Below are 64,583 nucleotides of genomic sequence, written 5' to 3' on the forward strand. Positions count from 1 at the left end.
CCTCTGCTTACGAATCAATCGCTTTGTTAGTGCTTACCAGACAACAGATCTTTAGTCATTATGAGATTGTGCTTTATATCACTGCTTAATGAGCACTACACCCACCAAGCATTCCAGGCAGCAACTAATGGTCACAAAAAAGCTACACTTTCTTTCGCTTGCGTGACACATCTGATACAGCTGAGTTAATTAAAATCTTTACAAACTGTAAATTATGCCAACTCGACGTCATTGTTTTGTTGTCAAAATAATTTGAGCAGGGAGCTGACAGAGTTTCCCTTACGATTGGACAGGTGTCACATCACCTTAAGGGGCTGTTGACCCTGAAAGAATTTCATTAATGTGTATTTGAGCGGACTTTTAGGGGGCTGGGATGTTCTGAATGCTATTGCCGAGGCTTTCTGGATAGAATATTCCTGCTCACACATTAAGAGTGGATATACAGTATGCTTAATATAATGAAAGCACTCCAACACATTTCCCTTCATAAAAAAAAAAAATCTCTGTAAGTCACCAGTTACGGTCTCTTGGGTGAGTGGCCAAAAGTTCAAGTCCCTGGAGCCAGGCCAAAAAGGCAGCTGTTGACAGGTGGCGGCCATCTTTGACCTTTGACCTTTAAAAAAGGCTCCACGTTGAAACCCACTTCTCCAAAAGTAAGTGTTTTTTGTCCTTTCAGCTGTGGCTGTACTCAGGCTTCTCATTCCGGCCTGTGGGTGCTTCCTTATTCATTGCTTGGATAAATGTACATGACCCCTTAAAATAACAGGAGCTGCCCCAGAGGGCACGCTTGAGCAATGTGACATTCCAGCTAACCCGAGATAATTTTTAAAGAACGGATAAGTGAAGGACAGTAGGAGGATGGAAGGAAAAGACGGAGGACGAGGGGGATGGCAGAATGGACAAAAATCAAATCAGTGTAAGCAGATAGGTTAAGCAGAAAAGGTTAGAGACAAAATATGAGACTAAAAAATAACATGACGTAAAAAAAAAAGAACTTTCCTGTCTGGCACTGTTGGATGGAACATTTCAGATTTTGACTTGATGGTCTATTTTTTTTATCTGGAAGAGGCCTCGCAATTGCCAGTATGCACACACCCAATAGTCTTTTCACAGCAATTGAGACATGCACACTTTGACTGCTCATCGTTCTAATAAAACATAAATGCAGTGTTTGAATTTTCATGTGGCCAAGGGAAGGTCTTCTGTCAAACACACAGGCGAGCACTCATCAAGGAGTATGTATTTCATCAGTGGAAGTTAATGCTTTACAAACAGTCTCTGTAAAATGTTAAGCAGAGCTCCTAATTAGCCTATCGTGCAGTCATAATCACTTCAGAAATAAATTAAGCTGAAGGTATTTCAGCGGGCTAATGACCTGCATTGGTCCTCACTTCTACTGAGCTGTCGTGTTCAAAGGGGAGCAATGGATAGCACTTACTTTAGCCCTAACCTCTTGCCCTGTGGCTCTGGGTAAATATGATGCTCTTATTCTGCATAATGCATCCAAAGAACTAAGCCCCATGAGCACAGTAAGGCTTTGGAGAACTGCCAGGTTCTTGTTTTGTCTTATAATTTGAGCTCTTTGGTGGAATGTCTTCAATTTTACTTGTTTAATTGATTTAAGATTGGTAAATATATTTGACTTCCTAATTTTTTTTTTTTAAATGTCCATTCCAGTGTTTTCATTAGCGTTTAGACTGTATTATATATTCATATATTAATGCATTTAGTCATTGAGCCATTGAGCAGCTTATGATAACAGCTAATAACATCATGATAACTACAAAATGATTCATCAGTGAATATTTTCTAGCTAATATTAATATTATAATTATATACAATTAATTATATTATATAATTATATACGTACATTTATTTTGCTGTTGCTGGCTGGTGTTGTTATTTTTACCCTACAGACCCCTTTTTTTCCCACACAGCAAAGCACAGGTGTAAGTAATTATGACCAGATTACATGCATGTCTGGTCCAGGGTCCTGCATGGTGCAGCATGTCTTACTGACACACAGAGGAACTCATGCTGGCCCCTTTTAGAGAGTTACTTAATATATATTACATGGGTGAATTATTGATGCATGTAAGCCAGCTGGATGAAATGGAGTTAAATCCAACCACTTTAAAAAATGGTTGTTAAACACTGTATCATACTGTATTGTATTTACTAGTAATTAGTAGGCCTGACTACAGTATAGTGGAGTAAAAGATGCTTATTAACGTTATCCGTGAATTCGTTAATTTGCTTAGAAACATGACTGCTTTTGTGGGTGTTGGTTTAAATGTACAGTTGTAGCTAACGTTACACTGTTAGCCAAAATACCATGAAATGTGCAGCTAAATAGAGAAACATTTCAGTGGCAGTGCCCGGGCCCACTTTGCTGTTAATTGCTTATTTTGTTGAGTTGAATTTGATATCTTTGAACTTGCTTTATGTAGTTACACTGTAAACTGTTCGCTGGTTAGTGAGCTAATTTATATTGGCCCATATAAATAATGCTTCACTTTGGGTTTGGCTCATTGCTTGCAGTGGCAGTCTCCTCTGAAGAAAGGTTTTAGATGGAGAGCATCGGCTAAAAGGAAGGACTTTAAAGATGGTTTCAAAACACCAGCTGGCTTACCAGGTGAAACACTTCAGTTAAATTAGCAACAAGTTCTAAGAGATTTTTATGTTTGGTGAAAATGGTTCTGTATTGTCCATTTTGTCTTACATTTTTCATCCAGGTACATGACAGCACAGAAGTGTGTTTACACATGAGTGAGAGTGTGTTATAGCGTTTGCCTTGAAGTCAGCCAACATCAGGATGTGTCAGGTACAGTGCCGTTTTGGAAGAGTGGTGGAGCGCAATATTAACGTTAACCTAATACCTATAAATTAAAAGGGACAGTTCATTTAGTGATGCAATTGCGACAGTTTTTTTCATTATCAATTATTATCATTGTTAATCAATCTAGTCTATAAATATAGTTTAATATTGCCCGATCTTTCTCTAGAGTGATTCTGACCGAAGAAAACGAACTAAAATTGCCACCATCAGTGGCTTCTGCACCAAAAATCAATGAGATACCAATTTCTTGCACAGCCTATTGATTCATTCTACACTTCCGCAGCGTTTCACGAAGGATTTGGGAAGTGAAAGCCATTTTTGCTGAAATGACGAATGTTAGCAGTCATGACGTCTCAAATATTTCAAAAGTAACATGAGAGACACATCCAAAGCGTTGGAGAGAGTGGAATGAATTTGATGGCTACTCTCACACACACACGCACACGCACACACACACACACACGCACGCGCACGCGCGCAGTGTAAAAAGCTTTAATTAGTGTTACTGGCATCAACTATACAGTATTTTGGCTTAAAAAGAAAGAGCTCTTTCGCAGCCCTTACAAGTGAAAAGATGCAGCTTTGCGTTTCTGTAAAAGGATGTGAAATAGCCCAATCATTTAATTTCAGTTGATCGTGGGATCACTCCACACTGTAATGATGTGAGCAGAAAATGCTTGTATGTTTATCAATCATATATTTGGAGCAGACATTGGGACATCCCATCCTCCATATCAAGCAAAGGATGACTCGTCCACTTCAGTTATTGATACACAGAAGTGTTTTTCAAACTCTCTGTGTTTTCTGATGCTCAATCTAGTTTTCAAACCCTTTCCATTATTTGTTTTAAACAATTTCATTCATTCATTTCAATACATTTCACTCTGGAGGGGGCTTTGTCTAGTCTGAGAAAATGACTCATGGGGCATCACTTGATTAATCTCAGTCTAGGTTTAGACTAGATTTCTAACTGAAAGCCTGTGACACAAACTTGCAGCAATTGTTGTAGTCAATGCTTACGAAACCTAGAATGTGTTTATTAGACAAAAGTGATGGTCAGCTAATCAGGTGCTATGGTTAGTTTGCTAGCAAAATAGACTTATACAAATTATTATTAAAAAAAGCACAAACATGAGCCATATCAACTCAAACTGTTTAGGTTAATATTGTTCAGATTAAGAATTTAAGGCCACAAAAGTGTGTTTTGCTTCACAATGACAGCCTCACTTACTAACTTTTCTGATGTAAATGTGCGTCTTTGTTTCAGTCTGGCCAAGGAAGACATGGACAACACATCAGAGTGTGTACACACCAGTTTGAGCTGAAAGCTGCACCCTTCTTTTCACTGAAGCAAGAGGATTTGTTCCTGGGAGCAGCCGAGAAGTCTGGGAGTTTCTACCATGACATGGTACAGTCACTTTCCGTTCTTTACGCACACACAAACACACTCCACTACGTCACAAACTGGCAACATAAAAAGAACATTTAATTTACAACAAGGATTTCTATCAGCACTTGCAGCTGACCGACACTGCCATTATGGTGCTGATGATAATCAATCTCAAATCAATTAGGCAGTAATTGCTGAGTCAATGGGGGAGGCTGGTTAAATATTGATAAGTGTCTAAAAGGCCCATCAGGCTCTATTGACAGCTCCGGGAGACAGACAGCACTGGCTCAGCCGAGAGGGGAGCGAGGAGTGATGGAGAGATGGTAGGGGCTCGGGTCATATTCTCTACTCAAGCTGGCCACTCTGGTAATCAATGCAAACTTGCTCTCTCTGGCTGTAAGCTCTGCTCATAACTTGTTATATTATTGTTGAAAGTATTAAACCATTTAGAGCCTAACTGTGATAAGAGAAGAAATCAAGCTCCAGTGCTTAAGACAGCACTTAAAAACATTCTGCATTGTTTTCATCTATGAACCCATTTTGTGGTTTGGTGGTATTTATTTATGACTTTCAAATCAAAGACGTAGATATTTCAAGCACAGTCATATGAAAACTGGACAGCAATATGAAGTGATGTGACCATTAAATGTCGCAGTTCAGCTCCACACCCTCCTCACTCTTATTGTCAGTCACTCCCTCCTCATTAGTCTAAACTCCCTTCACCTGTTCACTCACCTGCCTCTGATCAAGCTCCCCTCGGCTAAAGAGACTGCTGAGCTGGTCCTGCTGCATGTCTTCCGGCTCCATGGTCTCCCCACTGACGTGGTTTCTGACCGGGGACCTCAGTTTACATCCGTGTTCTGGAGGGACTTCTGCACACTCATCGGGGCCACAGCCAGCCTGTCATCTGGATACCACCCGCAATCTAACAGCCAGACTGAGCGCAAGAACCAGGAGATGGAGACGGCTCTACGGTGCTTGGTCTCCAAGCATCCATCGTCCTGGTCCCAGCAGCTCCTGTGGGTGGAGTACACTCCCAACACCCTGACCAGCTCTGCCACTGGAATGTCCCCGTTTCAGTGCGCCTACGGTTTTCAACCGCCACTGTTTTCGGCCCTGGAGAAAGAGGTTCTCTGCCCAAGCCTTTGTCCGCCGCTGCCGCCGTACCTGGACCGAGGCCAGAGTTGCGCTCCTCCGATCAGCCAACCGGTACTCCACAGCGGCCAACCGGCGTCGCTCCAAAGCCCCCATCTACCAGGCTGGTCAGAAGGTGTGGCTATCGACCCAGGACCTACCCTTGCGGGTAGAGTCTAAGAAGTTGGCACCCAGGTTCATTGGGCCATTCGAGATCCTGAAGGTCATCAATCCAGCAGCAGTGAGGCTCAAGCTGCCCCGGACCATGTGGGTCCACCCGTCATTCCACGTCTCCAAGTTGAAGCCGGTTCGAGAGTGCCCACTGGTTCCTGCTGTACAGCCTCCGCCACCACCTCGATTCATCGATGGAGGGCTTACCTACACGGTTCGCCACCTGCTTCATTCCCGCCGCCGTGGGAGAGGCCTGCAATACCTGGTCGACTGGGAGGGCTACGGTCCAGAAGAAAGATCCTGGGTCCCAGCTCGACACGTTTTGGATGCCCCTCTCATCAGGGAGTTTCACCGCCGCCATCCTGACCAGCCCTCCAAGGATCCTGTGCCCACTGGGGCTACCCAGCTAGACTCTGTTCCCTCTCTTCCATCTGTAGCTTCAGACGTTAGGGAGGATGAAGAGGAGCCATCTTCTGGCCCGGACAACTCACCCACCGATGATGATGATGAGGAGAGGATGGAGATGTCGGAGGAATATTAGCCCTCCTCCAGGCCCCCTCCGCCCACCCGGCTTGGTTGTGGTTGTTTTTGGGACGTCGAGAGCCGTCCCTTAAGGGGGGGTTCTGTCACAGTTCAGCTCCACACCCTCCTCACTCTTATTGTCAGTCACTCCCTCCTCATTAGTCTAAACTCCCTTCACCTGTTCACTCACCTGCCTCTGATCAGTAATCAAGCCCCTATATAGACTCCTGCCTCCCAGACACATTTGCCAGATTGTTCTTCGGTTCTATGCCAGACTCTCCAGCACACTCTCACGGACTGCTCTCCTGTTACCGATCCTGCCTGCCCCTGTTCTACCCGCCTTGCCTGACTCCCGGTAAACCCACCCCCCTTCTGATCTTGATTAACTCTGCCTGCCGTATCTGGAAACCCTGCCTGCCCCTGTTTTACCTGCCTTGCCTGACTCCCGGTAAACCCACCAGCCTTCTGATCCTGACCCTGTTTGAACTCTGCCTGCTATATTTGAAGTTAGCAATAAAAGCCAAAGATCTCTGGAATCCTGTGTTGCATTTGGGTCCATATACAACCTGTTACATTAAACCCATATACTGTACATAAGTAATGCAATAGTAATACCAAGGCTGATTCATTCCTTGCAATGAGGATGTCATTTATTGTGCAAATCCCTGTGGCCATTGGAGCAGCTGTCCTTTGTGAATATTAGTGGTTTACATGCTCGGACTGATCTACCCAGGTTTGCCATGTAACATTTGCTGCTTACATTGAGCGTGCCCTACTCCCATCATACTATTTGCTAAAATAAAAAGCAGAGAAGTGAAAGCCTACATTTTTAAGCTAAATTGTTTTTTAGGTTATTTTGATTTTAACATACATTATTAGTTACAGCTTTACTGCTGGCATACTTTGTCTGTTACTACTTGTGTCAATACGATGGTTGGGCCTGCTTGAACCAGTGCTCCAATTACAGGAGAGCCTGAGCTCCCCCAGAAACAACATGTGAGTTTCAGTCGCGTATGCGTGTAAAATGATTGATCTGGACATTTAATGTTTTTTTTTTTTTAATGTTTTTATCTGTCATGGCTCACAGGCTGCTTTCATGCTGTACACCTATGCTTAATGATTCTGTGTGGAATTGGTGTCAGGTCGACCATTTTCAACGATCAGCTACTGCAGCATAGCCAGTGGGAAAAAGTAGCCTGCTGGGGAGTCTGCCGAGGAAAATAAAGTGCTTTAAATGCAGACATTGTTTTAAATATAGGCCTATGTATTTATTTTTTTTATTAGTAGTATTCATGCACATTGCGTGCCTGATATTATAAAAAACATCAATTGATAAAATAATTTAAACTTAGTGTTTGAACTTATAGTGTTTCCCCTTTCTTGGGATACAGGCTATATGTGTAGTATACCAGTATCTGTGGTGGTAAAGTGTATTTGCATCAGGCTATATTGGTGCATTATTAGATTCCATGTGATCCAGTCTCTATCGTGCACGAAAACATTGAGGTGTTTCAGAGAAAGATTTTCAAGTGTCCCACTGAAGTCATGCAAATATTCAACAATATTCAAAGAGAGAGGGAGAGAACCGCCTTCATCAGTTGCCTCTCACCCTTCACTCGGTCATCCAGTCAGTAAGAGAAATGGATTTAGTTTTCTCTCTCGTGGCAGGTTGTATTGGAGTAAAAAAATAAACCCACTGCCATTACGTCTTGATGCAGAAAGCATCCCACGGCTACAAAATATGCAATCATCACATCAAATAAATAACTGCCATAAACCAAAAAAACAAATTTGCTCGTCTGTTTTATCGATGTCCTCCACTGTGTTTCAGTATCCGGGACAGCGCACACACACACACACCCTCTACAAACAGTGCTATCTGTCTGAGAATACCTCATAATAATAATAATGATATTAATAATGGTCTTTTTGGGCTTTTGGGGGTAATGCATACATAAAAAAAGACTGGATTCTTTAGTGTGACATGGTGACGGCTGACTCATATGAACGGGTTCATCGCGATTTGAATGCGCATCAGCAGTGCAGCAATATATTATACCTGGTATATGAAATGGCTGTCATGTCATCATCACTGTGCTGCATTTTGATCAAATCTGGTTTCATGCATAGACTGTATATAAGAAGTGGGCATAGTCATCGTGACGTCATCCATTGATTTGTGGACTGCCGTTATGAAGCCTCGAGGTCGGTGATTTCCCCGTCTCCCTCTTGGAATACGACCGTCGCCATGTTGATTTTTTCGCCACCAATGAACAGAAGTTACCATATTTGCAATGTGGAGGAGTGACGTAGAGACACCGTATACGGCTCTGGTAGCGGTCAACCTGTCAAACACAGTAAGCCCGCCCTAAAGCATACAAAGTTTAATGGCTATTTTACTGTAAAAGGGACCATCATTTACTAAATGAACATCATGTTGTATCGAAGAAGACTATTTATTTAATATTTGAAAAGTACAGCATCAGTGTTGGCATTTGAAACCCATAATAGTAGCACCAGAGTCTGTGCCATTTGCAGTTTAAGTTATATTGAGTGAGAAGCTTAAGAGAGGAGATGAGCAAGGACTTTGCCCTAATTATCATGCTGCCTAAACATGCTGTGTCGGTTAAATGGTGTTTGCAACAGGCGCAACCTCTGGCTGCTTAAAGCAGCTACTTCCTGACACTCCCAATCAGCTTGATTGATTGGATCCCAAGCCACTCCCTAACTCTGATTGGCAGGTTAATGACAAGGAGGGAGGAGAATAGCTAAAGGAGACAGGGCCTTTTATATGGTACTTAGCAAATCCAGAGTAAGTTTTTGTTCTTAAAATGTACGCGTGTAAGTGCCTCAGTCGTTGGTCTCCAATGACGGCAGCATCAGAAAAATATTCATCCATAATAATCTGTCTGGGCTCTTTTCTTCGGCTTTCCCCAAACTGTCCCATCGATCAATATTAGGTGACTGGTGGAGCCCAATTCTCCCTTTAAAATGAATCAATCTCACTGAATGCCTGCAACAACTGATGCGACCGCCCAAGTGACTCGTGGTATAACCAACTCTGACAAATATTCAAGGCTCATACCAAATCCATGATTAGACAGCTAAGTGATCCATCTTCTGAGGACAACACTGGCATGTCATGTTAGCCTCCACCTGCATTTGTTTCTCATAGGCAGCTAATACCATTAGCCTTTTCCAAAGGGCGGTTAGCCCATGATTTTCTACAAATCCTTTCCTTTAACGATCATAAATCAAGGCAGGGGGGTTTCTGGCTCTGGTATCTTATTTGATGCCGACCTTGGTGTCCTTGTTTGTCTTCGACTCCACTGAGATGTTTAAGACGTGTACTTAAGGTACTAACATGCAGAAACGCAGCCACAAAGCCGTCTTCTGAAGCCATTTGGAATGTGTTCAAAACCTATGAACACGTCGTGTGCTGTCGTTTGCTGGAACTCTGCTGCCTGCTTTAAATGGTAGCTGTAAAATTTTTGATTAAATTCTTTGAACCACAGGCATGTGAGAGTGCACTGTGCCAGCTCTCATCTTCGTCTTTCATTCCACTCAAATGTGTTGTTTTCATATGATTTCCTTTCAGTGACAAATAGTATCGCTATCATTTTTCATCTTTGTAACAGTGTCCCAATGGAGTAAATTGTTTGTAATCAGAGAATTAAAAGAGCATTTAATCTTAAAAGGCTTGTCATGTGGTATCGCTTTGATGTGAGCTAATTCAATATGAACGTAACCTGAGGGCACTTCAGATGGAGATTGGGGTTGTGATAAGATGTGCCTTTGGAATACTAGCGTAGAGTTGGCACACCCAGTGAAGACTAATCGTGTAAAGGAAATCTTTTCTTTGAACTCTTCCAGAAAATATGAATAAGATTAATTAACAGCAGCTGATTGCATGTCACCACAGGACCTGTGACCAAGCTCTCCTGTGTGTAGTAGCATAACTTTGAATAATAGAAACTCCCTGTTATATACATCAAAGGTCAGTCTTTGGAAATATTGGTTGGTATCATTTTTGTAATGTAATAGTTATTATAACAGTTTAGTCAGTTCAGATGGGAATTGGCAAAATATCTGAGTGAATCGGTGCATATCAGTTCCCCCTACCATTACATATCTTTGACGTGCTTTAGAGCTAGGCAGCTAACTCCTGTTAGCTTGTTAGTGGCTAAGAGTAGAAGACTGTGCTTGTGCAGGGTGAATGTGTAACTAAGCTAGTTTGTGTGCAACACTGAAATGAGGCTGCATGCTCAGCAAACCTCTCCAAGGTACATAGATAATGGAAGAAAATTATAGCTCAAAAGGGCAATAAATATGGTTCCAGTCCATAATTGAACAAAATGACCATAATACTTTCTTAGGATTGTAGATCAACAACAACAATGACTCAAAGATTACTTGTTTTCAAAGGTAGGCCAATTTCTGGCCAGATTTGTTGCTTCTGCTACAGAAGAAAAAACACGGTTCCATTAACCTCCCTCTGCACGGTGCATTGAATCGTTCATGAATGCACTCGATGGTTTTGCTGTAGTTTTAGTTGATAGGTTAGCTAAATAATATCTTGATATTGAATGGAAAGCCAGAGTGAATGTGGCAAGAGGGGGCTTTGCAGAGACTTACATAGATGTTGTCCTACTTACTGCTATCTACAAATAGCTGAAGCTCCAATAGACTTTTTCCACGAGCAAGCTCTCCACATGGACAAATTCAGAATTTTTCTTCACAAACTAAACATCCATAAACCTATCATACCAATATCTTAAAAACAAATTACATGAGACATAGACGGGTCCAGTGTTCTACAGAAAGAGACAATTTATCACATTAAGGTATTAAAACAATCACTGGACACGGGAGGCACAGGAGGAAAGGTGGAGATGTAACTAGTAACAGATTGACTTCTACAAGACTGGCCGTTTGGTACGATTCTAATTAATCCACCAACTCTCCACGGGTCTGCTGTTAGCGCCACGGCCGTTACTTAGCCAAGGACACCAGCTAAGAGGAATTTAATCAATGTGATGGATAACATTTGTCTCTATGGGTCTTGCGGCAATTCCCATGTCAACCATTCGAGGCGACAGTACTTTTCCTTCCAAATGCTTTTGCTTTTTTTTTTTGCTGGCCAGCGATAAGGTAAAGTAGCTAAAGGCAGTGAACAGAGTAGAGTCACTGCCATCACAAACTATCTCTGATTTATTTGTGTTTGTATCCAGCCTGTTACATAATTTCAAAAGCTGCTGTTTTGACATAACTGTACAATGAAGAACTTCTCATTAAGGGAACAGTGTTGATTTATAGGCTAGGGTGACTATATTGTCAAACCCCTGAAACCAGAACTATTAAGAACCGTTATCATCAGGATTGGGGCCAATTATTTCAGCGCTAAACATCCCTACCGAGCGCACCTTTCAGCACCATGGACAGCGCCTCAGCAGATGACAAATTATATTTTGGCACCCAAAATCTACCAAAATATAGTTTATTGTAACTTTGTGTTGTGTTGATTGTCAGATATCTTTAAAAGAAAACACAAGGTATTTGTCAGTGCTGCCTAAATGGCTGTGACACATTCTCCGCCAACTTTTCCAAATTGCTATCTGGCTGTCGTAACATGATCTTGTATTTCATTATTTCCACTGCATGCGACCAAGAATGTACTCTTGCGGCTGCAGAACGCCGCATATTGTTGCCGGGTGCTTTACGAAGAAAGGAGTAAGCCTCCCAGAGCTCTTTAGAAAATAACGACTTTCTCTTGGGCATGACAGCTAGCCGTTAGTGTACTGACACAGATACAGACAATTCAGTATTCAGACGCGTGGGGCTTTCTTTACGCTTTCATAGAGGGTTAGAGAATAACGAGTGGGACTGAACACGATAAACGTCTATGTATAATGGCACAATATTATTATTATCATTACTTTAATCGTTTTGAAAACGGGGACAATTTGTGATTGATGAAAGCCGGGACATTTTAGTGTTACAGATATTTGCCGGGGCCCGGGACACCCAGCTTGAAACCAGGACAATCGAGGACCAACCGAGACATCTGGTCAGCATATTCATAGCTTCCTTCTCAATACACTGTAAAACTATTTCTGAATAGTTTTTTGTCATCCATCAAGGCCCTATTTTAAGACTTATAGATTCATATGATACCCACAATAGTGTAGTAATTGATAATAAACTGGGTAGCTATTGAAATTGACTCCATAATTTTTTTTGGTGTTTGCTTTGATATAACAATTTGAAAATATTGTAATTTTTTTGTCATTTTCCAGTTTTGTTTCTGCTGAGTTAAATCTAAAGAAGAATGGAGACACATTTGGCTTCCGTGGTGCTTAGAGTGCAATACATCCTGTTATGGATAATGGTAAATGCCTCTTGAGTGAATGTTAATCACCGACTGGCAAGAAATGCAGCCTTTTGGGGGCCTTGATGTTGTTTATGAAATTGCAGATTATCATAGTCTATCATCACCTCATTTCGTACGTAGAAAATGCAGCGCAAGACGGCGTTACCCTTATTCGCCCAGAATGACTGGGGAGTGGGCATTAACAGGTTACCTCATGCTGTATCATACGAGCCAGCACGTGGCCCATATGTTGGCCGCCCGCGCATAGAGCGGTCTGGCCAGATATTCACGGAGAGACGGCAGTGTTCGGTGGAAGTCGGGAGCTGTTTTAATCAAACAGCCTCCTCCAGCTGTTGCCCACCTGGTGAATTGCAAAGCGCCTTCCACCGACCGACACACCAGTGAAGGAGAGGAGGCTCCTCCTGCGTCAACTCTTCTTTATTGTGACTTGTATTGGGCTTTAACAAGGCTGCAGAGAAAGCATTACACAGTTCAGAGGGATGCATAATTGCAGTACTGTGTAATCATGGGAGCTGACAGAGGGCTTTTTTTTTTTTTTTTTGCTGTCACAGGTTGCCTCATGCCATGCTGTGTGCACTGGCAGGCAACTATACCGGACTGGAATTTCCATCAGGCGTGTGTTCCTGTGTAATATCCAACAAGCAACTATTCCCTCCACCCTTCCATCTGGTATTTCAAACAGGCGGCAATATTTTGGAATATATTTTGAAAAAAACATGACAAAACATGAGTCTAACATGTTTTGACAAATAACATAGGTTACCATCGGCAATTGCTGCCACCGGCGGTGTGGTAATTAATTACAATAGCATGAATAACAGCAAGCAACTGTAATAGGAGTAGCTCGCAGTACAACAAAGTCAAACTGTAAGTTATCCTGACATTCACATGGAACCCAGCAGTCAGTGCGGTAGTGGAAATCATGAATATTAATATCTGCAATTGTTTTGAGTCTGGTGGTCTCATTCAGTGGAGCAAAAGTGTGATTGACAGCCGCGTGGCAATGGTGCAACAATCAATCAAGCACTTGAATGAGCGGTATTCCCAAAACCATATGCTGCCTACATGTAGGACACTGCACTGTCTTGGACGCACCACCGTTCTGCATTTTTTACAATTTCATTTGAATGACTTAACAAGACCGACCAAGCGGGTGCTTGCAAAAAAAAGGGCTGAATATTCAGTGAAAATGGTAATGCTGTGTGTTATGCAAATTAGGCCCTGAGCCAAGCGGCAGCAGATTTCTGAACACCTGTTTGCTTTTGATGTTTTGCCACAAAACTCGCTGCCATTTCAATCCACAAAGTGAAGTCTTTACTTCCGTTTGAGGGACATACAGGGATACGTAAAAGAAGAAGGTACACTGTGAGTGTGTGTGTGTGTGTGTGTGTGTGTGACTCGGACTACATCTCTACTGAGTTACTGGATCTATAGAAGGCACATTACAAGGGCGATAAAGTAATTCACTGATCTATATTTGAACTTTTCTTGACTAATGTAGGGAATTCTTCTTTCTCTCCACCAGAAAAGTGAAAGTCTGTCCCATGAAATATTCAAAAAGCTGTTTTTCCTTGGGATAGTAATTCATCATCTATATATAGCCTCCTTTTTATCACTCTTCCTGGATCATGGATGATTCCTGATACCGGCACTGCATTTTTTTCTCCCCCAGACTTAGATGATGAGAAGAATGCTAGATGAATCAAATATTTAGCTGCCTACTTAGTCATGGTGTCGATGTAAGTGGGGGGGGGGCTGGGGCTGGGGCTATCTTGTAAGTAACCATAAATAACCAGTGAACTATAGCTAAACATAGTTCAGGCAGAGGCAAAGGCAGTCAAATTGTGATTTCAGAGGAATTATAAGAGCGGCTGGATATAGAAAGGGAGTACTGCCCACAGTGATTAAGTGTGCAAGAGGCTGAAGCAGTAAAGATGGAAATATTAGACCATCTAGTTAATACCTGAGGGCCTGACAAAAGTGAATTACATACTAACAGGAGTGCGAAGGTAATCAACACCTCCACATGGGGCAGAAAGTGTCTCCGAGCTACAATTCTCTACATTTTCTGTGAAGTAATCCCAGAAGGAAGCGGCCCAAATTACTCGTTTTCCATCAAGCCAACTAGCACCGTATTCACACACAGTCACACATCATTTTAAAGACAGAAGTGAATGTTCGGAGTACTCTACTCATGTATAACACTTTTCAGCTCTTTATTATTGATCTAAATACCTAAATCCCTACATGATGCCTGCACTGTTTCATAGGGGAGGGAGGTGATTGAAATATTTGTATCTTGTTGTCAGCGCTGTATCTTGCAAAGAGTTTGGGATGAGCTGAACAAGGTACCTTCAAAGAGCTCGGAGGGCTTTGATGAGTCCACTACGTCATAGATAACAGGGCTGCGGCTTTCAGACAAAGTCCTTCCTTAAACTTCTAATCAGCTGCTGTAGGAGAGCATGAGCCAGTTGAAGGACTTGGACTGGAAATGTATGTGACCTATGTCATGTGGTTTCAGTGTGTGGCTGTTGATGCTTTGATTTCAAAGTACTTGTCTCTCTGTAAAATTCAGACAGTGGTATTATCTTTCATTAAATAAATGTGTTCGCACATTTGTTTTTATCCGTATGAGCCATCTGGATATTGCAGGTCTTGGATGTAATTTTGGAAAGTTACATATTAGCATGAGGTTAATCATTTAAGGCCAACTAATTCACAGTAGTGTCTGATAATTCTGGCAAGAGCATACAGTGCTTCAACCAACCAGTTTTTTCCCCCCATTTATGAAAGCACTATTAGAAAATAACAAATTTCTCAACTCCTGTAGCTGTAAGATCTGAGCTGTGGGACAAATCCACACAACATACTAATTCGAAGCATGTTTAGAGTATGTTGTGTGTTCACACTTGAAAACTGACAAAACTATGTTCCCGCAGGGTTTCACGCAAAAGAGTGGAAGAGCGACTCATAGGTACAAAGATTATAAATAAATTCCAGATGTTAGTAAGAGATCTAAAATGATCTAAAATAAATAAATAATTAAAAAAATATTACAGCTTGATCCACGTCTGACGGTGCACCTATTGTATCATTTCTTAGAATAAAACAAGAAGGTATGTTGACTCTTTGTATACTCATTGCAAAAACAGTAGACCTATACTTACAGGATAATATAAAGTTGGTGTTGTGTGGAATAGGGACATCATTGTTGACTTTTATTTTTTATTTTTTAACTCTGAATTTAGGATTGAGAAATCTAATCCTGTAGTTTAATGTAAGCAATCCACACAAAGAACAAGTGAAGTAGTCAGTTTAATCGTGAACTAACTGCTTCATCAAAAAGAAAATTTGTCACCCTTTGTAGTTACAAATCAATATGATACATTGATTTGTGATTATCTTATTGACGTCCGTTCCTTAATCAAACGTTCCACAGAGGATGGAAAGACGTTTGAGTTGAGATGACAGAAGCTAGAGGGTGCTTGCTGCACAGCCTGGTTGTCCCGAGATATTGTCTTATTACAGCATTACCCAAAAGTGTCCCCTTTTCAGTACACAGTTAATAGAAAAAAAAAAACTTGCTTACCCACCAGCAGCTGTATATAAGCAGCAATCAACAACGAGTGAGTGCACCACAATGTATATACAGCAGCTGGCCTTCATAACTTTATAATAACTTGTAAATGTTTAAGAAATATGAGCCTTTTGGGTTGTGGTGTTGTGTGCATTAAGATTGAACCTTATCTTCAGTGGCGATTTTTGGAAAAATTATTCTACTCAGGGACAAATCAGCAGTACCTCTGCCATGCACGTTCCCAGCTGCTCCAGTCTGAGCTTCTGCTGGACTGAATTTGGCTTTGTGTAATTCGGTCTGTTTTTCATTTCCTTTTAACAAATCCTATTTGATTACTTATTTTAACAAATCTTTAAAAACAGAGACTGTTATTGACAGATGTGTCACAGATTTAAATCTCTGGTAGGTCTTCGCCTGAAAACAGCCTCAAGTTCCCAGGAAGTGACGGGTATCAGTTTGTTTGTAACAAACAGACGATGATCTGGATACTGAACCAGGGCCACAGAATATTTGGCTTCAATAAAAGATAGTCCAACTGGAAGGATTTTATATTGCTGCACACAGCGCTGGACAGGTGATATCTGGGAAGTTGAGAGCCTCACAACAATTAGTTCTTAACACCAGAATCGAAATGCAAAATCAAAACTAAATTTCAAATACACAAACCATAAAGTCGCAGAGTGCTATTGTGGTTACAGTTTGTGGAGCGTTACATCATGGTGCCAGCATCTTTACACAGAGGCAATCCCTCAGAACGCCTAACCCGAACAACTGCCTGTCGCCGCCGTGACGAACGCTGAGATATGAGTGCGGACAGACTGAGTGGGAAAGTGTAGCTTCACTGAAGATTTCCCTGCAGACGTAACGCCGCTCTGCCACTTAATTGTGCCTCACAGTTAAGAGTCATTTTCTCAGATCCGGGAAAGGTGCTCCGGCCTTGATTTGCTGTTAGCAACACCTCAGACCACCACATTCTCCAGACGAGGCTATATTAGACTTTAATTAATTCTGTGGCTAGCAATGCTCAAAGGTAATGGGGATGCAGCTCACAGCACAGGTCTGCGGCGCTGTAATGAACAACATGGCCAGAGTTCAAAGTGGATGTCTGATGTGGGACGCTGCAGGAGCTTGATTTGAGGGAATGCTTGAGGGACCGTAAACCCAGCGCCACGTTTGGCTGTAGCACCAGAAGTTACCTGCATGGGAATGGATGCTGCTCGAACATATTTCATGTTTCCTGTGACTTTTTGGATCATTAACTATCAATGCTTTCTTCAGCAAAGAGAATTTTGTTACGTCTCTCTAAACTGTGAATGACAAGATCTGGTTTGGCACAGGGGCTGTTTGTGTGTTAAGGCAACTGTTGGCCATATCTCCAACTGTATTCTATGATGCTTTGAGGTAATGAGTGAACTGCTCTCATGATAGAAACGATTTATGATACATTGCCTCAGAGAGGATGGTCCCGATCCCAGTAATTGAAACCGTAAGAATTCACTCTGTTGCCCAAATTACATTCTGCTGTTGGGCACGAACAACTCTCCTCCCACAAGAAATGATGAGTCACAGAATCTGAGGGAAATCTCTTAAACAGCAAAGTCAAAGCGTGGCTCAATACCATCGCATGTCCCAGACCAACAATATGGTACATATGAGTGTGTTCTGTGCAGTCTACTGCAAAGAGGCTTCATGCAATTTTAAATGCAGCAGCATATCTTTCTTGTTTTGTCTGATTGGTGCAGTTGAGATGATATTGATAGAGTTATTGGTATTTTCTGTCAAAGGCATGTTTGGGTGTGTTGATTAAAGCATCCGAGTGGTAACACCTACTACTTGTGAATGCACCTGAAGGCCACGGTATGTTCGTGGTACATACCGAACCAAGGATTTTGAGTTCAGCCCCACCCCTAGTTGGTAGTAGTAGGACAGCAGTTTTAATGGTCTACCTAACTCAATAGTTTTCGCAGTAGTTGTAACAGTAGTAGCAGTGGCACTACCGACACTACTTGTTGTGTACTAACAGTAGTACTCCTGATTCCCTGTCCAACATCAACAAGCTCAAATATCTTAAAAAGTCTTAGAAATTTGAAGCATCTCAGCTGTTTTGCACTGAAAGAGTTCACATACAGGTGAACTTGTATATCAGAGACCGGCTTATGTGGAATTATCATCTTGCGGCACAGCTCCCTCCACCACCCAGAGAGAGCTGTTTGTTTATTTTCAGGAGTACGACTCTACTCAGTTTCGACATATCATCTTCTCTGGCATTATGGTAAGAATATGCCGAATATAATATCGGTCGATTCCTGGTGATTGGTAATGCTGTTTTTAATCAAATGTTCTTGTATCAGGGTTTAAGCCAGCAGGCTGAAGGTCAGGGGGAATGTCTCAGATCAGCATTGCTGGCCAGCTTAGGTAGGGCACAACAGTGTGTAATCAGAAGGGATTCAATCGAAACACGTTTTGATTCACCTTCATCGCCTTAATCGCCGCTCCTTTTCAAAACCAGCTGACTACTCCAGCTGAGGGCACGGAGCATCAGCGACTGTTTGCACCCGGCACACAACCCTTTTCTCCCCAATTCAAGTGGCTCCACGTGAAATGCCAACGCACACACACAAACACACAAACACGGACACTCGTGCGTACACAGTGTAAACCCCGCTGAGGTTCATTTCTCCTGTTACAAAGATAGTGTTATTGATGTGATGGGTCACATTGCAATTTAGAGGCAATTAAAAGGTAATGAATGTGCTCAAATGAAACCTGTGTCTGGAGGGCATTCGCAGTGTATGGTAGAGATGATATATTTGTCTGTGTGTGTGTGTGTGTGTGTGTGTGTGTGTGTGTGTGCTGGACAGCTTTAAGCCAGTATAAATGATAGCTCAAAGAAAAGTGCTTTTCAACATGACAGCTATTATAATATGATAATAGTTATGGCAATATGTAAATCCATTTGGTTTATAGTCGATGCACTTGTTGCACATGCCCATGTGTTACTTGATTGTCAACAAAATACGGACTGGTTCCCTTCCTCTCATCCTATTAGATACAGGTAGAATTGGCGTGAAATGGGACGCCGTTGTGGCCCGATAGTGACTGACCCTCTTTGCTTCCTGCTTATCTTGACATGCACAGAGGACTAAACACTCTGTGACAAATTCATTTCTAACAAATTATCTTTTCAAGTGGAACAGTTTTTTGCCTCAGCTATCAATTAAGGACTTGCAGACATTTGATTTGCTCCTCACTCAGTGAAATCATTTCGGGGCCAGTTCATTGCATAAGAAGACTTTTATACTCGCTCCTGTCATTATTTAGCTACGAGTGGCTGGGACGTTGACGTATTACCACTAAAAGATGTAACCGGTAAACGTACCCCAGTGTTGAGCTTGTGTAATTGATGTTTCAGCTGTGATATATTTGAAATTTGATGTATTGGATGTATTGTAGTATTCTGGGATCTATTTCAGGTGTCTAACAACCTGACAGGAGGATGTGTTTTTGTCACACACATATGTTTTCTTAAAGAAACAATACCTGGCATTGTAAAAGAGGAACTTATAGCAGTTTTACAAATGTTCATGTTTATTAGAACTCCCTAACCGTGCCAACCTAACCAGGTATGACTTCCTAACTGCTCTCCTAGGTGTTTTTAATTAGTGAGTGAGGAATCCTCGTTTTGTGAGGCAGATGGCACAATCCTCTGTCTTTTGTTAAAGTCACACTAATTAGGATTCTCAGAGAATATGCGTCCAACCAGAATCCTTAATAAGGGAGCCTGTTAAGCCAAGTAATAAGACACCTGATGTCTCCACGGCAGTGCTCACCTTGAAACTCAGAAATAGAAACCAGTCGATTTCATCAGCGCAGACCTTTTGTCAGTGCTTCTGTTTGTGTGTGTTGTAGCTAAATGTGATAATGTGATTAAAAGAGATCTTCTATTTTCATTCACTTTAAAAAAAGAAAAGGTCTGCCTTTTTAGCTGCTGGTTATATGTCATTGCTAAACGATGCATACAAATGTTGCTGATGAAAATGTGTGGTGAAAAATGGATGAATGATTAGTGATTAAACAACAGTTGAGTCAGAGAGGGAAAGCAAGCCACGAGAGAAAGCCTGCTGGCTTTTGTGTGAAGGGAAACCGCTCGCACATGAAACCCCCCACATGTCCGTCCTCTCTGGGCCTTCCAGGACTTTGAAAGCAGGACTTTGAGGAAGATTTGTGGACGCTCTCATCTAAGTCCAGATACCCCTTTCTAAACAAGCACAGATGGCAAATTAAGGCAAATGTGGCCCAAAATGAATCAAAGTTAAGTTTGGCTTCTTCCACTGAACAGGGTCTGACAGCAAATAATGCTGGCTTGGGGTTTTGACATTCTAAAATATTATCATTCACACTCTATCTCCAGAACACAATCTAACTAGGTTTTAATTGCAGTCACCATAATGTATATTCTATCAAAATAAGATTATTTGGGAGACAGTGGCTGGTTGCAGCTTACTAATGGCTGATGATGGTCGAACGGTCCTATAGTGTGTGTGCAATTTTTAAGGCCATGTCATTCAAGAGCATTTACAAGAGCATTTTAGTGACTATTAGGTCAATTGTAAACATTCTCAACCTTTTTCTTTCTGCTCATTATTAAACTTGTGTTTTTCCCCGATCTTTTTCTGCAATGGCCAATATTCCATGATACTGTACCCCCCAGCAGTATTCACAGGCCTCAATATCAGGCATTGTTCAGTCACACTTAACAATGCTGGACCAATGGCATCATGTGTAGCTACAGACTGTGTACATTTCTTTTCTCCAGCTTCACTTTGATGCTGTAACACCTACTAACGAATGTCTGTAGAAGAGCTAGCATTCACTCTAACTAAAGGGGAACACGCTTAAACATGAATGTGATAACAAACCTTTAAAGGTTGTTTGGAGCTTTTTCGTAAACACAGTTATACTTGCTTGCATTTTTTTCCTTCCTCATTAAACATTTGAAAAGGCAATTTTTTTGTAATATTCTGAGGATTACATTGTTTATATTCATGTTTACATTAGCAAGTGGGCTTCTTTACCTCCTTTAGCTCGCACATTGCTGCTACATTTCTTGACGAGTCGCCACCACCAACTGTCCATTAGTGTTTGGAATGACGTTAACCTGCGGAATGTTATAGAGCTTGAGTGGACTACACATTTGCAATACCGCCTCTACATTTAATATGAATGTGTTTTGCATCACTCGCGTGCTCATACACGTACTGTACATGCGTGTGCTTGTGCACATGCTAGTAGTCCAACACAAAACAGGCAGATGGTAGCTTTTTGAGTTTATTGTTTGGCCCTCTTCTTCGGCCCACTGCTGATGACTTCTTCCAAAAGTAAGGAAATGATAAACTGTCATAGTTACAAACACAAAACTGTAGAATTCAGCCATTCTGATACTTATTGGTTGCTTACCTTGGAAAAGGACAATATATATAAATCACTAGACTCTCCCAGTGTGCAATCAATAATGGTTCAATAACTCCTTATCTCCCCTGTGTACTAATGGCCAGAGCTGGCTTTACAGAGACAAACAAGACTGTGCTGAGAAAAAAAACTATAGTCCGAGCTTCCTTCTTCAATTATGTGACGTTACTCCAGCAACAAAGAGTTTCCAGTACAAAGCCGATTCATTTTCCATTTGGTCAGGTGAGAGGGCTTTGTGTTCTGCATCTCTTTTATTCAGCATCAGTCTCTTTTTTAAAAGACATCATAATTAGAGAGAATAATGCACCACTTAATTCAATTTACTTTTTAGGATGGAATTAATAATGGGATGGGTGAATGGAATTTTCTACCTGAATCATTTTCATAAATCTTGATAATGAAGTTCACTCCCTTGTTGGCTCTAAATGTCACACATTGAACCAGAAACATGGTGCCTTTCTCTCAAACCAATTAATCTTTAGGATGAACTCTTTCCCTTTTCTAAGAACAAGCTCTCTATTATAGTCAGTCGTCTTTCTGACGGTTTCCTGCATGTCTATGATATCATCTTAATCTTACAAGGTGATGTATAGTACCTCTGCCTGTATTTTATACAAGCTTCTCCATAGAATGAAATGAACTAAGAATGTGGGGAATCAAACAGATATTTCCTATGTATCTATATCTATTTCTATTCATGAACAGTGGCCTATTAACAGAAAACAGCTGGATGACATTCTATTTCTATATAGCTATTTTCTATTCATAGCCAAAAGCTGTTGTATTGTACACACTAATGAAAAACACAAAAAAAGTGTATATTGGTCACATCAAGTGCTTTGCCACTGAGGCGAGCATCGGAAACTTGAAAACATGCAATTGGAAGATGATCATAGTGAGCTTTGACATGTTACTCAAAATCTCACTTTCAATGCCAATAATAATAGTCTCTGCAAATGTATTGTACCTGCAGTGGATCAAAGACATTGTAAAATTGGGTTAGAGTAAACTCCAAAACCAATTTCTCATTTGAAAAAAAAAATTATATTTATATCATGGAGCTAGCCCGACCTCTCCTTAAACAAGGAGAGAGGAAGTGCAGTCATGAGATGCCATTGGAGAGCGTATGGAGACTTCCACAATGTGGATTTCAGGATAGTGAATCCCACTCAGCAGCTCTATTTCCAGACCACCCTCGCTCATTGGGAGAACGGTTAATCCTGAACAGACATAGCGTGGATGGAAAATGCAGAGTTTTTTTTTTAAGCACCACGAAAACAGAGGTGAGCGGCTGGTTCCACTTCTTGTTAGTATGTCTTGCAACATTGTGGTGCGAGAATTTAATTCAAATCCCCTGCAGATAATGAGAACATTAAGCAGACAAGTGTGAGGCGGTCTCACCTTGAAGTACCACTTGCATTTCCTCATGAGCCAATTCATTTTGAGGTAATGAAGACATAGGTTGGAGTTAGCTGGTGACGTTTACAGTCATATAAGGGGAGGAAAACGGCAGGATGCACCCTGAGCCCTCTGCGAAGAACAAATTAAAGGAATAACAAGAGGCCACTGCCTTGCCCTTAGTTCAGCCACAATAAATAGCCCCGGCCCCCACCACATTCATCATATTGATTTTTCCTTAATGATATGCACAAGAAAGTAATTTCCTTGTCTCTGCATTGTCAGCGGTGACTAATCAGATTTTCCCGAGACAACCAATTCCATACCTCAAGTAAATGCTTGGCTACAGATACTGGTCATCCAAGTGACACAGACATCACCTAACCGCTTGTACAGGTGCAATCTCCCTCTGCATGCAGGGCTGGAATACTAAGCGTGTACTACCGACACCGTGTCCTTGGCTTTTTAAAGCCACATGTGCACCTTAGGCAAGGCATTATGAACATGGGTATGATATGACCAAGGCACCCACCAATGCACATAATCCTGCTTTCTTCAGAGAAGTAAATATGTCCTATTTTACAGATGTATTTACGTTCAGATGTTTCTTCAACTAAAGCGTTGTACTCAGAGGGGAATACTATCTCCACTAAGCAAAAAGGTTGTTTGTGTTTCCCACCTCAAGTACCAAATAGACACAGCGGCTCGCAAAGAAAGCGGACCTCGGTTCATTACCACACACCTCTCTTTACAATGATCCATCGGCAGGGATGCTCCAGCCCGTTTATAGCAGGGCTTTTATTGACCAATAAACTGCATAAAAGGCAAAAGCTCCAATAGTTTCTGTATTGTTTGTGGGATTTTCATACGCTTGTCTTCGAGACTTAACCTTGGCCAAGTGAAATTTGAATATCCAATCAATCACGCCATATTAAAGTTGAATGCTATTTGCCATTGGCTCATTACTATATCACGAGGCGGCTCCATTTATGAAATGTCACTCAAAATAGTGAACCCACAAGCCAATCGATGTCGGCCGTCTCTCCGTCTGAATGTTTCATTTGCTGTAAATACATAAACAGAGAGATATGGATTGGGGGCGAGCAGTTGGCCGCCCACATGTGGTTTCTGTGCAGGGTGGGGGCACGCTGAAAAGGCATTGATCAGCAGTGGGGCTCAGTGTTCAGTTTCCTGGAGGCCGGGTCTAAAGCTACGAATAAAGCCTACCGGGACCGAGATGTTTGGAGTCAACCCGTGACCTTTGAGGTTGATCCGAGACCAGGCTATTGATAGAAAAGCAGATAAGGTTACATCAACATTGGAAGTTGTCATTTTTCAATATTTGATATCAGCCCGTGTTCAACATTGTGCAGACAGAGAGAGGTGCCACGGAGTATTTATAAAGAGGCTTATACATTGCACGTATTGATGCGTTGCATATTTGTGGACATATTTCAATTACAATTTTACATTATATTGCTTCTCTTACATCGTAACACGAAAAAGAGCAAAGCTTAGCACATGCATGGTGTGTTCTGCATCCTTTGTCTCAAAAGTGACTCATCATATAAGCTGCTCTCTGAAACAGCAGAGAGATGACACATAATCCAGAATGTTCCGCTGTGTGCAAAGAGCAAAACACTTTGTTAGCTGTTGTGTTGGCAGAAATACAAAGGAAGGAAATAGACGAAACATAGTATAAGTGCCGAAGCATCCACGAAGTGCAAAGTGGCTGTAAGGCTCTATTTTGAATATGATATATTAGTTCTGAAATTTCCGTGTCCGTGGACCCTCCTACAGGGGTTTAGCATCTAAAGTAGATGTCAGTAAAGCCACACATGTAGTAAATAAGGGCTTTACATTGACAATAACGGTAACAAATGTAAGCAGCCATAGAAAAGAAATGGAAATGGAACGATAAGGTAATTGTGACAAAGATACTCAATACCAATAAACAAATGTATTCCCATCAGACCATAATAACAAGAATAAGGACATGGACATTTATTCTGTTTGTAAAATATGCATCAGGTATTCACCACTGTAGATGAGTGGGATACTAATTGGTATCACTACCTTTGCAATGCTATGAGAGGCACAATGTGTGTTGACCTTTCCTTGTCCTGTTGAAACTACTAATACAACAAATGAAACCATTTATTATTGATGCAGAATGCAAGATGATTGAATCCAGGGATGGTAGTGAATGAGCCCATCAAATAGCTTCCGTGAACTCACTATTTAGCAGACACATTGTGACCTGTTGTTGTTAGCTATTAGGATGCTAAGCAAACAAGAATAACATTATATAATCCCAAATGATGAATGGATTCAAATAGTAAATGCCGTTTACAGAGCTAATTCTTTGCTTTGACACATCCAAAAACATTCTTTGATGTTAATTTTCTCCAATAAGCTTTCCTCCCTGAACGAACGAGTAGCAAACTGCAAACAGCCGTATCTGCCATTTCACAAACCTGTCACAGCTCTCCAGTCAGGCCATTATGTTAACTGAGAAAAAAGGTACATTTCAGATATTGTAGCTTTTATTGTGTTGCTTTACTTCAAAGGCACGCAAAAATGGCAAATGAGAAATAAGTTGAAGACAAAATTTCTCAAATAATTTCTCTGACAGACTCATTAACACGTAACAACAAACAGTTGCATGCTTTGCGTTACATTTGATTATTGGTAGTAACTAATATTGATATCTCTGATGGAAGGGACCAGTGGCATGTTGTTGTGGTTCACATAGCTGAGGCTCCTCTGTGTCAGCGCTATCACACCCATTTCTTGATGTCTGCCGAGCCGAGGTTGGGAGGAGGTGGCACAGCGTGTTTACCAAGCAGCCTGTGTCACACGCGTCTCTAAACTTACCACCCACTTCTGCACGCTAGCTCGCACTCCTTCTTCCCTTTGTAGCCGCGGCTTTGGTGAATTTTCCTGAAATACACATATTCACCACTGCCGAGGGCATAAACAATTATCAGTCAGCTCTAATCCACTGTTCCGCATAAATAAGAGCCGCTCATGCTGTTTGCTGAGCTGTGCTGTCACTTTTTATGACTTATAAAAATTTGACTTGGCAGACAAGAGCCCAACATGATGCATGACAAGTAACTTACGTCGGGGGTCTCGAATCCATTGCAACGCTGATACAAATATAGTGTCAGTTTTGCCGCAGCAGTTGTGGTCCACATCAGTGTTGTTTGTGTATATGATGAGTGTATCCACCAGAATATTATTCCAGCATTTAGACCACCGCAGATGTTTCCTCTGAAACCTAAACACTGCTACACTATTCAGATGCAGGAAGACTTTTGGTGAACCTGCTATTGTTATTGGGGGGGGGGACTTTCTGGCCATACATCCACTTTTAACGTGCACGTGTTAGCTGCGAGTAACGAGGGAGAAGTACATGAATTATCCGACAAAAATGTTGCTTTTAGACCCTGAGCTGCCTCTTTTCCTGCAGCTGTATTCAAGAGGAGTCAGTTATTTCAGGCAAATAACCAAAAGTTGTGCTTTAAGACCCGATGTACTGTATTCAGATACATTCACTTCACATATAAAGACATTAAGTACAACATGTGCCATTGTGGACAGGCCACAAAAGAGAGCAGAAACACACACAATCACAGACACAGTGCATAATTGCCTCCCTGTACCCTCCTTCAGGCATTTCTCCAGCCACAAACCATGAAACACCTGAGGGCGACTGCTTGTGTGCATAAGCATGAGACTCCACAAGTAAAAAGTATTAGACGGGGAAGGCTTGCGTGAGGGTTGTGCACTGGAGGGCATTTGTTTAGCATGCATATTGTTTGCTTTGTTTTTACCGTATGGGCTCATCAATAATGCAGGGTGACTTAACCAGCAATTACAATGATGAAGACATCAAAATGCAAAACAGAGGGCTGTGAGCTCTCCTATCCAATGAGAGCTGTCTGCAAAGGGAGGAGTGCAGACCGGACAGACTTTTAATTAGTGGGCTTTGTGTCCCAGCCAGCAACAGCAGGTTGTCATCATAGCCATAGAAACCAAGAACCTGAAGCATGACCATTTGAATTGTGGGTAATTTAGTGCAGTTAGAAAAAGCTTGATGAACGAATCACTTCCAACCGACTTTGCAAGAAGATAGACAAGTCTGTGGAAAGTATTGACTGGTTAAATGAGATGTTTTTATCATGTTGTGCTTGCTGGTCCATCCCTTGTGTCTTTGTTGACCAAAAAAAAGTTACATTTTCCAGTTTTAGCCATCTTTCTTCAGTTAATGCACAGTTTTGCTGCTTGTTTATGTGCTGTTATATTTGTATAAATGATTGTGTAAATATATTAGGTAGTGGTAAACCTCAGTATTGATTTGCATACGTTGTACGGCTCCCAAGAGCAGTTTGTGAAATACACATTAAATAAGACAGAGAGGTTTTAAAAATGACTGTATTTTTATTTTTAGTGTCATGCTTGATGTATCACAAGCACTTTTTTTTTTTTTACCTTTATTTCTTCAGAGAAGTTTTGCTGAGAGGAAGCCTGTTGTTCAGGAAAGCCGTGATAACATTCACACCTGGCAGCTGCCCAGTACGGACACAGTCTTACTGGAGCAGCTCCACTGGACCTGTTGGGGTTTAGGGCCTTGCTCAAGGGCACCTCAGTGGTGGTAATGATGGTGAGGGGCAAGTGCTGCTTTTCACTTCACACAACCAGATGTGTCGTGCCAGTCTGGGGATTGAACCGCCGACTTCCCTTTCTCCCTCCCTTATTACACCACACATCTTAGCTATTAAGCCAATCTTTTGATTTTCTAAGAGTGATGTTCTCTGTCCTAAGTTAATGTTTATGGAACTGAACATATTTGGCTTTGATATGGAATCAAAAAAGGTCATTTCAAATATGTAAAGCACACACAAACTAGGTCTTCTCAAAGGTATCTCTCCGTGTCGCTTTTGGACGTTTTCTATCGCTCACCACGTGGGAGCTTGGACTAAGTAAAGAACGACGTATTAATATCTCTAATAGTCTTATTTTATTTACTGAACGAGTTAGTACAGGAGAAAACACGGAATGCTAATTCTAGTCACCGTCATCTCCCCAAATACAAATTATACTCAGACAGCTGCAGACAACACGCTTCGGCCTCTCCAAGCAGAGGAAACAGCTGCTTCAGTAGCAGGTAGTCGTGACGATTCCTGGCCACTAAATGTAGGCTAATGTGGCGGAACATTTCTGTCTTCGGGTACTTCCTAGTCCGTCTGTGATGTACCTGTTCCCTCTGCCTGGAGCGACATCCTTCATCGTACTCGAGGAGCTCTCTAGATGACGTCGCATCATCAACTCTTGTTACCAATCAACAACACGCAAACCAAGTGAATCACACCTGGTTTCATACCAGAATTAAATCTGTAATAAATCGTCTTGTTGCTCGCTTATTTGCACACGGTTGCAGCTCTAGTCTGCTGCTGTATATTCTACCTTTTGTTTGGAGAGGGTAAAGTTGAGCCGAGTTTACCAAAACAATCTGTCACCCACAGCGACCTCGGTCTCATTGAAAGTGGAGTGTCATATTTGACCTTTTCCGGTGGACCATGTTCTTGTAAGGAATGTCCCTGTCAATACCGGTTTTCATGGACCACTTACAGTATTTCAGTTTTTCTCTAAGAAATATGAGGCTACAGCACAACAACAACAACAAGAAAAAAACCGAACAAATGTAGTTTGGATTCAAATCATATTTTTGATTTTAGTCCTGCAAATGTATTTGAATCGTGAGGACATACAGTTTTAATCTATAACATCAATGTAATGTCAGAGCAGCCCCATTTAAAGGAAAACTATTTTTGATAATATTTGCTACCAATACTACTGAGTATAGTTTCATCAATGGCTTTTTTCTGTACCTTCTGTCAGCAAGGAACGCACACAGAGAGCCAGTCCAACACAAAAAGTGGTTCAAACATGTCCTTCACACATAATGACTTCCCCCTCTACTCTTACACATGCAGAATAACAAAGTATTTCACCCTTTGAGTTCAGTTGATTAAACGTCTGTATTTTCACTCCTCTACTACTGCAGCTTTGGGATTTGCAGAATTTGTAAGATTTCTTTACACTTTTTGCAGCAAAGCTAACATTGTATCCTGATAAGACCCAGGAGCACAGTGGCAAAACAAAAAATACAAATAATAATTGGATTCTTGAACCTGTCAATGGATTCTTGTAATTTATGAAAGTTGAATGTGAGTGTGTCACAGCTTTCAGTGTGATCAGCTAACGAGGACAGGTTCTGACGCGGTTCGATGTGGAACACCTGACACGCTGGTTCTGTGTGATCATGGGCTCTAATACCTCCTTTAATCAACACGGCTCGTTCGAAGGTATTCCGAGGGCATTTGTCTCACCTCGCCAGCGACACTCGCTGGCAGATGCTTTGCATATCAGGCCCGGTCGATCAATATGTTATTAGAGAACAACCTCTCGGAGGCATGTCAATTAATTCTGGGCTGTCAGCCGCCCCCCTCGCATTGTCCAGTGGGGCCGAGGCAGAGCATTGGATGTCTTTTTAACTTGGTGCCTGTGGAGGATTTGCGGCCTTAGCTGCATCAAGGTTTCATCTACAAAAAAAACCTATAATATATCTATAAAATATATTATAACTGCACTAAACATTCCAGTTGAAATACATGTAATCACACTGTATATACTAACTATGCTGTCTGTTGATTGCCAAGAATACACAGTTTATACAGTGGCACTTCACCATGTATTTGATATGTTCTGTGTCAGCTGTGCTCAGTCCCTCCAACACCTCAACAATACTTGTTGCTAGTTGTCGTCACAAAGCACAAAGCTAAAGGGCTGCCGTACAACTGTATTTTGTTTTTTATTAATCTTATTGGAGTTGTATTCTGAAAGTGTCAAGAGGACCCTGGTCACATTTTACAATCATGTGCTGGGTAAATATTGGGATTAATACCCAAAGATTGGAGCCAGTTGTTGCTGTCTGTTGCTAGAAGCTTCCGCAAACAGGTTGGGTGACCCTCTTAGTATGACTCAGATGCATCTGCTTTACAGTCAAATCAAGGCCTGAAGCCACACGATGAGTCGTTCCCCTATTCCAAACCTCCAACTTTGACTTTTTGTTTTTTGTTTGGCTCATGGTTATATTGTGTTTTATTTACCAGCAAATCTTGTTATTGACTGTTTTGGAAAATGATTCAGTCTTACGCATAATTTTATGTATCCTGAATGTAACTGCTGTAGGTTTTACTGCGTGCATCACTGTGTTCCAGCCCTGTTTACATAGAATGCAGAAGAAGCTCATAGTCCTGAGGGAGACAGAGTTATCACCTCTTTTCTGTGTCAAGTGAAATGAAGCTGGTGGCTGTGTGTGGGAATAGCTGGGCATTCTCTCACTACACCGTGAAGGAGTTGGCTGTATAGCGTTCGCCCTCCTGCTCCGCCACAGACCCAGAGAAGTGTTTGCACAGACAGACAGCAATAAGATAACCTGGATGACTCATGGCACTTTCAGAGAAGGGTCTTTTCACATGGACGTCTTCACACTCTCCCAATCAATGCATTCTAGCGAGCCTCTGCACCATCAATACCTTGACGTTTTCTTTCCAGTTCCTTCAGTTCTCCAGATTTAACATCACACCGCAGGGGGGGGGGGGGGGGGACCGAGGGACCGGTTTCTTGAAGTTAAAATCTCCAAGACAGCCTGTCCAGCCCTTTTCTAAGACTGACCCCAAAAATCCGCAGATTCCTCTCTAGACATTTGAGGCAAAGCCGGCGCCGGATGACAAAGACGGAGAGACTATTGTTTAAAAATGTGACTGATGGTTTCCCTGCCTTCCCTGCCTTGAAGAGAGAGATGGTGTTGATAGATGAACCAATACCCTCCGAACTCTTTCTTCTTTAGGTTTTCTGTGTGCGTTGTTTGATTCACTTTTCTCCTGCTGAGGTGATATTTCACCCGTTTGCTGTGACACAGCGCAGCGGTGTCGGTCTCTGGCTGCGGATGTCTTCATTAGGTTACATCTCTCTATATATATATTTTCTTCATTTTTTTGACTGCTGAGCTAAAGGCTGCGTTGCAGCTCTTTGCTCTTCCCCGTTTCAATGCCTTAGAAAGCTTCAGACGGACATATCTTATGACATCTAGGAGGGTGTTTTCTGAACTATGAAAAGCAGGGCTCAGAGTTGTGTTTGAGTTACAGCATTAAATCAGTGGAGAGAGGAAGGAAGCACAGTGATCAAATGGCCACTGTTGGTGGAGCGAATACAAAGAAATATCAGAGCATCTTCATTAAAATCATGCATACGGATGTACCGGAGAAGAAAATGGTTAAATGGAAAATTGTTTCAAATATCACGAACCTTTGAACCCTTCCAGTACTGTGCTTTAGCACAAACGTTCATGTAAACCTTTGCCGAAGTATTTCCTTAATTATTAATATATATGTAGCATTTTTTATCTTTTAGAGAGCATTAACACAACCCTTACATGCATCTGAAGGAGTTTTGGTTCATCAAGATTAATAACAGTGCGACCAGTTAAAGATTCTGGTGTGGGAGACGTCATTTGTTGATATAGATGTCATCAGTTTACTTGCATCAAATTCAGACGTTGAATAAATGTAGTTTGTTAGGAATTGCTGATGCTGGTAATTTGATAGATTTGGTTCATCATGCTGGCCTAGTTTGATCCTGTATGTTCTTATCTGCCTCCTCCTTCACAACCCCCCTCCCTGATCTCCTGTTAAACTTATTTTAGCTGAAATGTATCTAAATCACCTCTCCTCTGTGGCTGCACCTCATCTGTGTTTTTTTTCTTTTCTTTCTCCCTTTTTTTGCGTCTTCCCTCTCGTCTCATTCATTACGCACCACCTCCCTTCATCAGCTCCTCTTCACACCTTTTTTTCCGGCAACCTCTGGGGATGCTACTTCCTGTTGATATGCAGAGCGCCTCTCCTTCCAATCAGTGCTTCTGAAAGGTTGTTACTGATGGTCCCCAAGGAGGAGAATCGACCTTGAATACGTACAAGGCCTCTGCCGGCGTTTTTTTGTGCAGGTGCGCGCCGGCCACTGGGAGTGTCACATCTAGCTTCCCCCCCTTGTCTCCGCCAAGGTTCAATTGCAATATAATGTCTATGAAATGGAAATAAGGCCAATTCATCTAGCTTTTATTGTCTACACAGGAACTTTCTGAATGATTAAACACACAACAACTTTATTCACTAATACCCACGGATGTTGTGCAGTGCTTGAAACCAGAAGGATCTGTACCTGAACCTAACTTTCTTGTAATTAAGAAGGAGCTCTATTACCGACCGTTTAACCGACCAAAGTGTTGTTTTTTCATCAGCCCATGCTGCTGTGTGTGGAAAACCCTTCCTGTGTTTATCACAGACAAAGGAACACAATTCGTGATGACGGGCGGCCGCAGTCTTGAGCTTCTGAGAGTAGCTCTACTGGGAGAAGTGCATGCACGGGGAGAGGCCTTCCATATGTTACACTTAACAACCAATGATGCTGCGATTCAGAGACTCGAGGCAAAAAGAGCTGACAGCGCTCGTCCACACCCCTGGCTTTCTACAGAACAGCCGAGGCAGGCAATAATCTCACTGTAATTAATGGGTATAAACCATGTCACGCAGCCATTAGGCCAAATAGCTGGCAACCAATCAGCTGTGACATTAATGGTAGGAGCCGACCACAGCTTTATAGAAGTCGGCTGCGTTGTAAGAAGGAGAATCTGTTTTTAGGAATTCTACAGTTTGGTGTATAAATAGACTCAAATTGACTTATGTCATGTTAATGTAAATAACTCACTCACTGCTGTCAGGATGTGACAATTAATGTTGTGAGTTCAATGAAACTGTGATGACACACACACACACACACACACCTACTGAATAATTGACTGCAGAATCCTTTGGCATTGACATCAAAACAATCAGTGTTTAGATTTCGGGATTTTTGAAAGTCTAAATGCCGACAAATATGGATTAAAACAAATATTTAGTATTGGCTTTTGGACTTTTGGACTGAGATAATTACAGAGAAGAGAACACAGAGCTGTGTGTGTGTTTGAGAGAGACGAGGGAAGGTGGAGGACGGTGAACTATTATCGCACGCAATGTTTCCGTAGGTTTGTAATCTGAATGCCAACGCGATGAATGAAGCTTTAAGCTATTTGGCACAGCCCGAGGTAGCTCTAACTCGTCAGCAAAAAGAACGCAAATACGCCTATTTGGCGATTCTTTAGTTTAAAACCAAATGAGAAAGAAGAGCTAGAGAAGTGATTGTAAACTGTGAGATTAAATAAATCGCGATTAAAGATACAAACACCACAAATCTCTGCTCCGATCTTAAAAATTATAATCCAACAGAATGCACAAGATTGCCACTGACTGCATCCACAAAGAGCAGCCGGCCACTTCTAGGTATTGCTACATATGCGTCTCCAGTCCATAGATATTTGTATGTGAATCCCTCCAATGAGCATTTTTTGGGACAATAATCTTGTGTGATTTTTTTCTTTTTCTTAAAGCAATATTCTCAGCAGGTGAATTTTAATATCGTTTGCACATCCAATTTATTTTGTATAATTAAGCATGTGAGAAACAATTGTTTTTCTCAACACATTTCAGCAAGTCACTCTAACTTGTTTATGATCATTACTCAAATGATTGACTGATTTATCAACACAGTAGAAGTTGGTGCTTGCATAGTCCTCATAGATAAGGAACTGATATGCTATCATGCTAAGATCATGTTTAAAAAAACAGGTGGAAAGGGAGAACTTGTGCGATCGGTGAATGGATGACCTTGTATAGCGATTATCTAGTCTTCCGACCACTCAAAGCGCTTTTTACACTACGTCATTCACCCATTCACACCCATTCATACACCGATGGCACAGCCTTTGGGAGCAATTTGGGGTTAAGTGTCTTAACCAAGGACACAGCATGTACATGGACTAAAGGAGCTGGGGATCGAACCGCCAATCTTCTGATTGAGGGAAGTCACGATCAATCTGTAGTCAATCTTCTGACTGAGGGACGACCCGCTCTACTTTCTGAGCCACAGTGTAAAATGTAATACTAGATGTAATACTAAAACGGTAAAAATGTAATAAAAATGAACACATGTATTGGTTTTCTGAGCAGTGGTTCACACGCAGTGACACACCTTTTCCAGCAAGCAGACCAGTAAACTGTACATGTGGCAGAAGGTCGACACACAGCGCTTGTTTTCCACTCAGTTCTGTACCAATCAGAACTCGGCAGTTACAGGGGATTGTTAATACGGCTCCCGAGACCATTTACCACCATCATACTCAAAACATCAAATGGTTTCTTTCTGGAGAATGAAGTCGCATCAAAAGTTTGTGCACAGTGTGCCATCAGAGAGGTGCTGGAGAGGGCAAGAACAACATCAAAGGAAACAAGAAATACTGCTGTTATGGTTGAAACATCACACACTCAAACCTGCCACCAGGGGATTTGGAGATTTTTTATTTATTTAAAGGAGACATGATTTGCTTAATTCCAGGTTCATACGTGTATTTTGGGTTTCTACTAGAACATGTTTACAAAAAAACTTTATTTCTCTCATACTGTCATATTTTTCTCATACTATCAGGGGTGGTCTTATGGGGCTTAATTAAACTCACTATGTTTTAAAAAAGCCCTGAATCTTTTACTCTTTATTACAAGTGGGGAGTGTTTTAAACAGAGTGGTATGTCTCACTGCAGTTGAGAGTTTCCTGCATTTAGTAAGGTTAGCTTGTGACTGGATAGAGCTACACTTTCGAAAGATCAGCACAAAAGAAAAAAGGGAGCAAATCGAACTTTTAGAGATCTCTGATCACGGCTTTCTTGCTGCCGATAATTACTGATCATTGATGATCCATATTGGCAGATACAGATCCCTTTGTTGTTTGATTATAGCAGCTGGTCTACAAGGCTCCAGACTTTTTTTTTTTCTTATTTTTTGCCATCTTCCCAAAAATCATTTCAACTGCTCTGAAGTCCATCAAAAATGCTCTATTTAGTAAAAAACGAACCTCCCTGTCACTACCACTAAAAAGGAACCAAGCAAAGTAAACACAAGGTTGGGCTACGTTTACCCACGATGAAGTTGTAGAAGCTTTACAAAATGCTAAATGATCACATTTGGCAGCGCTTGTTTGTACTATCTCAGTATGGACAAACAATGCCTCAGAAAGCTGAACATCACAGCTTTAGCCATGGGTACGATGATAATGGTGACATACTGGCAGCGGCCACTGGTATGGTCAGAGCTAGACATGGTATCGTTAGGATTGTATCGATAGTAGTGCTATTATCAATACTGCTTATCGGTTCGGTTCCTTATCGATACTCTTAACGGTTTTTGCTGCAGCCTCAGCCCGACAATCTACAAGAAGTTCCAAAATCATTAAATTCAGGCGCAGCTCAACAATTAGCTGAGCTATTAGCTTCCATTAATTAGCCTGTTCTTATGATCAAACTCAGGGACGGCTCGAGGATGGACGGCTGCTCGACAAACATTTCTGCACATTTCTGTTCTGCGTGTTGGCTAAATGTTGTGATACACTGCTGGTGTTTCCTCCCTTACTTTTGAGGGTTTTATTGCATTTGATACAACGAGAATTCTCAGCATCTACTGGAGTAAAATCACACTTTTGATCTTTTTCTTCTCTCTGCCATGATGTCGGTCTGTGTGTCAGAGTAAAGCCTAAATTCACCCATCGTGCAAAGACACACACAGAGACAGAGAGAGGAGGTTTGAGATGAGATCTCACTCCGTAACTTCTGCAGTACCGATAGCAGAACCGTTAGCTCTGGACTGGGTATCGGGGGGGGCATAGTCAGAGCCCAACCAGCAGGATGCCTCCCCTAGTTCCAAACAACACGTGCTGAAAGCCCCCCAGGTGTTCCTAAATACATAATGTTTGTTCATTCAGTGGCAGCTGGTGATAACATTTCATTTATAAGCTCGTATTTCAAACACTATAACGCAATGCTGCACTTTATCTTTTGCAAGTTTGAGATCCTAACTCTATGAATGTACTTAAGTCTGGTATGTCCATCTGTCATCTGTCTGACAGTAGTCCACTAAAACAAAATGGAATGGTATAACTAGGAATATTGCTAATAAGCATTTTAATAATAAAAGCCATACTATGCATCTTTGCTGCCAGCAAAAAAAAATGAGCTTTACATTCACCTATTTTGATGAATTGATTTTTACACAGTTTGGCATTGTCTTTGTTCATAATGGGCTACTTGGAAGGATCGGATGTTTACTCAGCAAATGATCAGACAAGAAATTACTCTTAATGGAAACTATGGATCCTTCCCAACCTGAAGATCTGCTCCTATAGACAGCCACTGACAGCAGCAGAATTCACTGTGTAGCCAGAGTACCACTGTGAGCATCGAGAGGAGGAGCTCGGTGTGTGGCGGCACATGTTATACACACAAATCAATAAAGTTATATCAAATTCTAATATAGTTATGTCATTTTGCTCCTTGTTGGTTCTTTTCTTATTGGTTGAATTGACAACAGAGAATAACCAAGAACACACTACAACAAATTTGCATCCGTCATTAAGGTGATGTTAAATATGATCAATTATTTTCATCAAAAATATTTGTATTAAAAGGTTAGTGTATATTTAAAATAAAATCCTTCAATTCATTTAAAATAGAGTTCTTCAACACATTCTGGAGGCCGTCAATTGCAGGCAATGAAAATAAACCTTGATTCTGAGGTTACATAATGAATGGAAAGTAAAGTTAATACATACATGAGTAGAAGCTAAACAGCAGCCAATCCATGCATTCATGCGGCTCCTCAGTTTGACAAGGTGTGTAATTATTTTTTTTGCAGACTACAAACACATCACATCAGAAGGTTAACTCAAGGTTTGTCCATTCTGTGTGGAGTTTGTGTGCCCTTTGTGTTTACTCAAAGACATGCCAGGACAACCAGACACAAGCACAGACGGACGTCTGGCCGGATGCTCGTCGACCCCGCTGCATTTTCACTGCATCCATCCATTTTTTAACACCCACTTCTTCTTTCCAGGGTCGGCCTACCCCAGCGTGCACTGCGTGGAAGGAAGGGAACACAAACCCCCAGTCAGGTCAGCCGTTAATCACGGGTCTAACACGAACATTCGCATTCACACTCACATCCACACCTTGGAGCAACTCGCTTCCAGTTCACATGAGAAAACTGTAGCAACCAGAGGATGCAGGCACAATAAGAAACCGCAGTGCCTCTTCCACAGCCAGGTAGATAGCAGATTGCCTTCCACCTACGCTGTCCTTTGCATTATGTAAATGACGTGTAGGATTAGTTTTAAGCATCCGTCCCGTCTTATTAGCGAAAGCGAAAGGAAGCGGTTTAATGAGCAGGAGACAAGAGACAGCTGCGTGCAGCTGTGACTGCCATATAGTTGATACAACAAGTGTTCACAGAAACACATGCACGCATGAGTGAAGGGCTACTGGAAGAGGATGGCTTGTTAGGTTTGCTGACAGTGACAGGGCAGGTAACCTTGGGATGCGTCATCTCCTCTGATTAATCTCTCTTAATGAGAAACATACACCTATACACGGCCATAGAGAGGAGCATCACGGCACTGCAACGCTCCTGTGTCACCTCTGCACATGATGTAATGCTGTCTCAACTTTTAAAGGAACGATGTCTACATTCTGAAGTGAATATTATTCTTAGGCATAAGGGGGAGAAGGAGCTTCCTCCTCACCAACGTGAATCTCCACCATAACGGGGGCCCAGTCACTGATGCTGCACAATTTGTGCAACATGCACGTTTTTTATTCTTTTTGGCGGTGGAAAAGATGGGTAGGATTGAAAAGCCAGTTCAGATTTAAAAAGTGTACTCTTCCATGATGACTGCCTTGATGCAAACGTGTGTTCTCAATGAGCAGTTTCACTCTGGACATCTCACAAAGCTACTTTTGCTTGTGTTTGTGGGATTTCTTTTGGTTGACATAGACACACTCTTCTAAAAAAAGATTTGAATCTATTTAGATTCTTGCTAAAAAAAATCACATGAAAACAGGGGAAGTGGTGATAAGAATAGGGAGCAGACACCTGAAACATGGAAGTGTGAAACTGCTAAATGAAAAAATAAGGTCTGCCTAAGCCTTCAAGAAATAGGTCAGACTGAGTCCTAGCTGTCAGACTACGGGGATAACGGACAATTGTACTCATACTGTGCATGCAGCATGTGCTTGTGGTTGTGGTGTGATCCGGGATGTTGCAATGGTGGGGAAGCAAGCAAGACCTGCTGTCTTGTGTTGGGGAGAGTGAACATATCTGGAGCTGCATGTGGCAGTCTCACAGCTTTGACTTTATTGGCTTCTGGCATCTGCACCTGTTGTTGTCAGACCATCCTTTAAAAACATCTTCATCCGTGTTGCAAACCCTCCAATCTTTTCTCATCCCTGCATCTGTCCTGCAGAGCATAAAAAGACATGAAGAAGGACATTTTAGTCAAGGATGCTTGATTAAAAGAAATACAGGGATTGTAATCCACCTGTTTGGGGTGATGGCGTAATTAAACTGAGCCAGAAGATATCTTAGTCTTATCTAGCACTAACTTAGTGCTCCATCACATTCAAAGGTCCTACACACAGTGTTACTGGTGATAAACCGACTCCTTACAGGAGTTACAGTATGTATATAAAATCCTCAGTACTGTGATGAATGCCCTTTTCTGCTGGTCGCATTAAGTCACATGTGCCGCCACCATGTTATATTTTTACGTCAGCACACGCAGCGACACGGTCATTAGCATCACACACACACACACACACACACACACACACACACACAGGCGTCGGCGGGAGTAAAGAAGACATCAAGTTCACAGTTTGTCACAACTGCCCGTCCAAAATGAGCCATGGAGGAACAACCTGAACAACATTTGGAAGAATTGACTAAATCAGACACTTACTGTGTTGTAATTCATTCCCATGCATGCTGCTCAGAGACAGCATGGAGTCTCTCACTAGCATAACGGAGTTATAGTAACACCAACATGTGTTCAATCTAATAATGAATGTACTAATATATTCAAGTTTGAAGTTTAACTTTTTTTGTCCACTTGCCACAGTGGCTGGTGCTACTGTCCTAATTCTGCTTCAAGACACCTTTCTGTTCATAATATTTATGAATATAGTGCAGCAATATTTCCCATGCTGAATGAAAAAGTCAGCCACTTCCACAGGATGGAGAAAACAAATAAATAGAAATGGGACGTCTGGTGGTAGCTGTCACCTGGAAGCTTTGCACCAGCCCTCCTCTCCTCTGGAAGCCAGACATGAGAGCCGTTCAGAGGAAGGGCCTCGGGCACCGGCCTCCACCATCAACCCCGACTGTTTCAAGGGAGCCGCTCTTTTTTGGCTTCAAAAGCTTTCTACGAATGGCAGCCGAGCTGGCTTCCCACCATAGGCTGCCTGCATAAAGACCTTCTTTTTCAGCTGCTCATCTTTAAAATCTACATGCAAGGCTAGAACCACATGCACACTTGGGATTAAGTGCAGAAAAGGAGTCGGATTTAAATGAACAAAAAGTGAGTTTCATCAATGCCTTTAACAACCGATATTTGGAGTCGACTGAAACCTCACGGGAGGCTGAAAAAGCCATATTGCCTGGAATCAAAGGCTGACAGAAGTGAACAGATCTCTGTGTGGCATTGGGCATCGCAGCATGTGCTGTGTGGGATTTCAGCATCGACACATGCCAGAGCAATGCCACACAGCAAATAACATGGGGGCAATTCGGGAATTATATATGAATCTCTTGTATTGCTGTGCTCCCTGTCCGCTTTGGTTTGTCACTTTAATATAAATCATAGGACAATTTGAATCAGCCTGGAAACTGTTTTCAAATGTGATCCTGATGGATGGCAGCGTTTAAATGTACGACTACGAAACAAACTACAGCACACACAAGCACACCAATGCACACAGATATTACAGGTGCTTTGTTTGTACCTGTAAAAAAATATTACAAGTTAAATAGAATTCAAATATTCGAGTTTAAGTGAGGCCTCAGGATAGGAAATATAAGCAAAGTGTCTGTCTACCCCGCCTGCAATTCAGCACTCCAGCTCTATATTTATGCATAAAAACACAAATGCTTACAGATACACCCTGTGCCTTACAATTCAGGCCTCCAGTATATTTTTTTGAATGGTTAAGTGTTGTTTCCATGGAAACAGTATTTTAACCTGTATTAGGGCAAGAATTTTGTTAAAACCTCCTGCATGGCGTCTCCGCTCACACACAGAACTTTTTGTTGACTCGAACAAATTAAACCAGCGTCCAGCTGTTCCTTTAGAAACGGAAGGCGAGCACTCAGACAAGCCAAGGAGCATTCCACTTGGCAGACCGAGGAAATAGTAACAGCATTAGAGTTGGCATCGTGTTTTACTACAGTCCTGGGCAATCATCAGGATCGTTCATCTGCACATTCAAACTCCTTACTCGCTCATTTGTCAAGCCAGCGGCCCGGCTCCGAGCTCGGGCCGGGCTATCGCTGGCTAGCATGTTGCCCGTGATGTATGGCGCTATGATAAGCATCTCTGTGCGAGAGAATATGGATCTCTGTTCAAGATCGGGTTTTAAACGTCCAGTCTTTGATTTAAGCACAAACAAACAGGTCGTCTGACCGGGAAAGCCGAGATATGGATCTATTTCTTCGTGCTGAAATTGATGTATAGAGCATTTGTTATTGGATTTACGGCACATGAGGTAAACGGGTTGCTCGGGTTGGGAATCTATTTTGAGCAGTGATTTTAAGGAGGGTGACATCATGGCTCTGCATGTTCCATATGAAACCAAGTCTAAAGATGTGTGTCAGGTGAAATGGACGCTCTGAATGTTTGAGTTGTCACTTTCTGTGTTAGTCCTGTGATATACTGACAACCTGTCCAAGCTGGACCCTGCCCAGTTCAAGCTGGGACCGGACTCCAGCCCCCCTTGACCCTGGACATGACATGTGATTTAGAGAATGGATGGATGGATCAGTCTGGATCTTCTTATCAAAATCAATGTTAAAATGCAGGACATTTGTTCTGTACAGTACTGTAGATCGTGGTAGGCAGGTTGACTTTTGTGGTCTTGAAGTGTTTGAACACCTGGATGGATACAGACATGCCATCAGGAGGATTTGTAATGAATTTGGTGACCCTTAACTTTTCATCTTATTAGACTTGTAATATTGCTATACTCTTCTGAGGCATTTCAAACTTTTTTATGAATCTTAATAAAAGATTATTAGGACATTTGGGATGCAAAAACTTTGGTAATCAGTGCCATCAAGTCGATCGAGCAGCTGAAGACCAGATACAGATATTCCTCCTGTGAAACTGATTTAAAATGGCCATCACACATCAGTGTGGTGGCAAGGTCATCTATTTTTATTCAGATTATGTTGATGCTAGCATTTACGCCACATCATATTAACTTTCTCCTCGAACCCATCAGAGGAAATCTCATAACTGTTCCAAAAGGAGATTACCAAGCAGTGAATGTCAGAACGGTAATCTTGCGTCTCCTTATATTGTTGCACACACCCAGCCACCATCATTTGGGATATTTATGATGGAGATTCCAAATGGCATAGTGCGTTTACCGAGGGTGAAAGAGCAATAAGCACAATGAAAATATGACAACAGTATTCTCGTAAGAAGTCCTAAAACAAGCTAAGCAGTTAAGCAATTTAAGGAACACTACAACTTAACTACAGAATTTGTTTTTTCTCTTTCTGCATTGTTTTAATGTGAGCGGTGCTCACACACAGGATGCAGCTGGAGTTCAGTTACCTGCTAGACCAACCTTACCTATTTATCTCGTTACTTATTTAAGGGGGGCATGCTCCCCCGATGAAAATGTTCTGCTGTGAAAGCCGAAATTTGGTTGCCTCCTTGCCACTGTTCCATCGTTTATACTAATCTTAAATATTACGTGTTTTAACTAGTTTGCCTAAGGGTCTGTAAACACGCAGTGAATTATTAAAGAATTAAAGGAGAATATGAATAATGCTTCTTGTGCATTTTAGCCCACTCAGTCTGTAAATAGCTATTGATATAGCTCGATGATAAAGACCTTATTTATTATTATTTAAATGTTTTCAGTGTGTGTTTGCAATGTGTCTGAAAGAAGGCTGTGCTATAAAAAGCACAATGTGAATGAAGCTAATTCTTTCGTTCATTCATGAAGCCCCAAGTCTGCGTGGTGTATATGGACACTGCAGCGCTTTCAATGGACTTCTTTATGCTTACTGGGCCGTCTAACAAGGATGTCTCCTGTCTGTGTGATCAATGCAGCTCTTAATGTGTTTTGATCTGAATTGTTTAGCTAATATTTGTCAAACTGAAGACGACGCTCCGCTCTCTCCTCATGTCGGCAGGACACAACCTCTCAGCCAAGCTGAAAGGGGCACAACCAAGTGTACATGTGAGGGGGGGGGGGGGGGGTCACACACTTATGTTTTCCTTAACTAGCGTAAATTACTTGAAAATATATGAGAAATAACAAGAGGCAGATCCACTGCCATGGCTCGTAAATAGACATATTCAGCATAAGACCTCAATTTTTTCTAATTTAATGAATATTCAAAATGTGAAAATCATGACCCATTCCTATTTCCTACATCTACAGGCAATGTGAAAGATGGAACGAGCTGTAGCTATCACTCCTGACCTTATTCCTGAGAAATGCCTTCCTTCCTCACATTTAAGGAATTAAACAAACCCACACTCCGGTGCACTCAGGCACCGATCCCCCGTAGCTTGACGGCGGGATATTCTCCGCGTTGACGGAGCTATTGATCATGCACACATTAAAATGATGTCGGCAGCGGTAAATGCCAATGGCGGAGAGGTGCATTAATCAAGAAATCAATGGCCCTGTCAATAGGCTGCCCCGGCCCTGACAATAGATGACAGTCTAGAGGTGGAGCTTGTGGTGAGCTGAGCAGAGAGCATTCCACTGCTGAAAGTCCAACCCCACCGTCTCACCGTTGAAGCTCTGTCCTGTCCCCCTCCACCCCCAGGCATGACTTCATCATTTACTAAATTATTTTAGGGACCGCTCAGCCCCACAACTCATTGAAGGCAGAGAGCGTGAGCGGGTCATGAGTCATGGTGGGATATGAGTAAGTTCAGAGTCAGCTTTCCTCCTCTTGCGCCCTAGAGACAGTCGCCTCCATGACTGAAAGGCACACATGAGTAAAACATCAGCTGTACAGTACAGTGTGGTGTTCACTGGGCTCTCCTGCAGCAGGGAGAAGGAAAAGTATGACATTGTTATTATTATTCAGTTACAATGAGCCTTTTTGTTATTAATAATGAGAATAGCTGACCCCCTAAAAGGTCAGTCCACCTTAAGTAAACCAAATCCAAGATTGCTTCTCCACGACGCCGGAGAATATTCTTTCTTTCCTTTCATTATCTCATTCGGCCACCACACATATTGAGGATGCTACTCCTGTGGCAAGAGTATAAAAGGAATCTTCAATCACCACAACTATCATCAGTTCATATTAAAGTCAACTTCATTTTCAATTCAATTACAGTTTTTTGTTTTTTTTAACTGGACTTATCACCATATTGGGCTCTCAGAATATTCCTTTATGTTTCCACAATGGAATTCACAATGACCAGTGGAATCAGTGGAACGCAGCACCACTTCTGATGTCTTAAAATAGAACAAAGAGTAATAGATTTATTCAAATCTAATCTGGGTTACCGGATGAAAAGACAACTCTACCTAAAATGGAGCTCCAAGAACTCCGGCGTAATACAGTCAAACCGTGCAGATGGGTGCCTGGGTTTAGCCAAAGCGCCGTAAGTGCTTGAATAGCACAGCCAGTAAATTAGGGAGCCACTCCACTTGGGCCTGCAGGTTTCCTGCCATTCAACAGCAGCTCCAGAGTTGTCACATACTTGCTGAGGGGGACTTGACTTTTCTATGTGGAAGCCATTCCTGTTTCTGTCAAACATTACATGAATGGCAGTCAGTGTTTCCCACAAGGCTTTATGAGGCAATGGCGGGTCGACCTCGGACCCTCCGGGGGGGGGGGGGGGGGGGTGTAAGTACATTACATTAACCTGAGCGCTGTGCTTCAGTACAATTTTGGGGTGCTTGTAGCCTTCTTTACTTTACTGGAGTGTTTCTATTTTATGCTACTTTATACTTCTGGTCCACTACGGCTCAGAAGGAAATATAGTTACTAATTAGACTACTTTGCAGATTCAGATTTAATACAAAATGTAAATTGACTATAACTATGATGATTTAGTAAGTAGTATATATCCTTGTTATTATGTGTATAAAGTAGTTAAAATTAGCTCTGCCTTTACCTGCAACATTAACGTATTGAGCACATTACTGCTTTAATAATTATAGACAAATGACATAAGCCTACCATATATTTATATTAGGCTTTGATGACAATACCTGTACTTTAACTTCAGTAACATTTTGACTGCAGGACATAGATTTAAAATGACTATAAATCTGTGAAATATCTGTATGGTAGATGTCTGCCATACAGATATCAACTTTCCCATTTCAACCCCATTCTTCCCATTGATTGATTACGTAAGATCATTTTTTGGTCCCCAACTCTTGACTGAAGTGATGACATCACTTGTGAGGTAAAATAACAGGGTGTGTTGTTCTGAGAGAACTCTTGGCTCATGTCTAGACCAGAAATTGTCAGGCAATCTGGCGCGAGTCTTCCTCTTTGTGAATCCATCTTTTAGCGAAAGCCGCGACTCGGAACATTCCTCTTTTAGCAATTCCCCCCCCCCTACACTTTTCGATAAGTGAATTGAATTGCAAAGACCTGGATATAATTTGACTTTAGACATAACCAATTTATCTCACACCTCAGTGCAATCCGAGAGCCTGTAATGAAAAGCCGGGCTGAGAGTCCGGATTGGCGGAGAGTGACACCTGCTTCAGTTGGTTCAAATTAGAAATGCCAAGAGAAAGGAAGAAACTGTCAAATAGGGATGTGTCAGACATTGTACAGGTCTAATGCTCTTGTAGGCTGGATGGTTGAGGTTTCAGTCGAAGGTTCTTTCAAAAAGTGTGATGTGAGCTGCCCTGAGCGCACACACACACACACACACACACACACACACACAGGAGGCATTTCAGAAAGCTCGCCTGTCACAACCGCCCATTCTTGGCCTGTTCTAATGCTGCTCTCACAAATATCTAAAAGTGAGAAAAACATCCTACTCGGTGTAAATGCATAAAACAGCTCTTTAAATCAGAGCTCCAAGAAAGTAAAAAAACATTTCTCAACTTTGCAGTTTCTGAATTGCATCTGATGTCAAGTGGGACACACTAAACATGACTCAAGGGTGACTTTGTGTGAATTGGTTCCTTTCGTGTTTTCTTTTTGACCAAACTGTCCAGATGGATTGGATTGGGCATTTTCTATTGACAGTGGTCGGAATTGTTCTTCAGCAACAAAAGCATTTTCCCTGGTCGTGTCAAGTTTCTGGTGGAGAAATACTGCAGAGCTAAAAAAATCTATTCAAGTTCACCTTTCTGTTCAGGGAAGTTCTCCGGGGAGCTGGAGAAATGTCCAGCTGGAGTGTTTGTGTTTGCTTTTTTCAGTCGGCTGTTACCAAAGCTTTGAGTCTCCAATCGACCAGCTTTCTATAAATCACAACAAACATTTAGCAGTTCAATACAGGAAACATCTGTTAGGAGGTCAGTTAAGTGATAAAACTGCTTTAATGTCACATCAGAAAAAATAGGAGATGCCAATATCATATGGTTCACAGTATCACCCCATATTTTAAAGAGCAAAACAGACATGAGATGTGATAGAGATTATCCATAACAAGTCAGATTTTTATTAGCATTGAGGCATATGATGTAAAACTATAACTTTAAAACAAACAGCATGCTGTGAGGTGCGAAAATAATCATCATGAGTTCCTTTAACATTTTTAAAAGCCTCGTCATCTCGTCTCATTCAATAGGCACACACACACTGCGATGGTTTATGAAAGGAAAACTCACAGCTATTGTTTTAAAAGGCCGAACACGCTCCAACAGTGTAACGGCGCTCATCAAACTGCTTTGACGCTCCTACTTTGACCTCGTTTTTGGTTTTTGGAGCGTCAAATGAGGACTCAGCAGCAGTAGCCTACCTGTTTGGAAAGAGTTCAAAGGAATAAAAAGCTGTGAATTTTCCCCCCAGACAACAATATTTTATCAAAGAAACTATTACCGAACGTAGCTGGCGGTAGGTCACATCAGCTGCTACTTGATGTAAATTCCGTTTGTAACTTGATGTCAATAGTGGATTGTTGGATGCCAATTTCACGTTATCTAGTTCAACTTTCATTCATGTCAAAAATGTAAAAGATGAGGTATTAAGGGGCATCTGTAATATAATAGTATGTTGCCTTAATACCTTTTCCTGAACACTGCTGGTTCATCTCTAATCACATGCCTGCAGTGCACCATAGGAGCATCAATTATTGCTTTCAGTGTGTTCGGGCCTTCAAGTAAGTCGGTAGGTAATGTTGGCTGCCTTTAACAACAGCAGAACTGTATCTAAACATCTGTTCACAAACTCTCACACAACCCGTGCAGTATAAGTAATAATGCATGTGTTTGGGAAGTGTGAGAATGATCTCAGCTTTTGTAATCTTCGTGAAGTTTTCCCGAAGAATTCACGGGGTGAGTAATTGATATCCAAATGACGGTTTCGTGGGTTTCCTTTTAACAGTTAGTTTTGTTTTATCTAGTGGGTGTGAATTGGTATCAGTGTCTTGAGTTCACCTTCCCTTCTCCACCACCTCCCTCTTCTCACATTCTTACAAATTTAACCTGAAAACAGAAAGTTTTACTGATTACACCAAATTACTGAAAGTTGTTATCGCGCTGGCGTCCCGGTGGGAGCAGCTGCTCGGCTGCCGCATTAATCCACGTTGCTTATGTAAATGTACACCCTTCTGAATGGTTCTCCAGAAATATGATGTTATTTAGGCTGCCAATCATTGTTCATGTAATCACGCCATTACCTGTTCTTGAGGAGTTTAAATGAATGACACCGAGATCAACAGTGGAATGGGAGACTGACAGCACCAAACACTTTTTTTTGTACACGAAGAAACTTTTCTCGCGTCGTCGAAATCTCGCCAAGATGTGTAATCAATAAGCTAGATTAAAAAATGGTTATGAGTAATGACACTTATGCATTTGGTCCATCGATGAGACATGGACTGCCCGCTGTTTCAGCCAAATTATTTAGTTGAGACAGCCAGCTGTGCACAGCGAGTGTTGAATGTCATCCCTCTTTGTGTCAAACGTACCCATACCTTTATTATATCACTGTGAATAAGTGGGGAACTAAACCAGGATGAGCCTGCAATGCTCAGGAGTTAACATGAGGAGGCCGGTGCTCCAGCATGCAGGTTCAATTGCATCATTGATGAGGGAGAGGAAGCAGTCAACAGCTGATCACCGCTTTAATTAAGCGTACTTGTCAAGGACGCAGGCCTCAACTGCGCCGAGTCGAGAATATTGTCCACTTCCTGAAAATCCCATCATAACCTCGGAGCGCCGACGTTGATAACTCCATGTCTTCATGTCCTCTTGGAGCTAACTCAGGTTTCACTTAGCTTGTACTCCACCTTCCATCTCCCAGCTCCTTCCTGCTTTGGGAAATCTGTTGAGGAAGAAGCCTGCGGGACGGCCAGTTCAAAGCAGCCCTGGATTATGAACACTTTAAGGCAGCGTGTGTGTGTGTGTGTGTGTGTGTGTGTGTGTATCTATATATTACACTCAGGGATTCTACTATTTTGTTTGGACACAGTGAGTGGAATATGTGTTGCATTGGTTGTCTTGCATGTTAGATCATCGTCTGATGTCATGAATTAATTTCAAATTCATCTGTCACAGGGCATAGTTTGACTACAGGGTTACCTCTAGAGTCATTTCGTACTAATAAACTCTTTTTTCATTTTAGTTTGTTCCCAAATCAACCGACTGATCATAAAGTTGACCAATATTTCACTATAATGTATAAAGGGTTTTTACCATCCCACAAAGTATCATAATCCCAAGGAACCATTTAAGGAACCAGATCATTTCAATGTGGCAATATAAGGTTTCAACATTTAATTGCTTAAATGAAAAGTTGCATGACGACATTTTAATAACCTAAACCAAATCCATTTTTGTTATGACGGTGATGCCCATCACAATGATGATGTGTGGGCTGAAACAACCTGTGGCTCCATTTCAGTGCTCAATGAAACGTGTTTCTCTCCCTCTCTTTTTTTAGTGTGCGGAAATGTTTTTCCCAAAATATGATCAATGGTTGTAAGAACTTTTATGGGATGGAATCAGACTCGTAGAAAAAATACTGACAAATCACGAGAGATGCACCGAACGTTCGACCGCCAATCAAAACCGGCCGGTCGGCAGCTGATCGGCCATAACCGGTGATGGGATCAGTCTCATGTTTCTGGTTTTTGCTGTTGCACATGCAGTGGTACAGACAGTTCCGTCACAGCCACACACACACACACACACACACACACACACAAATCCATACAAAGCGGCACACAGTACAGTCACCAATACAAGGAAAATTGAACCTAACTTTTCCTGTGCCAAGCTACGATATATTCAGACAAAATTACAAAGACCGAAACAACACAGGCCACTTACAGTTCTACTTGTTGACTAGCGTCACCCAGACTATGTGTCGTCCTGACACCAGCAGAGGTCACTGCTGTGTGTTCCGTTTCCGGCTGACGGAGGTCTCGCGCTAACACCGCGTACATTCATCATGTGTGTTTGTCAGGCTTTTACGCGGGCTCCAAGGTTGCTGCAGCCATCCATTCTTGAAGATGCCGTTTGTTGCCTTGATGGATGAGTTACCGGCTCTTTGGTTGTCTGAGTCTTTGACTGTCACGCACTATATATCCACGACTCCATCCGGTCTCGCACACAGGACCTCCAGGTCGCGGCGTGTCTGGGTGGTGGCACAGCCTTCATTGTCAGCTCATGTGTTCAGCCTCACAGTGGCCCTCCATCACACGGAGGTTGACCCTTGGCTTAGTGTTTCTAAATGTGTGCACTGCCTCCTTAAAGCAACAGGCCAACAAAAAAAGTAAACAGTTCTCATTGAGACAAAATACAACACATTATTTTATTACAACTGTATGATTTTCCTTCTTAATAGAGAAAAACAACTAATGACATATGAATTATAAGATTGGCCTTGAATTGGAATTATTACTAACAATTTCAGGTTTGGGCTTTTACAGCTGCTCTTTTCTGTATTACTCATTGGTTTAAAAAAAATGTACAATAGTGAAATTATAATTTCCAGCAGCCCAAGGTAACGTCCTCAAATTCCTTATTTTAACTAACCTTTGCTACAAAAGCCAAAGATAGTCATTTTACTCAATATGTGACAAAGAAAACATTTGAGTTTAGATCATCACCTAAATTACTATTATACTGGTTTATATATACAAGCTATCTGATAGTGTTTTTGCCTCATTGTAGAGATGTCTCCGTGTTCCCAGATCGTAGCTATTACTTTAGTGAGGACAACATTATCGTAGCCAAAAATGACCAAAACTATGTAGATAAGAGCCAAGTCATAATAAAATCCTTTAACAATGAAACTGATTTGGACCATGGTTACAATCTAATGAGCAGTTTTAATATTTGCATTTACGTTCAACAGCTGGTACTTCCTCCCATGTGTGCTAGAGTAGGTGTGTTGGGCTTGTGTTACTGCCAGGATGGCCTGTGTGGAGCTGCATTGGATTAATGGCCTTTATGTACTGCAGCTGATGGAGTGGGCGATCAGTGGTCAGTAAATGTGACTTACTCCAATCAAGAGCAAGGCTTACTAAGCCTGACTGCTGCATCCTCCAGAGCCATAAAGTCTGTTTTATTTCTCTCTCATCACCAAGTGGCCTGCCTCCACCGCCTGGTGTCAGTATTGGGCACAGAGGTTTACAGCAGAGGTCAGAGAACGGATGGATGTACAGTAGACATGCAGGGGGGGAGGGGGGGGGGATGTTGGGATTGCAGGGAGAACCGACTGACTCGAAGATCACCACGGGTTGCACGGACGTGTAGCTATGTAGCAAAATTGTGATCGCGTGTGGATCTTTTATCACCCCTGCGAAGCAAGAGTTCACGCAGTCACACGGAGCAGAGGAGGCGATAGCGCGCCTGTTTTCATGTTTCTCTCCTCAAGAAAGAGGAGGAGTGCACACTGAATGCAATGTTTGCCGTCTCCTCAGCATGCGAATGATCCGTATGCTCTCAGTTAACTTGCTCCCTTTTATTACACTTTGAATTAGGCAGCACTAGCTGTATGATTTACAAATGTAAGGTGGATTCACAGGCACAGCATGGGCTCGCTTGACAGAGATTGACTGCCAAACAACCGAAGTAATTGTTACCTCTACGGCAAGCACTGTTGTCAGGAATTGTCTGACTACTCGATACGCCGTGTGTGTGTGCCGTTACCTGATGTGGTGCAGGGGGATCTTTTGGGACATTTCAGTGACCGTTGGCCAGCAGGGATGGAATTGTTTGGCCATGTGAATGTCAGTAAGCATGGTGGAAAATATGGGTTTGTTGTGTACCTTTAACCAAGCATAAAGATTACCGGGCCACTTATGTAAGAGCCTCTCAACAGTTTGTATTCTTGAGAAATCTATATTGAAATCAGTCAGGTGAACAGAACACAGAACAACAAGCCGGATTGCTGAGAGAATGGTTTGTTTGGACTAAACAGCAGCAGCCCGCTGAGTGATGTGACTGTTAATAATCTTTATTTAGAGGAAACAGTTGTGGGTTAACCTCGCCATCCCTGCTGATTGTGATCAGCGGTGATTAATGTCCTTAAAGCAGTGTCGCCTGTTCTAGTTATTGATACATAAGTAATTCAGGAGAAATACTGTAGGCTCTCGTTCTAGATTGCATTAATATTCATTTGAACACGAGTTATCGTCTGCCTCTTCTTTCAAGACACGATCACAGCGCTGAGGACTTCTTAGAACTTTAAGTTCTGCCCTTGAGTTGAACTCCGACGAGAAAATCCTTGCGCAACCACGCATGCACATCTGCAGGTGTATGTGCCTTCAAAAGTTTCAATTGTCTGCCACCATTGTCACGCTTTAAGACAATGTGAATTCCTCCGCTGCAACACAAAGCTGTGATACATATTTTAATACAATCACGGGCGAGGCACCTCAGATAAATCCATTTGTATAAGTCCGACAAAGTATCTGCCCCAGCTGTCAACCTATTTCCATGACAGTTGTGTAGCACCCAGGGCAAGCATTATATCATTTCAATCAATCCAATCTGACATGCTTTCACTTGAAATGAAGTGAAGTCCTTGAATGGCTTAAGTAATGTCACTGGTTTTGGAAGTCGCCTGCGTGTTTAGCCTCTGAAGTGAAATCCTGCTTTTAGGAAACATTACCTAGTTTGTGGATTTCACAAGTTGTTGATTCCAAGTCATTTTTCAACCTTTGTTGCAAATTAATCTTAAAGCTGAGGTAGGCAGTTTTTTTAACGCGGGAGGGGGTGGGCAAAATATCCATAATCACTGTTCAGCATTGTTTTGTTACAATTGTTAAGTCAGTATGTTATACGTTTTATTTTGAAACAGGAAGTGTCCTGTAACTTGTCAGGTGACTTATAATCAGGAAGTGAAGGAAGAGCGTGGCTCAGAGCCGCTGTTTTCAGTAGTTTTCCAATCCAGTTGAGTCTTATGCCTTTTGATAGCATCATTGGTATGTATTGATTTGTTTTATTGTTACTTATGATCGCAGATGATTATTTTTGTGACAATGTTTAGTTTTGGGAAGTTTTATGCACAAAGTCCATCGAGTCATTAGTAACTCCGCTATGACTGTTGTTAAAGTTCATATCAGCAGTAAATACATAAAAAGCAGTGATTAAAAACAAAGCAATGTATTTCATTGAAGAATCAGTATATGTACATTGTGTGTATGTGTAAGGTTAAAGAGAAATCATTTTATTTGTATTCATTATGCCTTTTGTGTGTTTTAGTTTTACTCTTTCTTACGTCATTAAACCTGTGGACAACGGGCACTGTCTTCAGAGTCGTGATGTCAGGAAGGAGTTTGTCTAACTGCCAAGGTGTATCACAGCACATATACTGAGGGCAGCATAAGCATATTGAAATTAGACCTGTCATTGGCTCTGTTATCAGGCTTCAGAAAATGTAGCCCACGACGGGAGACTTTAGCCAATCATTTCAGAGAGAGGGCTTTCCAATTGCCTGTTCTACAAATGGAGATGTGTGTGCACGCGTCCCTTTGGTGAAAGCCTGACTCAACGGCACGCTATCCTGTAGGAAATGTTGCTGCTCCAGCATTGGCAACAACTGCCTACCCTGCAACTAACCCAAAGAAAAGGAGACGGCCTTATCAAAAAGAGAGTCTTAAAGAGCGTGTGACTCGTCGATGTCGGCAAAGCACTTCAGAGATGGAGAGAAAATGTTTCTAATAGTTTAGCCTTGTGCTAACTGTAGCTCAAAGCTCCAGCGGCGGCTGCTACCACGGCTACGTACCTAGCTAGAGCCTCGAATCAGCTAACATGTTGGTAATCCTCAAGAATTGCTGCTATGAACAATACAAACACTGTTTGGAGAGGTGGGTAGGTGTCCCACTTTTGATGACTTTTCACACGTTGCATTGGAATGATGGATTATTTCAGGTGTTTCTGCACCTCCCTTCAATATGATCCATACTAACAAAGATGAGGCACACCTGTATTAATGCTGTCGGTCTTCTGAGGGCTAATGAAGGAATGATTCGTAGAGCCATCAGTGATCTCTAGAGGCTCTGTAGAAGTAAACAGATAGCTGCTGTTGACCTCCGGAGACAGAGATTGATTGGCCAGCATTGCCACGAGACCTATACTCATCACAGATTAAATCTTGGGGTGGAAGCGAGTAATTACCCAGGATCCTTAGTCATCACGCTATGTAAATCTCTCGCCTGCTCATTAGCGGGGGTTTATCCCCATCTTCTTTCCCCCCCAGTTTTTCTGCCAAATTTTGCACCTCAGTGCGAAGCTCTGCTGAGTCGTTTATTTCCCCTGTGTGGAACAGGAAAGGGGGAATAGCAAGGAATGATGCAACGGCCATTACAAACCTAACACATTTAAAGTCTAGCACATAGAATAAATTTAAAAAATACATAGAAAAGGAGGCATGTGAAACTACAATTAGAATGTAGGGATAGTGTCAGCGCAGCGGTCAAATATCATGAATATATGACCAATGTAATAAAGTTAAAGTTTTATATTATTATTTTCACAAGGTATTGGGGCAACAGGAGAAATATTAAAAGTAAATTGGTCACAGTTTTGTCCATTATGGAGAAATATCTGATTTCACTTTGCTCATGTGTCTGTATAATTTGCAGCACAACAGCCTCAGATTATTAGTCGCCATTCTGTGGAAAAAAAGAAGCTGCAGGCCTGGTGAAAGTGACTTTATTGAGAACAGCAACACTATTGACTTTTCCAGTAAAGCAGAAATTAAAAAAGCAGCATATCTATAGTAGTCATGAGCCTGTGTCAGGTTGCCTTCGGTTTCAACAAATCCGCTCAATTAAACACCGATCTAAACGAGACAACCTTGAACTCAGTCGCCTATGTATATAATCAAAGTACTTTGCAGTTACTGAGATAGAAAGGGAAAGACAACACAGCGCAATGGCAGTTTTTCATAATATATTCATTATCATTTGTAAGTGACAGCTGCTTAGGTCGGAAAGCAGATTCATTGTGACGCCTTGGGTATGCAAGGAAGTCTGTTTAGATTAGAGGATGCAAACAAAGGAGAGAGAAGCTCAGTTTGAGTTTCATCCAACGCTCACAAAACAAAATATTCCAGTCTTCATCATTTCAGTAGATATTTTCAGATTGGATGCTGATGAAGTTACAAACACCGGTAATACACCTCTAACATATTTTAGGAATGTAATATTTTCTATGTGCCTTCTTCATCCCTTCTACTGATATTTCACACGCACTCAGCGACCATTAAAAAGTAGCACACTTGCCCGCCGGTCGTCTTTGAAACTTGGAAGGACAGACATCATAAATGTTGAATAAAGTTGCCCACCTGTCTGGCTCGGAGGTGTTGCGTTTAATGTCGGGGCCAGCGAGCGCCGAGTGGACAGACGAACCCCCGAGAGTTCATGAAAGAGGCCGCCGGAGCAGCGGCTCATTCCACATGCAGCGCCCGCCGAGGGGACCCTAACGCCCCGCATGCACACCAAGCCACAGTCATTATGGAAATGCCTTTTGTCTGTGCTGGCTGCATTTTTATGGAGCAAGACAAAAAAAAAATTAACATTTTATATTCTCTCTATTCCTCTCGGTTTAAAGGCCTCCAGAGATGATATTTGCGTGTGTGTGTGTGTGTGTGTGTGTGTGTGTGTGTGTGTGTGTGGCATGCGAGTGCGTTGCTATTGGATCATCCCCTTGGCATGTTGTGACTGCGTGCATAAATACATAGCCACTGCGCTGGTTTGTTTAACTGAGTGTGCGTGTGTGTTAATGTGATATTGCATGTGCAGTATGAGTTTATAAATGAAGGAGTTAATGCCTGTACTTGAATATAGCAGCGTGTGACTTTGCAGATGTGTGTTTGTTTGAGTGCAGGTGTGTGTTGTTTGGTCCAATATTTCCTCTTGTACTTGCTGTGCTGTGGTAGAACAGAATCAGTGCCGCACTGTGGTCCAGTGTCGTCCCCTGTCTGCTGACCCAACAGCATCAGAACACCCCCTCCCTCTCTCCCGCTGAGTGATTTGCGAGGCACCGCTGTCCTTCAACAATTGGTTGCGTCTGCGACTGGAAGCATTTATTTCCCCCAGCCTATCAAGCCACTACTGGCCTCAGCCCGCTGTAATTGTGCTGACCACAGGACATGTTGCTGAAAAAGTGCACCGGCTGCAAGGAGGAAGGAAAAAAAGAAAAGAAAGAAAGAACTGAATTCAAATATATTTTTCTTTTCTTTTCTTCCTGAATGGTTCGGCTGCTCAGATCTAAAGAAAGCAGTGAGAGAAAAAGTGGTTTCATGGATTTTGCTTCTTCTGCATGAAACTTTAAAATGCAAACCCCATTATAATTAAAAGGTACAGTAAGTTTGTACTAGTCTGTAGCACAAAATGGCCATAAAATGATAATAATGATAATATACAGGGCCAGATGTTGAGATTTTGGAACTCACTTCCTGGCTTTCACTCAAACCAAAAGTTATTATTATTATTTTAGTATTATAGCTGACCATACAACATATTATGTGTCCAGAGAGAGAAGTGTACTAACCATTCAGCCTTTTACCCATACATGAAAAAGGGAGATTCTTTTATTTTAGGAAATTAATTGTATTAATTTCCATGATTCATAAACTTGCTCAAATTTCCAATCTTTTCATCAGTGGTGGGCCGTCAGGGCCAGCACACTGCCAGAATCATAAAGTTATAGCTATTTTATAATTGAATTAGTTTTCACAAATACACTACATGTATTCTAATTATTTTTCCCATTAGCTTATTATCTCATTGCACAGCTACTGTCTTCCTCTGTTGCCCTGCTTCCAGCACAGCTTGTTTTAAGTCCAATCAGATTTCTCCCCTGTGCTGTCTCTAGGTAAAACAATCTGCCCGAGGCCTGCAGAATTACAAGTGAATCCTTTTGCAGTTGAAGTAAATGGGGACGATACTGTTGAGTGTCTTCAACAAAACATTTTCAGCCCTCAAACGCATTAAAACGTATTCAAGAAACACAACTGGGGAGGCTCGACTGTCTTCACTGGCGTCCATGAATGGAGAAGGACCTATGGCTGGAACTGAACCGATGTTCTGTATAACCGCGTCATTGAACTCTTTGTTAACAAATAAAGGAGGATGGACTTTGTCTTTAGTGAACAGCAGCTTTGGTAAGTTAACTGATTTTGTTTTACATCTACAGTAGCGTTACTACTGTGTTCATGTTTCTATGGTGTCGTTTTCATGATATGGTTAATATTGTTTCCTCTGATGTGAATAATATTTGAATGGTGCTCTTGAGTCTGTGGAGGAATGCGTGTTTTAGCGCCGCAGTGTTTGTTGGAATGTGCAGAGGCCCGTTGAATCATGTTATTTGGGTTTTATGTTATTCTACCTGCTTTGTTGTCATATAAATATATGTGACTGGTTGTTGTGAGAGAACTGATGACATTCCCATCAGCTTCAGCTGTAGTTTGTGTTTAGTGTTAATTAGCAAATATCATGCTAATATTCTAAACTAACATGGCATTCATTGCACCAATTGTCACGGCTATCCCCAAATGCTGCAGGGGACAACTGCATTATGAAAATATCAACACCCAGAATGGGTGAACTACAAAAATGGGTTTGCAGTATCTCGCCTAAGCATTTTATCTGTGATGTTTTAGTTGGCCTCTGTGCCTCTGTTGACTGCAACCCTGCTCATGGGCTGTTGTTTGCGAACCACCCAGGCAGCAAACTTTTGACTTTCACAGCCAAAGGTTACATAACGACAACAAACCATGAGCCAAATGTCAAATATAAATATCAAAATCCACTTGAAAAGTGGGAAAAAACCCAACATCCACTGATACTTTCCAGCCAGGAAATCACCGACATAACAATGCGCTGGCAGTGAGTGCTGTCTGGTTGTTAGCAGGGCAGAACATGCTAATGAAAACTATAGAGGGGTCACCATGTGGAGCCGTACCCCTTTCCACACACATCTTTGTGGCACAAATGAAATCCCACCACCGCCATATTGAACCTGGATAATTGCAGACAGAGGTCTGATAAGCCCCTGTAATGGAACTCTGTCAATCAATTCATGCCATCTACCCTCTCTCTCTCCCGGGTGTTTGCTCAAATTGAATGAAGAAATCCAGGAGCCACTGACATTTAGGTCTACTGCACCGCTGATTGTGGGAAGAATGTTCTGGTTTATCTTCATTAACTGAGGGAAAGTAAAAGCAAATTTGCCGTATGAAAAGCAATTACGGCACTGCTGACTGGAGCCTTTATGCTGGTTAAAAAGGTCCTCCTCTCATTGTCTGTCTTGAGTGAGAAGAGTTCCCACGATTTACTGCATGAGCTATTTATCATGCAAGTAAAACACAGGCCTCATGGTGGGTAATTATTTGGCCTCAAGGTCACTGTAATCCAAACTGGCTTTCATGATAACTCCGCAACTGTGTTTCATCGAGTCGGAGCTGTTCAGGTGATGTGTTGCCTCCGGTGTTTAGGGGGACAGTCGCATCCAGAATGACACATTTTTAAAAAGCAGTGGTATCCATTTGTTATCAGACAGTGGACTACAGAGGCAGAGAACAGCCTTTTTTAAGCTCAGATTCACACTTGATTTTAAATATACAAAGAGGACAAAAAAACATTTCATGGGTTTTGAAGAGGAGGAAAATCAAACAACATTATTGCCTGATCATAGTTTAACAAAGGGGGAAGTCATGATGACTCTCTGTAATACAACAAGGCTTTGATGACAAAAAAAAAGTTTTTGGACTGCTAATTTTGAAATAGTACAAAGAAACGTTTGAGTTTTTTTACTGATAGACATAATGCAAAAGTAGTGAGAAGGCATTTACACTCTCATTTACTGTCTTCGCTCCTTTATTGAAACCCTGCAGTTGATCATCATTTGTAACCCCAGCAGCCTTACTAATCAAACTGAATTTATAGACTGAATTATTCTATGAATTAATCTATTTCCATACGCTATTAAATAATTGAATATCTGACGTGTGCATACATGGAGATGATTAAAGATGATTAAATAAAGCTGTCTGGGAAGTAAGAAGTGAGCCAAGAGTGCAAGTAGTTGGACATTAGGGATATGTTTTCACATTTTTTTAAATGACGGTGTGTTTTCTAAGCAAGGGAGTATAAAATGTAGAATATGTGAAAGTCTTGAGTGGTTTGCTATACAACAGCACTCTTCCTCTACTCAACAGATTCATTGATTTTAAAGAGGGGGGGGGGGGGGTTCACAATAAAAATGTGACACATGAAGACTATCACACATTATGAATCCCCACTTAGAGAATATATACAGTATATAGCTTTTGGAAGCCAGAGACAAAGGCAGAAACCAGGTAGACAACAGTGGGCATTTAATGATTAGGTTTGTTTAAAAGATGCAATAAAGGTTACGTTCAGACTGCAGGCAATTCTGATTTGTTTCTTAAATCAGATCTTTAAGGCAGACTGTCCGCACTGTTAAAGGCTAGTGAGCAGATCGGATTTGGGTGTCCAGACATTGGCAACCCTTCCTGCATGGGTTGCTGTGGAAACAACGTGATAACGATGTGGTAACGACGTGGTAACGATGTGGTAACCACTTGATAATGATGTGAAAATGATGTGATAACGCCCATGACGCAGCTTTCTAAGGAGGAAGCATCTGCCTTCCGAACAAACGCTCCATCATGTGGCGATGCAGATGAGACGGAGGAGGCTGGTATACATTGGAAAGGTGCCAACAGATCATTTATTTTGACGTCAGTCCGTTCTGTTGTCCTCCACAATGCTCTGCTAGTAGCAGCATGGCTGCTGCTTAGCACTTCACACTTTGAAATCCGATTTGAATGGCCGGAGTGTTGGGACTGAGATGCAGATGTAGAAATCCGATTGGAATCGCACCTCCAAATGTGGTTTGGATCCGATATGCAAAAATTACATTTCATACAGAGATGTCAGGTTACTGTAAAGCCATGGCTCTCATTTGTGTATATACATATATATATATATATATATATATATATTTTTTTAAATTAAATTCAGCATTGTTATTATGCATGCTTGCTTGCAGTGTTCTTCGACCCTTCATTGTTGGGGCTGTGCTTCATATCCTGGGTGACCGCCACCTGCAGATAAAGGAAATATTGTGAAACCAATGGAAGGACTAAATAATAAAAATAAAAATTTACTATAAACCAATTCTTAGAAACATTTAAGAAAAAACATTGCTGCAACCCTGACTGAAATTCTCTTTTCTGTCATGTGCTAATTTAAGACGTAGGTCTTTAGCTTTAAACATCCCATTAGATTCTTATACACCAGCGACGGGCCATGCATTTTATACCTGGGCCTTCACTGCTGTCCTGCAGCTGAAACAGCTACGGTTATTATTTGTTTCGTGTCAAAATGAAGCAAACACCTAGAGATAGAGTGCGTCTCCTCTCTGCTCTGACTGCAGCTGGGACTGCTGCGCCTGTGTGTGCTTTGGGGCGGAGGGGCTCGTTCACGACCGTGCAGAACGTACGTGCTTTCACGAGTCAAAACACCACAAAAGTCTCAAACAACACCAGAACAAATTGCTAAATTTGTCACAAGTAGCTTTTGACAAAAAAAGTCGCCACGAGGGTTTGGAAGGCAGCAGATATTGGGATTGTCACCGCCCAACATGTCAGGCAAGCCCACTGACCAACTAGCCAGCTAGCAGGCTCTGGCACGTCAAAGAATACGCCCAACATGTCAAACTAAAGCTCTGATTGGTTGAACACTATGACAATCAACAATATCGTCCCCATTCACTTAAACTGTACAGGGATGCACTTGTGAGTCTGAAGGCCTCGGGCCTCTGTTGTTACCTAGAGACACAGAGGTGAAATCTGATTTGATAAAAGCTCTACTTAAAACAAGCTGCACTGGAAGCAGACCAACTGAGGAAGACGGTAGCTGTGCAATGAGAAAATATTATTTTAAATTATAATACATGTAGTGTATTTTAGAAAAATTATAAAACAGCTATAACTTTGTGATTCTGTTTAGGCCAGCAGAGAAGGCTTTGCAGGCGCTGACGGCCCACCACTGTTATACACGCTATTAAAAGTAATAAGTTTGCAGAATATGGCGATAGATTTGCAGAATAGGAATGCTAAGCTGATTAAACTACGCAAAGACAGCTCACCATTGCCATTGCTGCACTATTAAACAACTCCACAACAAAACCGTGAGGTGAGATGAGATGTAAAGACTTACAGAAGGGCTGCTAAAAGAAATCAATCATGGCCTTTATATCCACAGCTCCAACTCCGGTCTCCTGCTGCTCTGAGTGCTACGGGCTGTTCTCTCTTTTCTTCCCGCAAACATGCCCCCCTCCGGGGTGGTAGAATAGTCTGAGTGCATGGTAGAGGTCACTACCCACCCACCTGTATTTCTATCAGCTCTGGCAACTCTTACTGGTCTGAGAGAGAGAGAGAACACAGGATTACAACCAGTTGATCACACAGAGAGCTGTAGGCACACGTAGGTGAAAGAGAGGGAACATCTGAATGGCTCCCTGTGGCTGCACGGTGTCCGGGGAAATATGTTGCCTTGAGCGGGCGATGTCAGAACCATCGGGGTGCGGAAATGTTTTTAGACAGAACAAAAATGTTGTGGAGACTGAGCGGAATCGGCGGCAGACAGGTTATGGCATGGTAACAGAGCAATATGTTTTTATTTCACTGATCTTCATCACTAGAAATTATTTCAATCATGCACAAGATCATAGGATTCACATTTAAACCCACCATTGACAATGGGGGTATATTTTCCAAGACAGAATCACACACACACACACACGTGGTGGAAACCAGGCTGATGTAACCAAAGGCTCACATTACGTAGGTGTCCTAAATGGAGACTTGGATTATGGCAGAAAATGTTTCCATCCGACTGAGCCGGCCTACATTCAGGACACACAGAGGTTTCTAATAATAATGTGTCATATGTAATTAAAAATTCTACATTCTGAGGCCTAAGTACAATTATTACAAATAACAGCGTGTACTGACAGCTACACTGTATTTGACAAAGTATGCTGCTGTGTTTGAACCAAAGAGAGAGACAACCCCACACTGTTCCAAGTCCACTCATGTTTCAGCATTGTGCCTATCGGTACTGTAGAGATCACAGTGAGGAGAGAGAAATGTTTAGCTAAAGCATGAAAGACACGTCGGTGACCCGAGGCCCTGTACCTTCACGATAGCTGCTTCTTCTTTCTCCCCCCACCCAGATGGACACAGCCACTATGATCACTCCTGTATCCAGAAATATGCGAGAGCCGTCACACCAGTCAGATGTCTCAGATATTCAAATGCTCGTCTTGAAATGGAGAAAATGAAAGCATGTCGATAAAAAGGCTTTAAATGTGGAGACATTTTTTGGGAATATATAGGTCTAGATAAGCAGCCACTGCCTGTTGTGGAGGACACTGACTTCAAACGTAACATTTTGAGAGGAAAGTTCACATGAAAAGAGCTGCAGTACCAACTTAGTCTTTTGATAACGCCAATTACACTTCAACAGAATCTTTTTTCTGTTCTTCATTTTTAACCACAGCGCCGGTAACCTGCGGCGAGCGCGGTGCCGACTTTTAGCTTCATGGAGTAAAACAGCAGCAGAGCGTTTCACAGGGGTAGATTGGAATCGGGGCCCAGTGAGAGGCCCCTGGGGCCAAACTCTGCCAGGTTTGCTGGTCTCAGCACAGGCCTTCCTCGCCAAGCCTGTCTCATTAGTAACACAGGGAAATGTGACAGGATGGCTAGTTGGGTAAAAGAGGTTGACCTGACTCACCAGTGGAGCTGTTCCTGGGAACCTGCAGCTAGAATACAGTAACGGGGTGGGGGGGCTCTGAATATTGTTTCACACTTGGTTCTAATCTTTTGCATTTAGGAATCATGCAGGAGAGACTGACATACGTCAGGAGGGCTTCTGTGGGGGGCTGGGTGGAGGATGAGGAGGAAGTAAGGGCAGGGGGAAAGTCCTTGAGAAGGATTCTAGTAATATTACATCACCCACTTTGCGTTCTAATTGTGCAGCGAGGGGAGAGGAGAATTCAAAGTGGTCCACGGCGAATGATGAGAGAATGATAAAACGGTGCCCCGTACATTCTGACAGAGGTTGAAATGAGATGCGCTACGTCTGGAGAGACGCAGCAGGAAACCTAAATGAATCCTTATTTTACAGAGCTGTCCACTGCATCTCTGTCGTGTCACTTGACGAGTGCACTAATCGCTTTTGAGGCAATCGCACGAATAACCGCAGCCTGTCGTGTCAAAAAGGGGGAGGAGACAAGCCCTTTGCCTAGTGAGTCTTTAAAACGGTTAATGGGCTTATAGGTTGTCAACACATCTATTGAGCAATGAGCAGCGGTGGAAAGTGCTTCTATATTTTCATGTTTGAAGTGGAAAATAACAGACAATATTGAACAATATCTAAATGACATGAGGTCATATTTGCTTTAATGAAACCTTTACCAGCACCTGGCAGTCAGCTGAAAGGTTTACCTATGTACAGTCTTGGCAGATATCCAATTTTGAAAACTGTGTGAGATAACACGCAGGTATTATTGCGACACCCTAAATAATGACATTTAATTAAAAAAAGACTCATTCTTTGTGTTTATAAGTCTGTATTGGATCAAAATTCTTATTGTAGGAATAAATACCAAAAGGCATTTATATTTCTGTGTTGCAGAGTTTTTATTGAAGGCTACTTTTCCTTTGATCGGCTTGGCTTGTCGTGAGGTCCTGAAAAGATACTACGGGAGAGGACATCAAGCCAAAGAGCACAGTCCGATAGAAACACGGCATAAATCCCATTCAGCTTCATTCAACGGACACAGAAATTCTCTTTCATGACGGTCACAACACACTGCTGAAATGGGTCAATGTGCATCCTCATCAGATGTCACAGTGTACAGAGGGCTCTCCAGACAACACTAAAATGTCAATACATTCAAGACAGCTGATTATTACAAAGAAAATATCATTAGTGTTCATTTGTCATTAATTATGAGAGCAGCTGACAATGATACGTTGATTTCTGGTGATGACTCATGGGACAGTAAGCAGTAAGAGGTGATGAAAAGAAATTAGACATATGACAGTTCATTAAAGCCTGAGTGGGGCTCTGTGTTTATGCGTACGGATTCAATTACGTGTTGGATATGCAAATAGAACTGATAATCAATATGTTTGACTCTCACAAACAAGAAGTGCAAGTGATTTGACCAAGAGGCTGTTCTGAAACCTTCACACCACACATTGGTCATTGGACCACAGCATTTCTTTTGTAGCTGTGATGAACAGCGTGACAGACAATATTTACTGGACAAAAACTATGTATGATATTTGGATTCCAGAAGGTTTTCTTCCCAAATTGTGTTAAGATTTAAGCTAATTTTTTACAATTTCTGTGTTTAATCATGTGGCCAATGAATACAATTTCAACAATTCATCGGGAAATATTCAACATTTAATGGGCCAATGGATCAATAAGGTTGGTGTAACAATTTTACATAATCACAATTTTTTTGTAATCACAGAAAGTGATTTAATACAGACATAATACAGTCATAAAACAAAATGTTCCTTCATCTTGTAAAAGAAAATGCTCTAAATGTAGACACTTGTGTTGCGCTCTGTGTGGCTGTAGCTCTCTGACGGGTCAGATATTCATCCGTGAGGCGTCAGGGAGCCTCTTGGCCTGCGTCTGTGCCTCTGATCTGAGTTATTGGCGAGTGGAAAATCAGGTCTAAAGTCATGCAGTGTGAACTACGCTAGCCGTCTCAGAGGGCCTCTTCACCATGACTCTGAGTGTGTGTGTGTGTGTGTGTGTGTGTGTGAAGCGTGCCCGTGAATGAAACACAAAAATAACATCATAGTTTTAGGGAAACACTACTTTTTATAAATTCTGTCCAAGTTTTGGTAAATTCCGCAAATTCAAGTTCGGTGATAAAATCAGTATAATAATAGCCGATGTAAATAGCTGAGACTTTTTCTTAGCTTCATTATGAACTCTTTTCCACACACCTTCAGCAGTGGTGTCTGCACTCACTTTAGATTAGGAGGGAGTTTCAGGCATTTGTTGTCAAAATGTGAATTTACTTTACGGAGGTGCGTGTGAAATTTGCTCTGCTCTGTAAAGATTTTCCATCAATTCTTTGAAGATTTGGCCTCCTGCTTTCTAGTTTAAGTTAGCTCAAATACTATTATACTTGACATAATTGCCACCATTGCTAGTAGATTGAGCAGCCATGCACTAATTCAACATGTCAATAGTGACCATGCTGTGAGGTGAGTGAACTTGTTGACATAATATACGTGGAGACTGAGAAGCCTGTAAAAGTGACCAATAGCTGGACCAAAGGAGGGGAAATGCACCTTCCACACTTCTGTAGAGAATTCAAAGACGAAGAAGAAAGAGCCACACATACTTGATAAGGAAAAGGACTGGAACCAGCTGGGGGAAAAAACAGCTGTGAACATGTGTACATTTCTCAAACTAAACTGCTCACCTGTGCTGAAGATATACACCTTTTACAATGGAATGTTTAGGACATTCAGGAATGTATTTCCATCTTCTCACCTATTCCATGAAGCTTTTTAAATGACTTCTAATGTCATTGTCAATGTCCACTGTCTTTTATCAGCTTAACCAGCAGAGAACAAAAGGTCACATCTTCGTGGTGGTGGCAGGTGAATGTGATTATGGGATATGTGTGTGTGTGTGTGTGTGTGTGTGTGTGTGTGTGTGTGTGTGTGT

General features: G+C 41.8%; 1 long non-coding RNA gene across 1 annotated transcript; it reads left to right on the forward strand.

Moving 5' to 3' along the window:
* Positions 1 to 2,391: 2,391 nt before the first annotated feature.
* LOC116399511 (uncharacterized) lies at positions 2,392 to 37,071 on the forward strand. The gene is made up of 3 exons (XR_004213841.1): positions 2,392 to 2,824; positions 4,107 to 4,247; positions 36,995 to 37,071. It is a non-coding gene; the product is annotated as an uncharacterized LOC116399511 (long non-coding RNA).
* Positions 37,072 to 64,583: the final 27,512 nt, after the last annotated feature.

The sequence above is a fragment of the Anarrhichthys ocellatus genome, unplaced genomic scaffold, assembly GCF_004355925.1.
Source record: "Anarrhichthys ocellatus isolate YVR2014 unplaced genomic scaffold, GSC_Weel_1.0 scaffold113, whole genome shotgun sequence".
Taxonomy (NCBI): domain Eukaryota; kingdom Metazoa; phylum Chordata; class Actinopteri; order Perciformes; family Anarhichadidae; genus Anarrhichthys; species Anarrhichthys ocellatus.